Source organism: Sciurus carolinensis, chromosome 2, assembly GCF_902686445.1.
Source record: "Sciurus carolinensis chromosome 2, mSciCar1.2, whole genome shotgun sequence".
NCBI lineage: Eukaryota > Metazoa > Chordata > Mammalia > Rodentia > Sciuridae > Sciurus > Sciurus carolinensis.
Window position 1 is genome coordinate 119,384,785 of NC_062214.1, and position 72,089 is coordinate 119,456,873.

Genomic DNA, 72,089 nt, shown 5'->3' on the forward strand with positions numbered 1-72,089 from the left:
ATTGCTGCTGTTCATCAATATTGAGGGATATTTTTGCCTCTCTTTCAGTTGCTATTGCACTGCAGTGTGTAGGATGGGCAAGTTGTGCACTCAGTCACTCTGGGATATGGCCTTCCTATTGCAGTCTAGGTGAGTGGCGCTTCCCAGAGTTGTACAGTTCATTACCTTTGTGACTTTTTGTACAGGCTCTGTTATGCCTCAAATAGCAATATCGCACTTGAAGGAGAAAAAAGAGGGAGAGCTATAGAAAAGGTCTTTAAATTGATTTGCATTCTTTTGCATTTTTTCAAATGTCCATTTCTAGGTTTGGCCACAACCATCCATCCTTATCCTATAGACTGAAATCGTGGAAATAGTCACAGTTGCCATTTGCTTATTTCACTCTAAAAGTCAACAACCAGATGGCAGGTCCCCAAAGATCAGAAAAAGGAAGAGAGGAGGAAGGGCAGCAGGTGCAGAATATGTGAGTCTCTTTCCATTGTCTGACTTTATAACTTATCTTTTGAAATTTATTATTCTAAGAAGAAAACTGATCATGCCAAATTGCAGCTGTTCTCATTGAGAACAGTAGTTCTCAAAAAAGCTTCCACAAGGAAAGTAAAGCTTGTTAGGCTCAGAATATTCCTCAAGAACTCTGAGGGTGACAAATTCACACTTCCAGGCAGCCAGAGATTGCACCACGTTGCTGCCGCCTCAGGACTTACTAAAAAATTTCTATACCCTAGGGGGCAGTTAGGAGGTCTCCCAGTGCTCCTCTTGTGCAGGTCCTCGGGAGAAATCAAACACATAAAGGGGTAAGTAAGCCAAAAGAGACGTGATTTCCTTTAACAATAAACCTGCCAGAGCCAGCAGTGGGGAAGCATTAGAGATTTATGCCTTCTTCTGCAGACTTGACACTTAGATTCAACTGGAGGTTGGACTTATTCCACCAAGGTAAGTGGGAATGAATTCCCCTTTCATACAGTGGATTGCTAATGCATGTGTACCAAATGAATGACCTGATGTGTTTTTTTTTTGTTTTTAAAGAAGTGAAAGTTATTATAATTTCAATTTCTTATTAATATCAGCTAAAAGTCATTTGTTAAAATTAGATAAGTCAAAGATTTAAAATAACAATAACAAATTTGAAATTTCAATTGTGATAATTAACCTTAATAACAATTTTTGACAGATCAGTAGGATATAATAAGTCATTATAAAACACACACCATATTTTCAGAAAAATAAAATGTGTCTTTCACAATTTCCATGTATACTTTCTCAATGTGTGGTTCCTATTTTAAAAATGATGGTTGAAGTCCTCTGACATGGTGGGCCTAAAGTGATTTTTAATATATTTTATGAATAACTAATTTATTCATGGGCAAAATTCATATAATTAGAGAGCTATAAAAGTATTTTAAAAAGTGTTTATAAAATTTATGTATATATACATTGCAAAACTGTAATGGAAGCTGTACTAAATTTTATAATACTTAGACATTTTAGTTCTTTATGGAAAGAGCATTTCCACCATGTACGTCAGTCAATTTCATTGGTAAGTTAATATACTACTTGAAACACAGAATCTCATTTTTTTTAAAAAAAACATAGTAAATTCTTTTAGGAAGAGATTGCAGCTGATATGAAAAAATATTTTTGAAATTATATTTGAATGATAGATGTGCTAAGTGTGAAGTTCCCAGTCAAAATAAGTTTTCTTATTTTTCTAGTGTGTTTTTTTGGAGAAATTGATATTAATAACAATAATCTGTAATTTGTTTAGTAGTCATAATATCTTTGTAAAAATCAACAAATTGCTTCTTCAAGTAATTTCATAACATCTTCATTGATTTCAGGTCTTTTACACATTGACTTTTGTTCATTTACTAATTTTGCTTAAATGATTAACACAGAATAAGTAAATGTTGAAAGTATATATTTAAAAAGCGTTATTTTTTTTTTTTTTTACTACAGAATCTGTTTAATCATCAAGTTTCTTGTTTTCTTTTCTTTTTCCGGTACTGAGGATTGAACCCAGGGGCACTTTATCACTGAGCTACTGATCCCTAGGGGGATCGGTTTGTTGTCAACTTTGCTTAAAAATTCATTCTGGTAGATGCTGAAAAATATGTTAAGGTGGGTGGGAGGTTCTGTGTTCCAGGTTGTATCCGTCTTAGGTTGCAAAGTGAGGGAAGACAGGAGGGAATGTGGATAGTATTCTATAGTGGGCAAAGGAGGGGACAGGCCTCCTGAAAATTATTACTAGTTTTTAAAGTATATTTTAGTCATAGATGGACACAATACCTTTATTTCTTTATTTTTATTTGGAGCTGAGGATCTAATCCAGTGCCTCACACGTGCTAGGTGAGCTTCTCTGCTGAGCCACCACCCCAGCCCTGAGAATTATTTTTTGATCACACTTTCTCCAGTTTTCTCCAGCTGGTAGAAAACTAGCTGGATTACATTGATTATGGATTCTCATATCAGGCAGATAGGGAATCAAATCCTGGCTCTTTCATTTAGTATTCTGTGATGTGGAAAACTATAAAGCATTACTAAAATCCGGAATTTCAGAAGTTCTTCCCTGAACAGAAAGCATTTTTTTAGCTCGGACCGACAGGACACAACCTCATCCCCAGCCTACCAGATCTAGCATAGGTAAGGCAGTCGAGAAACAGCTGTGCCTGGAGTCCTAAGTTTTAACTAGAATGAATGTTTTTCAGAGTTTTTCTAGTTGTGGTTAAATTCAAAGTGCCTACAAAAGTCCATTTAACAAAATCTGTGTAGAAACACTTAGTGAAAGACTAGAGGAAGCCAACAGGTTGAGAATCAGATGGGAAGACTATACAGTGTAATACCAAAAAGGACTCAATTCAAACATTAAAGAAAAGGCAATTTCAGCTCTCTGGGTAGGCCCTGGTGGGCTATTTGAGAATTCAAATGTAATATTTTTATTGAAAGATTAACTCAATTCTCTACCATGCTATTTTAAAATATTTTTCAATTGTAAGTTAGTATTTTTAATATTAAAACCCATAAAACTATCATTAAACTTCCATTATTAATCAGATTGAATACCCAGATTGAAGAATACGTCTGCAAACTGAAGATGCTCTCTTTAAATACAAACAAGTAATTTTTAGGAACAATCAGATCTATTTTGCTTTTACTAAATATGGTTATAAAATTTATCTACACACTCTAAACATTTACTTTATGATAGCTATTGTATTAGGTGCTTTGAAAACATGATCATTTTTAATGCTTGAGGTTTTAATTTTCATTTCCTCAAGGGTTAGAGATGCTGAGCATCTGGTAATATATGATTGCCATTTATACAGTTTATATTTATGTATTTTAACTACATTGTTGTTTTTTTGATTATGTAGGTAAAGAAATTGAAATTCAGAGATATAAAGTCATTTGTTTGTCTCAGGTTACAAAGTTCATATTTAATGGAATTAGTATTTCATTTTAGCGTTTACTAAATTTTTACCCTTCAATCTTTAAAATAATCTAAAATAATTTAATTGCGGTAAAACTGACCTTCCACTCTTTATTTCTTGGTAGTTTTATTTATTTTTTTCTTGATAAGAAACTACTTTCAATATTTACTTCCATTAGCTCAAATGAATTCCATGATCAATTTTCTATAGAGAATGACTAAAATATTTGCAATTTTGTCATGTGATTAAAAATACTGATATTATTTTGATCTAGACTAATTTATTTCTATGTAATTTATCAACACAGTTTTTTCAGTCATTTATCCAAATCAAATTTTATTTTAATAGTTTCTTCTGGTATGAATGTGCTTTTGTGGACATTAATTTTTTTGTAGCAAGAGTACTTAACAAAATCTATTCTCTTAAGTTTTAAGGGTAAAACAGTATTGTTAATTATAGGTCACATGGCAGATCTCTAGAAGTTATTCACGCTGTGTAATTGAAACTTTATGGTCACTAAACACCAACTCCATAATTCCCCTTTTCTTCCCTGCTTGCAACCACTATCCACTCTTATGTCCATTCTATTTCATAGATTTGACTACGTTATGTACCTCATGGTGCAATCATGTTGTATTTTCCCTTCTGTGACTGGCTAATTTCACCTAACAATATTTTCTAGTTTTATTCATGTTGTCACAAGTGACAAGATTTCCTTCTTTTTAATGACCAAGTAATATTCCATGATAGTTTATACCACATTTTCTTTATCTTTCCATCTGTTGATGAACATTTACTTTTTTCATACACTGGGTATTGTTAATAGTGCTGCAATAAACATAGGAGTGTAGATACCTCTTTGAGATCCTGATTTGAATTCCTTTGGATAAATAATCATAAATATGATTGCTAGATCTTATGGTAGTGTTATCTTTAATTTTTTGAGAAACCCCCATATTGTTTTCCATAGTGGCTCCATTATTTTGTATTCCTACTAATAGTGTTCAAGTTTTCCAACTTTCATATCCTCCTCCAGCAGTTGCTGTTTATTTTTAAAATAGCAGTCATCCTGACAGGTAGAAAGTAATATCTCATTAAGGTTTTAATTTGAATTTCCCTGTTGTTTAGAGATTCTGAGCATCTTTTCATGTACCTGTTGGCCATTTATATATTTATTTGGGGAAATGTCTATTGAAGTTTTTTGCCAATTTAAAAAATTGGGTTATTTGGGCTTTTTTTTGTAATAAACATCTTTATTTTGGAAATCACTGTTATTTGGCCTGTGTTACATGATGCGGTAACCAAATTTTTCTTTCTATGTTTTACAGACTGCATTTTATTCACTGTACAAAAGTGGGGTACATCATTTCATTTCTATGGTTGTGCATGATGTAGATTCATACCATTCATGTAGTCATACATGCACATAGGGTAATGATGCCTGTCTTAGTCCATCATTTTTCATATCCTCCTCCCTCTCATTTCCCTCCACATAATCTAAAATTCCTCCATTCTTCTCTCACCCCCCCACCCTCCCACCCCTATTATGTATCATCATTCACTTATTAGGGAAAACATTCGGCCTTTGGTTTTTAGGGATTGTCTTATTTCACTTGGCATGATATTCTCCAATTCCATCCATTTATATGCAAAAGCCATGATATTATTCTTCTTTATGGCTGAATAATATTCATTGTGTATATATACCACAGTTTCTTTATTCATTCATCTGTTGAAGGGCATCTAGGTTGGTTTCACAATAGCAGCTATTGTGAATTGAGCTGCTATAAACATTGATATGGCTGGTACTGTAGTATGCTGATTTTAATTCCTTTGGGTATAAACTGAGGAGTAGGATAACTGGGTCAAAAGGTGGGTCCATTCTAAGTTTTCTGAGGAATCTCCACAGTGTTTTCCAGAGTGGTTGAACCAATTTGCAACTCTACCAGCAAAGTACAAGTGTGCCTTTTCCTCCAAATCCACACCAACATCTATTATTGTTTTTGTTCTTGATAATAACCATTCTAATTGGAGTAATAAGAAATCTTAGAGTTTTAATTTGCATTTCTCTAATTACTAGAGATGTTGAACACTTTTTCATATATTTATTAATTGCCTACATATCTTCTTCTGTGAAGTGTCTGCCCAGTTCCTTAGCCCACTTATTGAATGGTTTCTTTGTATTTTTTGTGTAAAGTTTTGTAAGTTCTTTATAAATTTTGGAGATTAGTGCTCTATCTGATGTGCGTTTGGAAAAGATTTTCTCCCACTCTGTAGGCTCTCTTTTCACATTATTGATTGTACCTTTGCTGAGAAAAAGCTTTTTAGTTTGAGTCCATCCCATTTAATGATTCTTGCTTTAATTTCTTGTGCTTTGGGAGTCATATTAAGGAGTCTGGTCTTAAGCCAACATGATGAAGATTCAGGTCTACTTTGTCTTCTATTAGGTGCAGGGTGTCTGTTCTAATTCCTAAGTCCTTGATCCATTTTGAGTTGAGTTCTGTGCAGGGTGAGAGATAGGTGTTTAATTTCATTTTACTGCATATGGATTTCCATTTTTCCCAGCACCATTTGTTTGTTTGTTTGTTTGTTTGTTTTTTTAAATGCTATTGAGTTGTAATGATTCTTCATTCTTTTTTTTCCCCCCTTATGGGGGATCGAACTCAGAGACTCTTAACCAATGAGCCACATCCTCAGTCCTTTTTGTATTTTTTAAAATTTTGAGACAGGGTCTCACAGAGTTGCTTAGGGCCTCACTAAGTTGCTGAGGCTGACTTTGAACTTGCAACCCTCTTGCCTCAGTCTCCTGAGCCCTGGCATAACAGATGTGTGCCACCAGACCTGGCAACTCTTCATTCTTAAAAAGTCACTGTGACTTTCCACAGATAATATGAAGATGGCAAGCATCCTGTCCCCCCTACCCCCACTAAACTCTATATGTTTAAAATGATAAATGAGGGGGAAAATGTAAAATACATAGGGAAAAAGTGTTCATGGGTGACAAACCTATTCAAACAAAAAGTAAAGCAAGCAATACTCTAAAAAACAGTAAACTGGCAAATTTTGCAAATGGGGCTGAAAGGCTGTAGCAAATGTGAACGAGAGCCCAGTCGGCTGGGCAGGTGGCTCTCCCCATTTCCACGTCCTGACTTGCTCCTTGAGCAGCAGATGGCAAGGAGGCGGGAAGGGAGTGAATCACCCAGTGCCCCGCCCTGCGGTCGCACCCACAGATTTCTTCAACATGCTGAGGAAGAACGATTTCCCATTATGTAAAGCTGATGGTACTATGCAAAAACCAGATCCTTGAAAAGTTGGAGAAAATAACATACGGAGAAACTGGCTTATGAGAAGTGAGCAAGATACATCCCAAACCTCCTAACTCCTTAAGCGGTCGTTGGTTCACTGACTGTGCAGCCTAGTGTAATAAACTGGAATGAGGTTAGAAAATACAAATACGGTCACCATCAGAGCCTGCATCTCAATATCAAGAAATTGGTGACATCCTGCAGTTAAATATGCCACAATTTGTAGATCATCTGAAAAGTGCCAAGAAGAAAAAGCATTGAAGTTTTTTTGCTTCTGTGACCAAAAGACCTAACAAGAACAATGGAGGGAGGAAAGGTTTATTTGGGGACCCTCCGTTTCAGAGCTCTCCATTCTTAGCTGGCCAACTCCACTGTTCTGGGCACATCATCTAGTGCTTTTTGCATGGCCCAGAGGGGCGCTGGCTGCCCAACTACAGAGGAAACTTCAAGAAATGCTGGTTTGCTACAGTGTTTTCACTTGTGAGAGTCTTTGGGACTTTCCCTGCTCCATCACGGAGTCACCTCTAGGTCATTTTACCTAGGACAAATACCAAGAGAAACATATTCAGTCGCAGTGCCTGTCCATTGCTTCTAGCTGTCCTACACACCTCCAAGCAACGGGTTCAAGATCAGCCTGAAATTGGAAACACGGGATCCCAGGAACACCGCAGCCACCTGTATCACCGCAATAGCTAGACTGATAGGTGCCTGCCTCCACCTGTGCCTTGATGGCAGTGACAGCAAGAATGACTTCTGGTGGCTGCTCGAATGAGCTGAAATCCTGCCTGCTGGGAACTGTGAGAAGAATGGGGTATGCTGCAGCCTCCTCTGGATTGTGGCCAAATGCCTCCTCTTGCCATCCCCTTCCCACAAGCTCTTCAAAATGGGAATGAAGCCAGCAGCTGTGACAGGAAGTACTCTCATTTCATTTGCCTGGTCACGATAGGGGAGGTTCTGGGCTCAGAGGTGCTTGTCACTTTTGGTGGGTGGCAAAGAACCTGATCCCTGGTGCTGCTTTGACTCCAGGGTCATCTTTCCTGTGGACTGGTGATCTTTGGAGACAACCTGCAGCCACCTGGCACTAAAGGTAAGGGTCCTCAAAACCAGGATGCAGATGATGAGGGAGATCACCTAGCTCTGTCACAGTCAGCCTGTCCTCGTCAGAACACTTCACTAGTAGGCAGGGGAGGAATGAGGACCAGCAACTTAGGTACATACCAAGGCCTTCAGAGAATAGTTGTTAACAGAAAAGTATTAAGTGTCAAATGAAGCCATACATAAAATTTGGGATAAAGCACAAATTCCTTTCTTTAAATATCCTGATTTATTCTCAGGCAACTAAATTCTTGTCTATCTTACTTTCACCTCTAACCCATTTCAAAATGTGGGTAGTAAGAGTCTCAAGGCAAATGTCTTTCTCAGGCCTTAAGGGGTTTGAAATGAGCTGGGGTAACACTGTGTTGTACAAATATTCCAGAAGCACTATAGCAAGATGGGAAAGTTATAAGCTTTAAAGTAACATAGTCATGGGTTTGGATCCATCTCTGCCTTACCAGCTATGTGGGTTTGAGCAGTTAATTTATCTCTCTAAACCTCCGATTCCACATCTTTAAAAGAATACCTACTTCATAAAGTTATTGTGAAGAATAAATGAGATTATATCTGGCAAATAGAAGGGGCTAAAATATTTTTTATTGTATTACTGATGCTATTTTTATAGTTATGCTATATTTGTTGTAATTACTAAGTAACATTATACTATATTATTATTATTATACTGTTACAAAATCAACCACTAACAATGGGAGAATATATATATATATATATATATATATACATATATATATATATAATGTTATAATAATGCCACAGACTAAATGAACCATAAATGATACTTTTGTTGATGATGATGATGATGATAATGATAGAGATCATCCAGGATAGATTTTGAGATGACTGCTCTTAATAAGGAAAACAATAATAATCCCATCCTCTGAAATCTAAAATGTACTGGTAAACCTGAGGAAAGAGAAAGTCACCTTCCTATTTTCTCAGAGTCTCTTTTCTAAACTTCTATTTGTTAATTCAATTAGCCAAATACTTACTGAGCACATCATTGTAAGCTGAGCTGAGGATACTTCAGTGACAGTGATGGATAATAATCCTGCCCTCATAACACTTTTGTTCTAGTGGGGTAAGAGAGACAGTAGATGTTTAAATCAAGAAATAAGACCATTTCAAGTGCCGGGGATAGAGCTCAGTGGTAGAGTGCATGCTTAGCCTAAGCAAAGTCCTGGGTTCAAACTCCAGCACCAAAAGAGAAAAACAAAAAAGAAGAAGAAAGTCATTTCAGGTAGATTATTCCTATAGAGGGAAATGAGATACTTTCTCCTTAGGAAACAAAGTCTGATAAGATAGTGACAGTGAAGGTATAGTTATAATGGAAGCTGTAAGTTTAATACCTTTCTTGAAGTATAGTTGATATAAAATAAATGACATACATTTAAAGTGTACAATTTAAAAAGTTTTGAATAAATGTACACCCATGAAATCATTACCCCAATCAAAATAATGAATGCATATATCTACTGTCCCCAAGGGGAACTTCTTTAGATAGAATTTCTTTTCAGGAAAATTTACCTGAAAAGTCAACATTTGAATTAAGACCTGAATGACAAGGAGGAACCATCAAGGAAAGTGTGCTAACCATACAGGTGGGAAACTGATGCTGTGGTCCTGAGATATGAATGAGCTCACTTTATTTCCAGGGCAGAAGCAGATTGCTCTTACTAGAATGCATAACCTGAGTGAGAAGTTAGTGCGAGTTGATGCTGGGGAGGCAAACTGGTGTCAGAAGATGCAGGACTTTGTAAACAGAGTGAGGATTTTGAACTTTTCTATACTTATTCAGAAATCATTGGAGGATACTAAGCAAGAGAGTAACAAGTGACAAGATCTGATATACTTTTTGAAAATCACTTGAGCTCATATCCAGAATATAAAAGAATGCTTGTGGCTGAGCAGTAAGTAAAGATAAATAAACCAAATAGGCAAAGGATTTAGACAGACATTTCTCTAAAGAATATATATGACTAACACACACTTGAAAAACTGCTTGGTATCATTGATCATTAGGGAAATGAAAACCAAAATCACGGTGAGTTCGCTTTACACCTATGAGCATTGCTGCAATCAAAAGATGAACAATTGTAATACTGTGGAAGATATGGAGAAGTTAGAACCCTTGTAAACTGTGGTGAGATTGGAAAATACTGCAGCAACATTTGAAAACTGTTTTGAAGTTACTCAAAATGTTATTATATGACCCAGAAGTTCCACTCATATACTCAAGAAAATAGGAAACACATGTCCACACAAAACACATTATGAGTGTTCTTGGCAGCATTATTCATAATAGCCCCAAAGTTGAAACAATGCAAATGTTCATCAACTGATGAATGGATAAACAAAATGTGGTATGTCCATATAATAAAATACTATTGGCAATAAAAAAGAGAAGATTTACTGATAGTGTTACAGTATAGCTATATCATAAAGACATTATATGTGGAAAAAAAACCATGCATTGTGTGATTATATTTATATGGAAGGTTCAGAACATGCAGATACATCAAAGCAGATGGATTTGTGGTTGCCATGGGCCAGGGGAGAAATGGAAGCGACTACTCATGAGTGGGATTTTATTCTGGGATGATGAAAATGTTCTAAAATCAGATTGGGGTAATGTCTATGGAATATACAAACATCATATTGTATATTATACTTAATGTATATATACATGAACACTGAATTTATGAATTTTATGTCTTATAAATTAATGTCAATAAAACTGTTATCTAAAAAAAGTGAGAAAGGCTTCACTGATATTAGTTCTAAAGCACATGCTGCTTTCCTTAATTAAGACTAGGAATTAGTGAATTAAAGATCAATTATTTTTTAACTCTCTCATTTGATAGGCTTCTAATTCAATATCATAGCCTGCGTGAGTCAGTAATGAATTGGTGATATCAATCCAAAGCTTTTGCAACAATCTTCTTTGAAAAATTTCTCAGGCACCCACACAATATTATAGCAATTCTTAAAAGTCAGCTATTGATGACTAAAATCATCTGAGGATATGGGTTTTAACTAATTAGGTAATAAGCATATGTTGTGACCTACAAATTATTTATAATATTGTAGTTCAATAGGGATAACCTATGAATCTTGTAATTCTGAAAAAAAATGATAGTGTAGGCAATGAAATCATTCAAATCTAGCTTAAGGGCAACATTCCTTCCTTAGCTTATTAGCTGAACTCAGGTTAAATAAAGCTGAATAAAGAGCAATAAAGATTTATCCCTCCCCCCTGCTCTTTTTTACAGGTTAAAATTTGAATAGGAAAAGTTCTGGAGGAAATACTTAAAGTAAAATATCAAATAGGGTTTTCCTATGTCTTACAACTGTACTATTTCGATAAAATTCCCTCACACTGAATAAAGTTAATATTGTTTTATTTTTGACTTATAATGCTGCCTATTTCCAATAATAAATTGAGAATTTTTTTACAGAGACCTCAGTAAAATATAAGACAGTTAAAAAAAAGTTCTGGTTGTGTCTGTGCATGTCATCAGTGAGAAGGAAATGCACATTCCATGTAATAGTAACATCACTGCTAACGTTCATGAATTCATTCTCCTGGGTTTCCTGTGCAGCCCAGAAGTAGAGATTCTCCTTTTTGTTTTGTTCTCCATCATCTATGTCTTCACTCTGCTGGGCAACAGTGCTATTATCTGTGCTGTGTGGTGGGACCAGCAACTATATACCCCCATGTATACTTTATTGGCCAACTTCTCTTTCCTGGAGATCTGCTACATCAATTCCAATGTGCCCAACATGTTATTCAACTTCCTCTCCAAGACCAAGACAATCTCTTATAAAGGCTGCATCCTACAGTTTTACATCTTTCTCTCGCTTTGTGCCACAGAACTTTTCTTCCTGGCCCTCATGGCATTTGATAGATATGTCGCCATCTGCTGCCCACTACACTATCCAGTCATAATGACCAGGAAAGTCTGTGGAACCCTTGTGTCTGCCTGCTGGGTGGGTGGCTTCCTCTGGTTGGTGACACCTGCCACCCTCATATACCAAGTTCCATTTTGTGGTTCAAATGTCATTGATCATTACCTGTGTGACCTGGGGGCATTACTGGCCATATCATGTGTCCCTGTTCCCAAGACAACTCTGACTTGTAGCACTTTCAGTGCTGTGATATTGCTCATCACTTTGTTCTACATCCTTGTGTCCTATATTATGGTCCTTCGAGCTGTACTTCAGGTTCTCAGAGGTTCAAGCAGGAGAAAAGCCTTCTCCAACTGTGCCTCCCACCTGGTAGTGGTATCCTTATTTTATGGCTCAATCATGGTGATGTATGTAAGCCCAGGGGCAGCCAATCAGCCTGGCCTGCAGAAATTCATGACCATGTTCTACTCAATTGCAACTCCACTTTTTTTTTTTTGGTTGAATGATCTTTAATATCTTGCTGCATGCTACAAGAATACAAAGAAAAATATAGAAAAGGTAATGTTTTAGTCCAGGGTTCACTGGATATTCTTTTTTTTTTTTAATTGTAAACAAATGGGATACATGTTGTTTCTCTGTCTGTACATGGCGTAAAGGCATACCATTTGTGTAATCATAAACTTACATAGGGTAATGTTGTTTGATTCATTCTGTCATTTTTCCCTTCCTCCGCACCACTCCCACCACTCCCCTCCCTCTATACAGTCCTTCCTTCTTCCATTCCTGCCCCACTCCCTAAAGCCAACTCCAACCCCAACACTAACACTTCCCACCCCCCATTATGTGTCATCATCCACTTATTAGCGATATCATTCTTCCTTTGGTTTTTTGAGATTGGCTTATCTCACTTAGCATGATATTCTCCAGTTTCATCCATTTGCCTGAAAATGCCAAAATTTTATCATTCTTTATGGCTGAGTAATATTCCATTGTATATATATACCACAGTTTCTTTATCCATTCATCAATTGAAGGACATCTAGGTTGGTTCCACAATCTGGCTATTGTGAACTGAGCAGCTATGAACATTGATGTGGCTGTATCTCTGTAATATGCTGATTATAAGTCCTTTGGGTATAGGCCAAGGAGTGGGATAGCTGGGTCAAATGGTGGTTCCATTCCAAGTTTTCTAAGGAATCTCCACACTGCTTTCCAGAGGGGCTGCACTAATTTGCAGCCCCACCAGCAATGTATGAGTGTACCTTTCTCCCCACATCCTCGCCAACACCTGTTGTTGCTTTTATTCTTGATAATCGCCATTCTAATTGGGGTGAGATGGAATCTTAGGGTAGTTTTGATTTGCATTTCTCTCATTACTAGAGATGCTGAACATTTTTCCATATGTTTGTTGATTGATTGTAGATCTTCTTCGGTGAAGTGTCTATTCATTTCTTTAGCCCATTTGTCAATTGGATTATTTATATTCTTGGTGTAAAGTTTTTTGAATTCTTTATAGATTCTGGAGATTAGCGCTCTATCTGAAGTATGATTGACAAAGATTTTCTCCCACTCTGTAGGCTCTTTCTTCGCATTGCTAATAGTTTCCTTTGCTGAGAGAAAGCTTTTTAGTTTGAATCTATCCCAGTTATTAATTCTTGCTTTTATTTCTTGTGCTATGGGAGTCCTGTTGAGGAAGTCTGGTCCTAAGCCGACATGTTGAAGCTCTGGACCTATTTTTTTCTATAAGATGCAAGGTCTCTGGTCTGATTCTGAGATCCTTAATCCATTTTGAGATTAGTTTCGTGCATGGTGAGAGATATGGGTTTAGTTTCATTCTGTTGCATATGGATTTCCAATTCTCCCAGCAGCATTTGTTGAAGAGGCTATCTTTTCTCCATTGCATATTTTTGGCCCCTTTTTCTAGTATGAGAAAATTGTATTTGTTTGGGTTTGTGTCCGTGTCCTTCTGCACCATTGATCCACCTTTCTATTTTGGTACCAATACCATGCCGTTTTTGTTACTATTGCTTTGTAGTAGAGTTGAAGATCTGGTATGGCGATACCCCCTGCTTCACTCTTTCTGACAAGGATTGCTTTAGCTATTCTGGGTTTTTTATTCTTCCAGATAAATTTCATAATTTCTTGCTCTATTTCTGTAAGGTACATCATTGGGATTTTAATTGGAATTGCATTGAATCTGTATAGCACTTTTGGTAGTATGGCCATTTTGACAATATTAATTCTTCCTATCCAAGAACATGGGAGATCTTTCCATCTTCTAAGGTTTTCTTTAATTTCTTTCTTTAGTGTTCTGTAGTTCTCATTGTAGAGGTCTTTCACCTCTTTCATGAGATTGATTCCCAAATACTTTGTTTTTTTTGAAGCTATTGTGAATGGGGTAGATTTCCTAATTTCTCTTTCTGAAGATTCATCACTTATGTATAAAAATGCCTTAGATTTATGTGCATTGATCTTATATCCCGCAACTTTAGTGAATTCACTTATGAGATCTAAAAGTTTTCTGGTGGAATTTCCTGGTTCCTCTAAGTATACAATCATATCATCAGCAAATAGGGATAGTTTGAGCTCTTCTTTTCCTATTCGTATCCCTTTAATTTCATTGGTCTGTCTAATTGCTCTGGCTAGAGTTTCAAGGACGATATTGAATAGAAGTTTTGAAGAGGGCATCCCTGCCTTGTTCCAGTTTTTAGGGGGAATGCGTTCAGTTTTTCACCATTTAGAATGATATTAGCCATGGGTTTAGCGTAGATGGCCTTTACAATATTAAGGAATGCTCTAACTATCCCTATTTTTTGTAGTTTTTTGAGCATGAAGGGGTGCTGTATTTTATCAAATGCTTTTTCTGCATCTATTGAAATAATCATGTGATTCTTGACTTTAAGTCTATTGATATGGTGAATTACATTTATTGATTTCCTGATGTTGAACCAACCTTGCATCCCTGGGATGAAACCCACTTGATCATGGTGCACTATGTTTTTAAAATGTTTTTGTTTGCGATTTGCTAAAATTTTGTTTAGAATTTTTGTGTCGATGTTCATTAAGGATATTGGTCTGAAATTTTCTTTCCTCGATGTGTCTCTGTCTGGTTTAGGAATCAAGGTAATATTGGCTTCATTGAATGAGTTTGGGAGAGTTCCCTCCTCTTCTATTTTCTGGAATACTTTGAGAAGTATTGGAATGAGCTTATCTTTAAAAGTTTTGTAGAACTCGGCTGAGAATCCTTCTGGTCCTGGACTTTTCTTTGTTGGAAGGCTTTTGATGACTTCTTCTATTACATTACTTGAAATTGGTCTACTTAAATTGTGTATGTCCTCCTCATTCAGTTTAGGCAATTCATATGTCTCTAGAAATCTGTTGATGTCTTCAAAATTATCTATTTTTTTGGAGTATAGATTTTCAAAATAGCTTCTAAATATGTTTTGTATTTCAGTCGTGTGTGTTGTGATATTTCCTTGTTCATTCCGAATTTTAGTGATTTGGGTTTTCTCATCTTCTCTTTGTTTGTGTGGCTAAAGGTTTATCAATTTTGTTTATTTTTTTGAAGAACCAACTATTTATTTTGTCAATTTTTTGTATTGTTTCTTTCGTTTCAGTTTCGTTGATTTCAGTTCTCAGTTTAACTATTTCCTGTCTTCTACTACTTTTGGTGTTTGTCTGTTCTTCTTTTTCTAGGGCTTTGAGCTGTAGTGTTAGGTCATTTATTTTTTGAGTTTTACTTCTTTTATTAAATGCGCTCCATGAAATAAATCTTCCTCTAAGTACTGCTTTCATAGTGTCCCAGAGATTTTGATATGATATTTCTTTGTTCTCATTTACCTCTAAGAATTTTTTAATTTCCTTCCTAATATCTTCTGTTATCCATTCATCATATAATAGCATATTGTTTAATCTCCAGGTGTTGGAGTAGTTTCTGTTTTTTACTCTTTCATTAATTTGTAACTTCAATCCATTATGATCTGATAGAATACAAGATAGTGTCTCTATCTTCTTGTATTTGCTGACATTAGCTTTGTGACATAATATATGGTCTATTTTAGAGAAGGATCCATGTGCTGCTGAGAAGAAAGTGTATTCGCTCTTGGTTGGATGGCATATTCTATAAATGTCTGTTAAGTCTAAATTATTGATTGTGTTATTGAGATCTATGGTTTCTTTGTTCAATTTTTGTTTGGAAGATCTGTCCAGTGGTGAGAGATGTGTGTTAAAATCACCTAGTATTATTATGTTATGGTCTATTTGGTTTCTAAAATTGAGAATGATTTGTTTAACATACATGGATGAGCCACTGTTTGGGGCATAAATGTTTATGATTGTTATATCTTGCTGATTTATGGTTCCCCTAAGCAGTATGAAATATCCTTCTCTATCCCTCCTGACTAACATTGGCTTGAAGTCCACATTATCTGAAATGAGGATGGATACTCCAGCTTTTTTGCTGAGTCCATGTGCCTGGTATGTTTTTCCCCATCCTTTCACCTTTAGTCTATGGGTATCTCTTTCTATGAGGTGAGTCTCTTGCAGGCAACATATTGTTGGATCTTTCTTTTTAATCCAATCTGCCAGTCTATGTCTTTTGATTGATGAATTCAGGCCATTAACATTCAGGGTTATTATTGAGATATGCTTTTTATTCCCGGTCATTTGGTTCATATTTAAAATTTTTGACACATCTTGGTTCCTCATTTATTTGACAGTTCCTTTAGGATAATTCCTCCCTTTGCTGATTTGCTTCTTTGTTTTTTATCTCTTCCTCATGAAATATTTTGCTGAGAATGATCTGTAATGCTGGCTATCTTTTTGTAAATTCTTTTAGCTTTTGTTTATCATGGAATGATTTTATTTCATCGTCAAATTTGAAGGTAAGTTTTGCTGGGTATAAGATTCTTGGTTGGCATCCATTTTCTTTCAGAGCTTGAAAAATGTTATTCTAGGCCCTTCTAGCTTTCAGGGTCTGGATTGAAAAATCTGCTGATATCCATATTGGCTTCCCCCTGAATGTAATTTGGTTCTTTTCTGTCACAACCTTTAAAATTCTTTCTTTATTTTGTATGTTAGGTATTTTCATTATAATGTGCCTTGGTGTGGGTCTGTTGTAATTTTGTGTATTTGGAGTCCTATAAGCCTCTTGAACTTGATTTTCCATTTCATTCTTCAGATTTGGGAAATTTTCTGATATTATTTCTTCAAACAGATTGTTCATTCCTTTGGTTTGTTTCTCTAAGCCTTCCTCAATCCCAATAATTCTCAAATTTGGCCTTTTCATGAAATCCCACAGTTTTTGGAGATTCTGTTCATGATTTCTCACCATCTTCTCTGTTTGTTCAACTTTTTTTTCGAGGTTAAATATTTTGTCTTCAATAACTGAAGTTCTGTCTTCCAGCTGTTCTATCCTATTGGTTATGCTTTCTTTGGAGTTCTTAATTTGGTTTATTGTTTCCTTCATTTCAAGGATTTCTGTTTGGTTTTTTTCAATATCTCTAACTCTATTGAAATGATGTTTTGCTTCCTGACTTTGCTCTGTTAACTGTCGATTGGTGCTATTGTTCAATGTCTGCATTTGCTCTTTCATCTCATTGTTTACTTCCCTAATCATTTTAATTATGTACATTCTGAACTCCCTTTCTGTCATTTCTTCTGCCATGCTGGCGTTGGATTTTATTGATGTAACATCTAGATTTGTTTGGGGCATTTTCTTCCCTTGTTTTCTCATATTGTTCAGGAATCAGTGGGTCATTAAGATATTGCAGATTTCCTCTATCAACTTATAATGTCCCTGAAGATTGCTAGTATATCCCCTCTTATCCTTCAGTAGCCTGAAGTCTTGGAGGAGGTTGATAATGCAGAGCTCCATGAAGAAGCTGCCTCTCTAGGAGTGGTGACCCTCAGGTGGCATATATTCCCTGCTAGTGGGCAGAGGTGCCTCCACTTGTTGACCAATGGTCATCCAATGGGGAACTAGGCTGCGGGCTGAGGCAAGTCCTGTTTGTTCCTGTGTCTCTGGTTTTACCGTCCCTGTGGGAAAACCTCCCCCGTCCGGGAAGACTCACTCGGTGGGGACGTCTCACTGGTCAGTTGCCCTCCTAGAGGTTCCCCTCAATCTACAGCTACCGCCTGGGCTGGGCTGTCTTCCTCTGCAACGATCCCAGGGGCCCTGACCTACCTCCTGTGTCTGGGAGCCTCACCCTTCACAGGCGAGTCTCCTTAGGCTGCCTCTCCCAGAGAATCTGCCCGCAGCCCTGGAAACTTCACTCTGCCCCTAGGCATGTCTCTGTGAGACTCTTCCAGCAAGAAGCCACCTAGCTCCTGGGACCCTGCTCTGCACCAATCGCCTGGCTTTGCAGCCCCTCCTCTGAGCCACCACCTGGAGCCCCATACAATAGCTCCAAGACCCAGAGACCCACCACACACCTCCTCTACCAGACAGCCTCCCGGTTTCTGATGCAGTCACTAGGAGTCCAAACAACTCACTTTGGGTCTCCTCCTCCCGCCAACCCCCCGTAGCCCTAGGCAGTCACTCCAAGTCCAAGTGACCCATCCTGTTTCTCCTCCTCTTCCTTGGGGTAGCCCCCTGGGTATTCAGGAGCAGTGGCTCCGAGACCAATTGACCTACCATGCTCCTCCTCCAGGCAGACCACTGGTGTTCAGGAGCGGTCGCTTTTAGTCCAATCAACTCACCACTCGCCTCCTCCTCCTGTGGCTCTGATGCAGTCACTCCTAGACCAAGCGTCCTACCACTCTCCTCCTCCATGAAGGCCACCAGTGTTCTGGAGCAGTCGTTCTGAGTTCAAACAGCTCGCCACTCAGCTCCTCCTCTTATCGCGTCCCCTGCCCGCAGAGAAACACGAAACCGGATCAGGGCAAGTTCTTTATTTTCTGCTAGCAGTTACTTCTTCTGGCTGGCCAGCAGTGGCGGGCCGCTCTTGCAAGCGCCTTACATTACATACAACAACCAATCAGCTTATAGATCATGAGGGGAAAGCATGGACAGTAATGGAGCACAATAGTGTGGATATAGCAATCATGCAGTGTCCACGAGGACCCATGACCACTCACATTAACTTCCTCAAATAACGCCACTTGTTGGCAGAGAGTATTAGTCTGCTGGAGGTACCTGGTTTTGTTCTCAGCACTTCCTTGGCACCTTGCCAGGCGCCATCTTGGCCACGCCGAAGGGCTGGGGGTCTGCGGTACCCCGACAGCTCCCCCTTTTTTATTTATTAAAAGAATGCTGGCTCGGGATCGTGCCTGTCTTAGGCGGAGTGGTCAACCATCGTCCTTACCCGTCATCGGATAACTGCAGAGCATGCTACAGCTCCTGTCTTAGGTCGGTACGTGGTTACCTCCTTCCTTACCCGTCATTGACTACTGATCCAGCATGCTCAGCCAGACTTGAGGAGAGCTGCCAGCCTCTAAGGCCATCATGGCTTGATGGAAAATGATGCGATCTCTGGCATGAACTTGGCGTATACGCATGATAAAGCGTGTGAGGAAGATAATTGCAATGATCATTAACACACACAATGCTCCCATTCCTGCCCATTGCTTTACAAAACTGAAGGAAGAAGATAACCAATTTTGCATTTCAGATATAGGGGCTACATTAACTCTAGTAGAATTAAGGCTAACAATTTGTGATCTAAGAATGGCAGTAAGATTATCAAATTTATAAGACCAATTGGCACGTAGCTGAGTAGATATGATTTTAGACAAATGTGCTGCATAACTAAGATTATGATAAGCTACAGGTGTAATGCACAGTCCCGGCAGATGATAAATACACCCCACGCTTAACAGTTCTTGTAAAAGGTCCATTTGTTCTTGAAGTAAGTCCACACGCTGGTTCACCAAAAGTAGTCCTGCTTTTAGGTGTTGATCCACTGTTTGTTGAGTAGACAGAGCAGTAGCTGTCTGCTGGACCACTTCATTAAGCTTAGTTGCTGACTGTACTGATGTCGTCAAGGCTACAGCTGCTGCGGCGACTGCTGCTGCTGATGCAACTATGGTGGTAATGACTGCTACGGTGATTCCAAAGTCCCTCTTATTTCTGGAAAGCAATACTGGCAATTCATCTTCTGTAACAGAGACTGGGACTGGTAGGAAGGTAGGAACACACATTAAGTCTGCCAGCAGGAACCTAGAAGCATTTTAACATTGAGAGATAGCACAAATCTGAAGTACAATTGAGAGAAGCAGTTGTTTTGTTACATAGTTGAACTGTTCCTCCTAAGAGACTAAAAAGAGGTTGTAAGTTAGTTTATTCCGTGGAAACACACAAACTGAGCCGCAGCTCCAGTAAAGCACCGGGTTACCCTTATTACCCAGAGTTAAAAAAAAAAACCCAAACAAAGAGAAAAAGAGAAAGTTTATCTTTAGGGGACCTGAAGGTCTCCTCTATTCCCCCTTTTTGTTTATCATGGATAGAATCTTATACCCATTTGTCTATCCTGCCTCGGTTATCAGTTTGCTTAATCATTTGGTACTGTTGAGTAAGGACCATAGTTTGGATTGTTTAAAGGGAATAATACAGACTTCTCCTGGCAGGGAGAAAGCTGATATTTTGAAAGTCCCGAGAAGTGAGCGCACCCTACATCCCCTATAGGCAGGTAAATTTGGTGATCAATGGGCTCCGGAGATCCTTGACATTTGCAAAGGCAGATGGCTTCATGGCTTCATTTCCTTGAATTGACCCGATTCCCTATTTCTACACTAACTACCTGTCCTTAATTCTGGCTTCATTCCCCACTTTAGCTATAGGAACTCCCTACTGCTTCAAGGAAAAGGGGGCGTCGGTCGTTCTGGCTGCTTTGAAGCTGAAAGGGGGCAGTGAGGGGCAAGCAGTTTGGAGTTCCTTTTTTAAAAATCGGGTCAATCGAGGGGTCCGAGGTAGAAGTCTGGTTGGGGAGGAGCAGGTTGAAGTCATCTGGAGGTGGGTGCTTCTATGATAGAAGAACAAAAAGACATGAGTACTGAAATGAAATTAGTACAAAGTAAATGTTGCAGCATCTGGAACATGCCACTGAGTATCATGAAAATGACAGAAGTCAATCTTTCACCAGGAGGTGGAAGAACTGAGAAATTGTTCCCATAACTAGACCTAGCAAAGGCTGGAAAGGACAAGGCTTTTATTTGGGAACTTTAACATAGTCCAGGTTATCAGGAATGTAAACACAACATTTAACTCTTAATGTCATAGATATCCCAAAAAATATAGTTAAGCTACTTAAGTCATCTGATTGTGTAAAATATCCCTTTATTGGTATAACCTGTGTTTAGTAGAGAGCTCTATATTTCTGTTACTTAGGGCTAGGTAATCATACGAGCAAACATAGATTAAGTCTACCTGTGTAGCTTAGGAAGATCTGCAGGCCTTAAACTGACTAAAAATTTCTGACTCTGGCAGTTTCTCTTGATAGTTATCAGGCACATTTGCTGAAGAATCTTTCTTTTATTTGTAGCTTCTAGTCTTCATCCTAGTGGACTAACATAAGTGTACATCCTAAGTTACATTTAATTATTATTTCTCTTAAATGCCCAAGAATGGCTATATTTTGGTTTTTACTGTTTTGCTGGGTGTCTAGGATCAAGCTGATCAAATTGACCTGGTTCCTGTCTTGTTAAAGAGTCAGCTGAGTTCCCACAGGGGCCACTTGTAGAGAACTGAAGAGCAGTTTCTTAGCTCCTCCAGTACCATTGGTTAGGCAGGGTCTCCTTGATGAGGTGACTTCCTTAGGAAGCATTAAGGGATGTCTCCCTTTTTTCATGACCCTCCTCTGCAGCAGATGCACTGAGTGATTTTTCATCCTCTAATCTCAACAATCTCCTTGATCAGGAGGTTGTGTGACCCAGAGTTGCAGCACTCCTTAGAGAAGTCCTCTTATTCCCTGGGTTCAGGCTGACTGAGGGCAAAAGATCCAAATACTGGCCTATCTTGCCTTCTGTATTTAATTCCAATCTCTAAGTTTGATCTTAATCATCCAGCAAGCCAGTTTCACCAGTCATAGAGTGAGAGTACTGGGCTTTAACTTTAATGTTCATAACTTTACAGTTATTTACCCTTTTATCTAACTGGAGTCTGTATTAGTTCTGGAAGTTACCACTATCTGTTCTATAGGTGATGGCTTATTATCATAAGTTACCTAGGTTGCGTGTTTTTGAAGCAGCTACTTTTGTAAAACATTAACAGGTAACAGTTTTACAAAATGAAATTAGCAAGAGTAAAAATATATTCTGCTTGTATAACAGCTATCTTGAATTTTGACTGAGAACCACATTATATTTCCTATTTGAGATCATAGTAATTTTACAACAAAAACCAATCTTTTGATTTTAACTTTAAATAAGCTGAAGTCTGACTTATTTTGGAGTCACTCTAACATGCAGTAAGGTGAGAGGCAGAGCCTTATCTCAGGTAAGGCATGACTCTTTATAGATCTTAAGTGTTCTAATTCTGATGTTGATCTTTGCTTCTTCCTTAAATATCATTAAGTAGTTTACATATACTGTTTCCTGAGTCTATACAAACTTTATAATTAACACAATTTAACATTGTATCTAAAACATGAATCAAAGAAAGGCTGAGAGAGCTTTTAACTTTCCTTTTGTGTGTCAAAGTGGCAAAATATTTTCATGTTTCACAAAATTAACCTTTAAACAAGTCAGGCTCTAATGTTTAGAAATACATTTACATTTGAAATTTTTTATCTCAATGTAAAATATAACCAATTTTACATATATCCTATTGATAACAGGTCCTCTAATGGAACACTAAATGATAGAAATTAATCCCCAATGAAATTTACTCTTTATAAGCTTAAAATTACCATTACAGACAAGTTTATCTGGAGAATAGCAGCTTAATAAATTTCCTGCTTTAAAACTTGTATACCTGAAAAATATGAACACATTTAATATACAGCTAGAAACCATTTCACAATTACCTTGACACTTTTTTTCTTACCAAATTTAGTTTTTAAAGAAAAATTTAGACTCTGTAACACAGTACAATACTTTAACAGTTGTTTAACCATAATTGTATACACCCCAATTTTTAAGACTAATTATTCTAAAGAATAAAACTTAAGAGACACAAAGTTAAGAGTAAATTAGTGTTTCTAAGAAATCCTTGCCATTTTACCATGTCATTTTACCATATAGATTAAACTTTGGCTTATATTAGAACATTAGTATTTTACCTTAGGAAAAACCTTAAATAGCTTTAGCTGTTTTACATACATACAACCAACTTAGTTATACACAGACTTGTTGAAACTTGCCCTTTACTTACACACAGACTTTCTTACCCAGAAACATTTTCTTTTTTTTATTTATTAAATATATTTTTAAACCCGGAACCTTTTATTTTTTCTTTCCTATCTGTTGACCCCTTTTTGTTCACATTCTGATACAACTCTTATGAAATTTTTGAATTTAGATAAATCACTCTATTTTAATAAGATTAAATATTTTGTTGTTTATAGTACTCTTAATTGAAACACAGGTGAAACTTTTGGGACCCTTTATATATAGAATTCCACTTGTTAGGACATAACTTCTAATAACCTTGTTTTTAGTTTAGTGATGACACAAAGCAAGTTTAAACCCTTTTTATTTACCAACCTATGAAAACACCAATAATGTTTAAGTATGTTACCCCATGTAATTTAAGAAGTTAAAAGTACTTGATGTTATTTAACAATTAGCATTTTAACTTTGTAAATTAACCAGACGTCTCTACAAACACATTTGAGTAATCCCATACATGTTAACTCCAATTTATTTATTTTATAAAAACCAAGATATCAGACAAGTGTCCTGAACAGGATCTGTTGCCTCTTTCCTGCTGAAGAAAAGTCCTAGAAGCAATTGATATTAGACATTGTTTAACATTAACATTTCATTAGTTTGACCACCTGGAGACTTGCAAGTTATTTTCAAAGATATTTTACTTTTATTAGTTTACCCAATTTAAATTGAACCTTTTTAAATCACGTGAATAAAAGTATTTGGATCCATTTTTAAATTTTAATTTTAAGAGCGCTCAGTTTTGACAAAACATGACATTAGACAGCACGACATACAGATAACATAAAATCAAAGGCCTTGTAACTTTATAGGTAAATGTTCATTGCAATGAAACAGATGTTTAAAAACTTCAGTTGAATAAAAAATAGAACTGATCAAAAAGAAAAAAATCATTAACCTAGGTATGTAGGATCAAAATTATGAGCTCAAAAATACAGCATTAAAGAAAAACAAAACAAACAAAGAATCCTAGAAAATAAGTTAGTTAAGTTTAAAACGGACACCCTTTTTTTTTTTTTTTTTCTTCAGGTTACCCCTCCTCCCTCCCGCTGAGACTGCTGTAATTTACATTGCATTGCAGGCTTTGACAAGGCCAGGCAGGGGGGAGGGAGGATCACCCAGGACTTTTTAACCCTTTTTTTACCTGGTTGAGAAATCAGATTAGGTTTGAATGCAGAAAATCATGAAACAATTATCTCCCAATACTTGTGGGGACTATGGCTACTATATTATGTTCCCACTCTTTCTGAAGTCTGAGAACATGATCGTTCCTCTTTAATTTCTTCTAAGATCTGACTTCCTTCTTCTAAAGGCCCCTTTAAATCCCTAAAAGGGTTTTTTGATTTACCTTGCTGCATCAAACAAGATTTAACAAGTGACCATATTGCCAGAGTTCCCATTGGCAAAGGCTCGCGTCTCTCCGCGTCGCGCAAATCCTCTCCTAGCTGTTCCCACTGAGGAAGATTTAATAATCCCTCGTCTAAAAACCACGGAGAGACTTTCTCTACAGTATCTAGGAACTTGAAGGCCGTGTTTGCCTTCAATGGTGTTCCGTGATTTTTTAAAAGTTCTCTAAGAGGCCGCTGCATTCTAATCTTAGACAGATCCGTTCCCATGACTACGAGGTAGTTTACTAGTTTAAACACACAAACAAAAGACAGGCGCGCGCACGCACACACGCTCACTCACACACGCACACAGTTTGGTACCACTTGACTCGTCCCTCCTATGGGGAACCTTTTGTGATGAATCGTCCCTCCCACGGGGAACCTTTTGTGATAAATCGTCCCTCCTCTGGGGAACCTCTTGTGATGAATCGTCCCTCCTCTGGGGAACCTCTTGTGATGAATCGTCCCTCCTCTGGGGAACCTCTTGTGATGAATCGTCCCTCCTATGGGGAACCTCTTTTTATGACTAGTCCCTCTTACGGGGATCCTTTTGTGATAAATTGTCGCAGCTCCGCGAACCTCGAGACGTCTCACCTTTTGAACTCTCAGACTAATTTTTCTTGATTTGAGAACTTATGTGAACTTACCCTTATATTTTTTCTCATTCCCGGTCTTGATTCGGCACCATCTATCGCGTCCCCTGCCCGCAGAGAAACACGAAACCGGATCAGGGCAAGTTCTTTATTTTCTGCTAGCAGTTACTTCTTCTGGCTGGCCAGCAGTGGCGGGCCGCTCTTGCAAGCGCCTTACATTACATACAACAACCAATCAGCTTATAGATCATGAGGGGAAAGCATGGACAGTAATGGAGCACAATAGTGTGGATATAGCAATCATGCAGTGTCCACGAGGACCCATGACCAATCACATTAACTTCCTCAAATAACGCCACTTGTTGGCAGAGAGTATTAGTCTGCTGGAGGTACCTGGTTTTGTTCTCAGCACTTCCTTGGCACCTTGCCAGGCGCCATCTTGGCCACGCCAAAGGGCTGGGGGTCTGCGGTACCCCGACATCCTCTGGCAACTGTCTCTGGCTCTGATGCAGTCACTCCTAGGTCAAACAACCCGCCGCGCTCCTCCTCTTCCTCCGGGCAACCTCCCGATGTTCAGGAGTGCTCGCTCTTAGTTCAAACAGCTCACCATGCAGCTCCTCCTCTGGCAACTGCCTGTGGCTCTGATGCAGTCACTCCTAGACCAAGCTACCCGCCGCGCTGCTCCTCTTCCTCTTTCTCCGGGCAGCCCCCCGGTGTTCAGAAGTAGTCATTCTGGGTCTAAACAGCTCGCCACGCAGCTCCTCCTCAGGCAGCCGCCCGGAGCCCCAGTGGTTGTCGGAGTCCAAGTGCTGTGCTGAGCCGCCTCCTCTACGATGATCCCAGTTGTCTGTGTTTACCGCTCCAGTGGGGGGAGAGGTGTCTCGCCGAGCAACTCCACTTCACAAAGTTCCCTGCGTTCCGGGGCTACTGCCCCATCCAGGACACCTCCCCAATGGGAGAGACTCACCCGGCGGCTTTGAGTTGGTCCCAAGTCTCTCACTATCTCCTCTTTTGAATCTTGCGTCCTGGAGCAACGTGAAATGCAGCTGCCCTCTAGTCCGCCATCTTGGCCCCAGCGCAACTCCACTTTTAAACCCTTTGATCTACAGTCTTAGGAATAAGGAGATGAAGGCTGCTCTGAGAAAAGTCATGTGCAAAGTATAAAACTTGTTCCCAAATGGGAGACATCTTGGTGAGATAAAATCTTTTTTGAGGGCTGTTGTAAAGAATAAAGAAAAATTATGCTTAAAAGTAAAAAAAAAAAAAAAAAGTGTATAAGATGTAGAATGACCTGCCCCTTGCAGATCTCCAGTGCTGGCCCACCCCACATAGATCCAGTGCTGTACCCTGTACAGGAGCGTCTCTGCTCCCCATATACCAATGTTTTAGGACACCTCTGCTGCAATCTTGGATTATTCCTGCTGCCACAGCCACCATCTTTTATTGGGGCAGCTTCCATCTTGAGTCACCTGCTGGAGACTTGAGGCTCATTATCAACATACCTATAGGTTAGCGACTGCTATTGCCACTAACTCAGGATGTGGATAATTACATCCAGGGATAACAGCCAGGTTGTGAGAGATCATAACCAAGGGCCCCGAAGGCTTGGTTGCATCTGAGGTATCCCTGCTAGGTGTACTAATAGCCACTATCTTGCTGCTGAGGCATGAAAGAGCCTTGCAAAGGGTTAGTAGGTGGGAAAAGGGTGTGGGTCTCTTGATCCTGGCACATCCAGCCAACCAGCCTGGCACCTACTGGGATCTCAGAGACAACTTGGGAGCAGTTGTTGGGACCCAACATCGGCCTGGTCCACAACTCCACTGAGCACCTGGTTCCACCAGTTTGGCAACCAAAGGACCCTCTGGCTTCTTGATCTCAGTCTCCCAACCATCCCCTAACAACCAACCAGCCCAGTTCCTGCAACTATGTAGCTGGCACACCACTTTCAATGTGTGTCCTGATTTGCCCAATATGGAACAACTTTCCAAGATAGGCACCCGGGTCCCAGAGATCAGCCCTCAGAACCTCCAGGGAGAGGGGTTCCTGATTGGGAAGTCAAAAGGGTAGGAGAGATACAGTTATAGACTAGGAATTGTGGAGTCCACAAGTGAGAGAAGGGACTAAGACCAGGCCCCTGTGTCACAAGATTGGACCCCAAAGGACAGTCCTGGGGTGCAGTCTTCCCAAGGGACTGGTAATTGCTATACCCTGCCTCCAGGAGTCCTGCCTCCTACCTTAATAACTGTCATCATCCTGACGGTGGAGTTACCAATAAACTCAAGACAACCGCACCTATCAGAAGAGAAGGGAAGCAGAGACAATATTGAGCTCCAACAGAAACACTTGTTCAATTTTCCTTCAAGACTCTTTTTTTCTTTTCCCCATTTTTTTCTTTTTTTTTTTTTTTTCATTTCCCACTCTCACATCCCATCATCTTTGAAATCAAGTACCTTTCATGCTTCAGGCTACTGAAGACTGGGAGGTTTGAATAGTATATTACATTTTTGTTGTACATTCTTTTTTATTTTATTTTTATTGTATTTATTTTTTAATTTTTTATTATTTTTATTTATTGTTTTTATTAATTCTATTTTCCTCTTATTTATCTGTTTCTTTGGAGTCTCATTCTATCTTTTCTCCTGCTAACAACCAAAATCTTTTGATTCTGCTTTCACTCTTCCTATGATCTAGTACTTCTATATATTCTTTTCTTATCCCATTAATAGTTACATCCTACACCCCTCTCCATCCTCTTTGTCCACCATTAGAAATTGTAGACCTTATTGCAAACCTATTGTTTATGCTGAAGACAATAATTGAATATATCATCTCTTCTTATACAATACCATTAACATCTTAATAGGGTTAACATCTTAATATTTCATTTAAGACTGCATATTGTTTTCACTGGGTGCTGTTAATGTTAATCTCCCCCTTAAAGGTGAGGTACTGGAAATCAGCAGGGACACTATAAAACTATAGAGGGAAACTGCAATGCCTCAGATCTGCATAGGTAGAGGGAAAGATACATGAACATGAAAAATCAAGGGAAGAAAGTGGCCCAAACAAACCAAGATGCTATATTAATAGAATCCATTGGCAGCACAGTAGAAGAAATGTCAGACAAGGAGTTCAGAATGTACACAATTAAAATAATCCATGAAGGAAAGGATGATATAATAGAGCAAATGCAGGCAACAAAAGATCACTTCAATAAAGAGTTAAAAGAGCAAATGCAGGAAGTGAAAGATTATTTCAATAAAGAGAGGTTCTGAAATAAACAACAGATCCTTGAAATGAAGGAAACAATAAACCAAATCAAAAGCTCAATAGAAGGCATCACTAATAGACTAGATCACTTGGAAGACAGAACCTTAGACAATGAAGACAAAATATTTAATCTTGAAAATAAAGTTGACACACAGAGAAGATGGTGAGAAGTCATGAACAGAACCTCCAGGAATTATGGGATAACATGAAAAGACCAAATTTAAGAATTATTGGGATTGAGGAAGGCACAGAGATACAAACCAAAGGAATGAGCAATCTATTCACTGAAATATTATCAGAAAACTTCCCAAACTTGAAGAATGAAGTGGAAAATCAAATACGGAGACTTATAGGAACCTGAAAGTACAAAAATACAGTAGATCCACACTAAGGCACATCATAATGATAATGCCCAACATACAAAATAAAGATAGAATTTTAAAGGCTGTGAGAGAAAAGCATCAGATTACAAATAGGGGGAAACCTTATAAGTATATCAGCAGATATCAGTAGGTTTCTCAGCCCAGATCCTAAAAGTTAGGAGGGTCTGGAACAACATATTTCAAGCTCTGAAACAACATGGATTCTAATCAAGAATCTTACACCCAACAAAAGTAACCTTCAGATTTGATGATGAAATAAAAACCTTCCATGATAAAGAAAAGTTAAAAGAATTTACAAATAGGAAGTTTGTGCTACAAAACATTCTCAGCAAAATATTCCATAGGAGGAAATGAAAAACAACAATGAAAGTCAGTAAAGGGAGGAACTACACTAAAGGAAAAGCTAATCAAAGGAGAAACCAAGTCAAGTTAAAAACCAAAAATAAGCCAAAATGACTGGGAATGCAAAACATATCTCAATAATAACCCTGAATGTTAGTGTCCTAACCTCATTAATTGAAAGACATAGACTGACAGATTGGGTTAATAAAAAGAGACCCCAAAATATGCTGCCTTCAAAAGATTCATCTCCTAGGAAAAGACATCCACAGACAGAAGATGAACGGATGGGAAAGAACATATCACACACACAGACTCAGTAAAAAAGCATGGGTTTCCATCCTCATATCTGATAAAGTGGACTTCAAACCAAAGGTAGTCAGAAGGGATAAGGAAGGATATTTCATACTGCTTAAAGGAACCATAAATCAACAAGACATAACAATCAAAAATATTTGTGCCCCAAACAATGGAACATCTATGCATGTCAAACAAACTCTTCTCAATTTCAGGAACCAAATAGACCACAACACAATAATACTTGGTGACTTTAACACACTGCTCTCACCACTGGATAGATCTTCCAAACAAAAAGTGAACAAAGAAACCATAGAACTCAATAAAACAATCAATAATTTAGACTTAACCAACATATATAGAATATTCTATGCATCAATGAGCTAATACACTTTCTTCTCAGCAGCATATGGATTGTTCTCTAAAATAGACCATATGTTATGTCACAAAGCAACTCTTAGCAAATAGAAAATAGATACTACCTTGTAATCTATCAGATCATAATGTAATGAAATTAGAAACCAATGATAAAATAAGAAATAGAAACTACTCCAACACCTGGAGACTAAATAATTTGCTACTGAATGATGCATGGATAGCAGAAGACATCAGGGAGGAGATAAAAAATTGTTAGAGGTAAATGAGAACAATGATACAACACATCAAAATATCTGGGACACTCTGAAAGCAGTACTAAGAGGTAAGTTCATTGCATGGAGACTATTCAAGAAAAGAATAAAAAGTCAACAAATAAATGACCTAACATTACACCTCCACTTTTGAGCAATGAAATAGAAGAGTCATCAAAAGTCTACCAAAGAAGAAAAGCCCAGGACCAGATGGAATCTCAACTGAGTGCTATAAGACCGTCAAAGAAGAACTAATGCCAATACTCCTCAAAGTTTTCCATGAAATAGAAAAGGTGGGAACCCGTCCAATCTCAATCTATGAAGCTGATATTACCCTGATACTAAAAGCAGACAAAGACACCTCAAGGAAAGAAAAGTTCAGACCAATATCCCTGATGAACATAGATGCAAAAATTCTTAACAAAATTCTGGCAAATTGCATACAATACATATTAAAAAGATAATGCACCTTGATCAGGTGGGGTTCATCCCAGGATTGCAAGGTTGGTTCAATATCTGGAAATCAATACATGTAATTCATCACATCAATAGACTTAAAGTTAAGAAGCTTATGATCATTTCAATAGATGCAGAAAAAGCATTTGAAAAAATACATTAACCCTTCATGCTCAAAGGGAAGAATGAAGGAACTTTGGATTGTATAGAGGGAAATGTGGGGAGGGGAGGGGATGGGGGTAGGAAAGATGATGGAATGAGACATTATCTATGTACATATATGATTACATGAATGGTGTGACTCTACTTAGTGTAGAACCAGAGACATGAAAATTTGTACTCCATCTGTATACAAAGAATGAAAATGCATTCTGCTGTCATATGTAACTAAATAGAACAAACAATAAAAATAAAATAAAATTATATTAAAAAGATGTAGAATAAATGATTTCATAGAATTCCTTAGAATGAAATATTAGCATAGATTTGATTAGAATTGATCAGAATATTACCTGTTGAGAATTGTTTGAAGTCCACAATTGTGCATTTTGTTTTGCTTTTTTTTTTTTTGGTTTTTGTGTATGGTAATATTTCTAATTTAAAAATCATAATTTCTTCTTTTATGAAGTGTCTGTTCAGTTCATTTGCCATTTATTGATTGGATTACTTGTTTTTATGGAGTTTGTATATTCTGGAGATTAATGCTCTATCTGAGGTGCAGGTGGTTAAGATTATTTCCCATTCTGTAAGCTCTCTGTTCACATTCTTTTTCCTTTGCTGTGAAGAAGCTTTTACCTAACTATTTATTGATTCTTGATTTTACTTTATGTGCTTTAGGAATCTTATTGAGGATGTTGGTTCCTAAGCTGACATGATGGAGAGTTGGGCCTAACTTTTCTTCTAGTAGGCTCAGTGTCTCTAGTCTAATGCCTAGGTCCTTGATCCACTTTTAGTTGAGTTTTGGGCAGGGTGAGAGATAGGGTTTTGATTTCATTGTGCTACATATGGATTTCCAGTTTTCCCAGTACCACTGGTTGCAAAGGCTATCTTTTCTCCAATGTAGTTCATGACACCTTTGTCTAGTATGAGATAACTGTATAATTTCAATGAGATAATATCCTTAAGACATCTTGACAACAGGTTCTGTTGCAAATTGATGATAATCAAACCATCTTCCAAAATAATACACCTGATAATTTTTATCCAATATTTAAATTCCATTTAATGGTGTCTATAGACTCCCTTGAGGCATAGACTCCTAGGGAGTTACAAAGTACTTATCAAAAATTTCTAGGTATACCTACAAATTGCATGTGTATAACACAAAGTAGAACCTTGAAGGGGAGAAATTTCTTCCCTTGAAAGTGATATGAGGACCACAAAGAAAAATATCAATAGGTACATTAACTTCAGAATGGAAAAAGTTCTTCTGAGATTAAATAAGGTAGGTTATTTCATGAATTGTGAGACCATGTGCTGTCAGTGTAACTCAGAAAGCACTTACATCTATTCTATCAGATATAATTTTCATCTGGAATAAAGGAAACCCTAGTAAACAAGCAGGGCTGGCTTCATGCAACGAGAAGTCTGGAGGTGCATTTCTGATAGTGTGACTCAGTTATGTCACCAAGAGACTGACTGTTTTGCTCTTCTTTTCCACTTTTCTGTTCTGCAGTCTTTATTAATAACTATTGCAACTCCAAGCATCACACAGGTAGGAAGAAAACAGTAGGAACACAGCACAGGAGGGTCTGCTTACATCTCATGGGCTTCAACTGCATGGTATGGCTGTCTCTAACTGCAGGCCTCTGGAAGGTGAATTGTGTCCAACTTCTGTTAGGGGGAAATGAGAAGGGAATTACAACAGGTATTGACAGAATCTACTTACCTATTTTTCACACCATTAGACTTTATTTTCATCCACAGATGAGATATATTTCTCTATAGATAAATTGACAGAAAGCATATGGAAAAGGGACACAAGTAGAAATATAATTTCTTCAGCATTAACAACATCCAATCTCATTAACAATAAAAAGCTGAAAATTTCAACAAGAATTAAATATTTTTTATCAAAGAACTGAGATACATGTTAAGTGACATAAGACAATCACAAAAATAAATACCGCATGATCTTATACATACATGAAATTTTAAAATATTAATCTAGAAAACAAGAGTAGAATGGTGAATACAAGAGACTGGGAAGAGCAGGAAAGAGGCAGGGATGAGGAGATGCTGGTCAACAAATACTAAACTAGAAAAAATAAATTTTGGTATTCTACTGCACAATACGTTAACTATAGATAATGATAATGTATATTTTAAGTAAAAATGCTAACGGAAAGATTTTTGGATTTTTTTCACCGCAAAAAAATAATAAATATTTGAGAAGCTATGTCTACCCATATTTGAATATTACACACTGTATAAATGTACTGAAACATCACATGGTCTTATAAATATGTATAACTTTTATGTGTGAGTTAAAAAGATTAAAAATATATGTATATGCTGGTAAAAGAACAAATTGGAATAATTATTTTGAAAATGATAGTACTATGTATCAAAATATACTTGACATAATAATTTTAATTCAGGATATTTGGCCATAGGAAATAATATGAAAAAGTTTTGCAGAAAAATCTGATAATTGATGTGTTATTTATATTTTCATATATAACACTGATGATATTTTTAGGGAAATGATAAGAAGGACTTGAGGTGCCCAAGAGAGGCAAGAATCTTTCCTAACTCACAAAACTTCTTTTTTTTTTTTGACATTTTTAAATTAAATTTTATTTTTAATTTTCAAAAGTAAAAAAGTTATAACACTTCATATAAACTGCTAACAAAACAGTTATTAAGTTAACCTCATACATTAATGTTTTCCTTTCCTTGAAAATAAATATATTTATATCACATCCTTTAAAAAACACACTAAAGGATACTTGTGCTTACGTTCTGCAACAAAATTCTAATACATCAATGTTTTTCATGACACTTGAAATATTGTTGTATGTCAATTTAACCTTTTAGAAACTTACCACTTTTCACAATGAGAAAGTAGAAAAAATATATATAATAAAAGGAGCAAGCCTAAATCATTTATTCTGTCAAAAGATAACATATGTAAGTGTGGGGATCAACATAACCACAGAGACTGTTTACTTCTGTTTCTAACCTTTACCTCTGGCTCAGGAAAAAATAAATAATAATGTATAACCTATTGATGAATATGAATTCACAACCAAATTCTTCCCCATTTTATAAGGAAAGAAATTAGGTTTAATGTTTAAGAGAGAAATCAGTTTAATACAAGTTCATTATTATCACAATTTAAGAAATGTCCACAGGAATCTCTTAGAAAACAGGTTATTGTTCATTCACCCCATTTGGGAGATTAGGCAAATTTTTCCTACATATTTTCCACATAAGGAAAAAATTGAAAACACATTTTGCCCTCACACATATTACTTTTCCTTTGCACAAAGTTCAGATGAAATGTCTTTAAAAGATCACTTCTGGTATTTGTCCCTCAAGAGCTTGTGTACAGGCAGCTTGGTGCCTAGTGTGGCAATGTTAAGAGGTGATGGTACCTTTAACAGGAGGGCCTAGTGAGAAGTCATTACTAGCCTCCCTATTCTCTGGTGTCCTGTCTCACCACCCTCCTGCATGGATTGTGATGTCATTTACTATGAAGTGATATAGCCAGAGACCCTGGCCAGGGCCATTCCTTTAGACTTTCATCCTTCAAAACCATGAGCTAAAGAAATGTCTTTTCTTAATAAGTAACCTACCTAGCCTTGGGTATTTTATTATAGCAACTGAAAACAGACTAATACAACTTATATCTATTTTAGCAACTTAATGTAAATGAAAAGCAACCTTCATTTTTAAGTAAAAATCATAACATCATTTTTTTAAACTACAAATGGGACCCTCATTATATAGGAAAATGAAGTAAATAGCAAATTCTTATGTCTAGATAATTATTTACCATAATTAATGAGTGTGACTTGAAGCTCTCAAATTAATTTCAACTCAAGTAAAGACAATCAAGCTACTGGAGTTATTTCTTCATCTGAATCATTTGATTCACCTTTTAGTTCCGATTCCTCTAAATTTTGTCTATAGTTAAAATAGTTTTCCTCTTGCCCTTCTTAGGAACTGCATCATTAGCACAGAACTTTCTTATTTTAATGTTTGGCAATTTCTTCAGATAAAAATCCCATTCCCTAAAAGTTTTCAGATTGCTTGCATTTAAAATGTCTGGGATCTCAAGGCCATATCCTTCATACTGCTGTTGCTCACGCTCCACCGGCTGCTTGATAACTGCTTCCTGGGAAAAGTGCCACCTTCCCCTCCTGTCTTTGATGCTGTTATGTAACTCGATCTGCTCCAGCTCACTGCTAAATCTATTTAATACCTTTCAACTAATTTACAAGCATCTTTCTTTGAATACCCCGATTTTTTTGGATCCTCGATTTTTTTGGATGATTCTGAAACCACTGCAGTTTTTCACCAATAAGATTGAGACGTAAGGCCTTTTCATTCTTCAACTTTTCTTTTTTTTTTTTTCCTGTTTGTGGGCCTCTCTCAGTAATCTGAGCTGCTTTTCTACTATATGGATGGATGACTTTTTTTTTTTTTTCTGTACTGTACTTTTTCCCTTTGGATCTTTAGGCATGGTGGCGTCCGGGAGGCTGCGGGGAGCCCCCGCACTCCAGACCCCACAATCACCCACCCAATCCACAGCAGCGAACACCCGCACTCCAGCCCGAACACACGTGGTGCAGCGGGAGTCACAAAACTTCTTGATCAGTATAATAAAGATACTGAAGACAGCAGCAGACATAATTTATGAATTATACAGAGTTCGGAGATTGAATCACATAGCTAGCGTGGAAGGGATACAAAAGTACATTTCCATCACAAATCCAGATTCCTACTCTTCTTGCCAATCTTTTCTCATGTCAGAATATTATGGAATAACAATGTGAAGAAATACCCATGTACAAATATTAAAGAGTACAAGTGGAATCACAGTTATTTGGTGACTTTGAGGATGTCTTGATAAATAGCAAAGCAGGTCCTGAGAGGTTTATGTGGTTTTGATGAACTTCTGGGTAACTGGTCAGACTGAGTGCCATAAAATAATGCCCACACTTGGACACAGTGGATACAATAGCAAAGAAATCCAAACTGATGCAGCTTTAATATATCCTGATGTCTAATTTAAAGACCACAAGAGTCCTGAATTATAAGGATAGCTGAGAATTGTGGCATTTATAATATAAACAAATCAATGATTAGTAGTGATGTGATAATTATGACACTACCCTTATGAGAAAGAAACATGAACATGACACAAAAATAAACGTGACACTTTCAGGTAATTTAAAAAAATATAACTGTGTACAATTTAATTTCATTCAGAGAAAAATATACATTGAAAAAAAGTTATAGATCAAAATAGATACAAACTCTGGATTCAGACTGCTTACTTAATTTCAAAACTTGTCTTTATCCCATATTGATCGACTCTGGGAAAATTACTCAAATTGGTATTAGTCTGTTTTCTCAACTTTAATTGGAGATTATCCTAATATCATTTCTATATCATAGAGTATTTGGTATTAAATGGTTAATACATGAAAGCATTTATAGCACTGCCTGGCCCTCAATAAATATATCTTATTATTAAAACTAATTATCTCCATATAATGGGGGATGGGAGGGGTTAGCATTAGCTTTAGGGTTAGGTTTAGGGTTAGGGATAAGGAGAGTGGTAAGAATGAAGGAAAGAAGGACTGTATAAAGGGAAAAGAGGGGTGTGAGGGGTGGGGGGGAAGGAAAAAAAAATAATCAAACATCATTGCCCTATGTAAACGTATGATTACACAAATGGTATGCCTTGACTCTATGTACAAATAGAGAAACAACATGTATCCCATTTGTATACAATAATAATAAAAAAAACTAATTGCCTCAAAATGCATAAGTTATTTTTGAGAAGTATGAATACCAGTGCCTTCTTACTTCTTTTTAAATTTTATATGATCCTATTCCTATTACATTTCCATAAAGAAAAAAGTATTGATTTTTATTTTTTGAAGTTTTTGCAGTTTATTAATCACGCTCATGAAAAATTTGCACACTTACTGAAGAAAATGTCATCACAGAATCTTCCCTGCTTTAGCTTTTTACCAGCACCAACATGTGCCTTCGCAGTCCTGCTGAGCTTCTTCCTTCTGTTCTTATGTTCCTTTTGCTGTTCTCTTGAGGTCTTTTTCTTCTCATACAGGTTATGTCTTGCCAGTCTATAGTTAAGTTCATTTTTCTTTGAAAAATCCAAGAAAACATAAATCATGTCAAAGTCAGTTTCTTTGCCACCTCCAAAATAAGTTCTGAATCCAAACACAAAGGTAATGCCTGGTGTGGTTTTGTACATTTTGGCTACCTTTCCCTGAACTTCTGTCTTAGGTGCTGCTGCCTTCCCAGGGTGAAGGACATCAAAGACCATTTCTTTCCTCTGAAGTAGCTGGTTGGTCCTGTGCTTCCTGGTCTGGATAGTTGCTGTGTCATTCATGTTGGGACCAATCCTTAGGAAGCCAGGGAGGAAAAGAGACAGAAGTACTGACTTTTAAAGAAAGAAACCTGCTTTGGTTATTCAGGGAGATCTGTGTAAATTCAAATCAAAAAGTTATTTTTGTCATATTCCTCCTTATTCATTTGTCTTCTGGTAGATTAATGCTAAAAATCCGATTCATGGCACAAAATTTGATGACTGCCTTCTGGCTTCACTTTAGCAAATTAGAACTCTCATACTCATGTCTTAAAAGGATATTTCTTGGGGTTTTATGTGGATCAAATAAGAGATCACATGTACTATGTTTGTAAAATCACAGTACATTACCAATGTCAGTCATTTTTTGATTATTATCTTATTAACATGTCCACTGTACTCTTCTCCAGCAGCCTCCACAGCTGTAATCTTGTCTTTGTTTGCTCACTTTTTCCTCCTGATGTCACTGTTATGGCTTTTCCTCAATAAAAGAAGATGCGGGTCTGGGGTTGTGGCTCAGTGGCAGAGTGCTTGCCTAGCATGTGTGAGGCACTGGGTTCGAGTCTCAGCACCTCATATTAATAAATGAATAAAATAAAAGGCCTATAAGCAGATCTCAAATGAATACATCTCCCTCCCAACTCTAGCAGCATTCTGCCTTACCTGGTGTCTCTGCTTTGCTTTCTGATGCCAGAGAGAATGACTTCAATGCGGCAGCCATCTGCCTTCTTCAGAGGCCAGGCCTCCAGCTCAGGCAGCTTGTTTCATCCCATTGAACACAATTTTTAGATGTATTATTGCCAGGGGTAAAATGAAAGAAAGGAGTCATTTTGGGTCCTGGGAAGAAATGTAAGATCAGGTCCACCAAGGTGTTTCGACTCTTGGAACTTGAACGAATTTGCTGAAGACTGGTCAGTGTGGCCCATTCTTTGGGTCTCAAAGGCAGAGTCTCTGAAGCTCAGAAACACTGTCTAGTTCAGCAGGCTGGATCTCTCTTGGATCAAAAGCCTCCTCCACCATGGGCAACAGTTCCATGTGTCTGGGCTTAGGTGGGAGGAGAGCCAGCCCCTGACTCTTGGTTAAGGACATATGAACATTAAAGCAGAACTGTCCAGGAGTATATTGAGGCACAAATAAAACTTCCTGGATACCACAGAGAAATTAAAAAGATGCACCAAAATTAATTTGTATCATCTGTTAGTTCAATACATCAAAGTATCATTTCAACATGTAATCAACATCAAATTATTCCCAAGGTATTTTGATTCATTTTTTTTCACAATAAGTCTTGGGAATTTTATGTGACTTTTATACTTAGGACACATATCAGGTTGGACTAGCCACATTTTGAGTGCTCAGTAGCCACACATGTAACTAGTGCTTACTATGTTAGTGCACCTCTGAGGCATCTTAGGTTATCCTTGGTCATGGGAGTGTGGTGAGTTAGGCTTAGTATACTGGGAGCTTTCATTAGTAATCTTGAATAAATAACTTATTGTGTGTTCTTCATTCTCTCTCTCTCTCTCTCTCTCTTTCTCGCTCTCTTTTTTTTTGTTTGTTTTTTTTTTACCTCTGTCTTCTTCCTCCAAAGAATGCTTGAATTTCAAAACATGGGTTTTAGAGAGGAGGTAGACATAAAATCCTGGAGGCAGCCAAAGAAACCAGGAGAATCTTTTTCTACTTCCGATGCAGTTAGATCAGGCCATCCTGAGAAAAGGGGCACAATGGAATTAGTATTGATGCTGTTCCTGGTCGAGTGCCATGGAATGGATAAAGGTTTGAGAGGATGGGAAAGGAGCTTTGTTGGGAGCTGACAGAGTTCTGTGGTCTAGTCTCTAATTTCATTGATGGTGGGATGTAGACCAGTAGATTTGAGTTTTTAAACACAGAACTCTTGAGCAGTCAAAACTTCTTAAACTCCAGTCACGTACCAAGTGATATAGTTAGTACTGAAGATCCACAGATGTATAAGATAAGATCATTTTTGTTGTTGTTGTTTTTAAGAAACTTCTGGCTTATGAAAATACAGATGTGTTAATAATACCAATCAAAGTAGGTGCTAAGAGAGGGAAGCATATGATACCAAAGAAGCACATAGGAGTGTTATACTGAGAGTAAAGGGTTGGTGTGAAATGAAAGAGAATGTTTCACAGAAACTGATTTTTTTAAGTACAGGGAACTGAACCCAGGACCCTGCACATACTACCACTAAGCTATATCCCCAGCCCTGGAAGCTGACATTTCAGCTCAGCTTTGAGTACTGAAATTCTTTAGACAAGGTGGGAGGGTGGTGGAAGATGGTTACCTGTAGAAGGAGTGGTATGCGGAAGGCCCTAATGCCCAACTGAGCATAGAATGAATGTGGGGTCCTGCAAGGAGATGATGTTAGATATGCAGGCACTTATATACATATGCTATGGAGGTGGAATTGGATCCTTCAGGGGAGAACCAATGCTTAAGGATGGAATGCAAGGAAGTGATATAATAAGATTTGCAGTTTTGAAAATTTGGTATCTTTAGGCTGAGGTTCTGGGCTGTTGAATTATTTGATGCCTTAATTAAGCTCCCTCTCTTTTCCTCCAATGCATTGTAAACTCTCCAGTTAACTTTAAGAAGGTGAATTAAAATTAGTTGTATTGTCAGGATCTTCTGAGAATTCCATAATTCCCTTTGGACATACTTCCAGGGTGTCATAGTCTTAGAAAATCATGGCAGGAAACCTCTGTGTAAACTAAGGTCACCAGAATTTAAAGCTGATTAATGGCCTGATGTTTCACTTGGGTTGGCATTCAATTGTAATCATATTTTGTTTCCAATCGTATGTGCCCATACTGAACTTCTGAACTTTTCATAAGTCTTACAGCCACAAATAGTAGAACAATTGTCTGGAGTTCTATCATGTGTTTGGCATCTGAACACAGATGCCAAACTTAAAAACTTAAAAAGTAATAATAATAAAAAAGTAACATTAACAAGTAAAAAAAAATAAAAGGAGTTTTAAATATTAAGAAAATAATCATTAACACATTAATTGTACACATTAATGGAATTCACTTTCATTTCCATACATGCTTAGATTATACATTGATCACATGACCAATAAAAACATTTTTAAGGTACATCAAAGAAACATTTTTTAAAGGTGTTCCAATAACTACAAAATAAAAGAAAAAAAAATGAAAAAAAAAAACGAAAAAAAAAACCAAAAAGCAAACAAAAAAAGTAATAATAATAACACCAATAATAATTCCCTTACTCAGGTCCTGTGCTGATAGCATATTTCCCTGGGGACTTTCCCCCTATTGTTTACAGAATTATGACAAAATCTGTGTTAAATGTCATGTAGTTTTTCATGAGCCCGAGAAATGGTATGTAATTAAATGCACTACATTCTTAGTAATTAAATATAGAAAAAAAAACCATATACTATATTTTAGAAATATAGAAATCAAGAATTCAGAACATGAAAATTCCTCAGAAAATGTGTGATTTGAAAAATGTGGTGGGGCTTCCATGGCAATGACCTGGTTTATTTCAGAGCCAGTGAATTTGGAGGATCATCTCTCCATCACATGCCCATACTGAAACAGTGAGGCAGCTCGGTGGGTCTCTGTGGCTGTGGGTGGTAGGTGCAGCCTTCCCCACCAGATGTTAATTTCTGGTGGTCATCAGTCTTGCATGCCATAGATCTGAAGGGCAGACAGGGGTCAAGTCAGACGAAGAGTCGGAACCACCAGCAGCATGCGTGAAGAGCCAGCCTTTCATGCTGAGGATAAAGAGAAAGCAACAATAATGAAGAAAACACTGAAACCTCTTTGAAGGGAAATGTGGCTACATTGACCAAAAAAAAGTGCTCACACTTTTCTACTCAACAGTTTCACTTTCAATATTTTTCAAATGTCTATGAACACTAATAATTTTTCAGCAGTGCTTGTCGTAATTGGATTCTAGAAACAAATAGTAGTCCATTAATAAGCAACTGATTCAAAAAATCATGGTGTGTATATTCAGAGAATGGGAAACAACATAGCGCTGTTGGCATACACCGGTAATCCCAGTGACTCTGGAGGCTGAGGCAGGAGGATCGAAGTTCAAAGCCAGCTTCAGCAAAAGTGAGGTGCTAAGCAACTCAGTGAGACCCTGTCTCTAAATAAAATACAAAAGATAGGACTGGGATGTGCCTCAGTGGTCGAGTGCCCTGAGTTCAATTCCTGGCACCCCTCCCCAGCCCCCCAAAAGAAGAATTGAGATAGATGTAGATATCTTGATAAGGAGCAATGTTTAAGAGATAGTACCAAGCGAAATAAGAGAATGGTGTGCTGTCATTTGTTTAAAAATGTGTTTATACATATATTTGTGAATGCACAGATATTTCTCCATAAACTATAATAGTGTTTCCCTTGAGGAGAACTGAATTTCTTGGGAGGGAAATAGCTATTTTTATTGTTTATTATAAAATATCATTTATTTTTATTTATTATATAAATATTATAATGCTATTATAAATAAATAATAATTATAGATTGCTATTATTTTTTTTCTTTATTTTAATTGTAAACAAATGGGATACATGTTGTTTCTCTATTTGTACATGGAGTCAAGGCATACCATTTGTATAATCATAAATTTACATAGAGTAATATTGTTTGATTCATTCTGTTATTATTTTTCCTTCCCCCCACCCCTCCCACCTCTCTTTTCCCTCTATACAGTCCTTCCTTCTTCCATTCTTGCCCCTCTCCCTAACCCTAACCCTAACGCTAACCCTAACCCTAACCCTAACCCCTCCCACCCCCCATTATATGTCATCATCCGCTTATCAGCGAGATCATTCCTCCTTTGGTTTTTTGAGATTGACTTATCTCACTTAGCATGATATTCTCCAATTTCATCCATTTGCCTGCAAATGCCATAATTTTATCATTCTTTATGACTGAGTAATATTCCATTGTATATATATGCCACAGTTTCTTTATCCATTCATCAACTGAAGGGCATCTAGTTTGGTTCCACAATCTGGCTATTGTGAATTGAGCAGCAATTAACATTGATGTGGCTGTATCTCTATAGTATACTGATTTTAAGTCCTTTGGGTATAGGCCGAGGAGTGGGATAGCTGGGTCAAATGGTGGTTCCATTCCAAGCTGTCTGAGGAATCTCCATACTGCTTTCCAGAGTGGAAGGAGCAGGTTGTATGTAGTACTTACATTTTCTCAGTGTGGTTTTTTTTTTTTTTTTTTTTTTTTTTTTTTTTTTTTTTTGCTATAGGAAATTCTTTCATTTTAAAAAATTAATTAGATACAAAATGAGAGCCCATGGTCCTTGGAGTATTTTAAGTAAAAAAGATAAAGACAATAAGAACCTTTGCATGAAAGAGCTTAAAGTGTTATAAACTCTCACTTTTATTTCATATTCTTTTAAAGAAAGATTGAAGTAGTTGTTAGTCTGTTAGTCTGTCTGGTAGTTGTTAGTCCATTTATCAGTATTTTGCAACATGACCTAATACCTCCCTGATACCTTGAAATTGGGTGTGGTTAAAAGATTATACCTAAATGCCCAGAGATGTGTGAGTGACTGCAATATATGCAATTGCCATATGTAATATATGGAGTTTTAAAAGCTAGCATGTGATCTTCTGAAGAAGGATGGTGAGCTTCTATTAGCAAGGACAGAAAGTGAAGGACAGCAAGAACAGCATAAGTGAAGTCACAGTGGTTAGGAGTTGATGTTATAGACCTAAAAATAGGTGAAATAGAGCAATTAAATAATATTTTCCAGTTATAAAGAAGAATAAAATGATGGCATTTGAAAGTAAATGGATGGAATTGGAGAATATCATTCTAAGTGAAATAAGTCAATCCCAAAAAGTCAAAGGCTGAATGTTTTCCCTGATAAGTGGATGATGATACATAATGGGATTGGGGGAGTAGGGGGTAAGACAAGAATGTTGAAACTTTGGATTATGTAAAGGGAAATGAGAAGGGGGATGGGGTGGGGTTATGAAAGATTTATGGAATGAGACAGACATTATTACCCTATGTACATGTATGATTTCGTGAATGGTGTCAATCTATATTATGTACAAACATAGAAACGAAATGATGTACCCCATTTGTGTACAATGAGTCATAATGCAGCCTGTAAAAATAAAAAAGAATTTGTTTCTGCATGAAGAGAGAGCTTAAAGAATGGGAATATTTTGCCACCTGTACTTCAGATAGAACATTAATCTCCAGAATATATAAAGAACTCAGAAAACTTAACACCAAAACCCTCCAAATAAGCCAACCAATAAATGGGCAAATAACCAGGACAGACACTTCACAGAAAAAGATATATAATTGATCAACAAGGATATATATTATATGAAAAAATGTTCAATATCTCTATCAATTATATAAATGCAAATTAAACTACACTGAGATTTCATCTCACTATAGTCAAAATAGCAATTATCAAGAATACAAGTAGCAATAAATGTTGGCGAGGATGTAGGGAAAAAGACATACATTGTTGGTGGTACTGCAAATTGGTGCAACCACTCTGGAAAGCAGTATGGCGATTCCTCAGAAAACCTGGAATGAAGCCACCATTTAATCCAGTTATCCCAGTCCTTGGTCTATATCCAAAGGACTTAAAATCAGCATACTGTAGTGGCACAGTCACATCAATGTTTATAGCAGCTCAGTTCATAGTAGTTAAGCTGTGGAACCAACCCAGGTTCCCTTCAACAGATGAATGGATAAAGAAAATGTATATTTACATAATGAAATGTTAGTAAGCATTAAAGAAGAGTGAAATTATGGCATTTGCCAATCAAATGGATGGATCTGGAGAATATCATGCTAAGTGTAATAAGCCAATCCCAAAAAACCAAAGAACCAATGTTCTCTCTGATATGCAGATGCTAACACAAAATAAGGGTGGAGGAGAGAAGAATAGAAGTTCATTGAATTAGACAAAGGAGAATGAAGGGAAGGGAAGGGGGATGGGAAAAGGAAAGACAGTAGGATGAATCAGACATAACTTTCCTATGTGCATATATGAATACATGACCAGTCTGACTTCACATACATGTGCAACCACAAGAATGGGAAGTTATACTCCATGTATGTGTAATATGTCAAAATATATTCTACTGTCATATATAACTAAAAAGAACAAATACAAAAATTAAAAAAGAATTTGTTTCTGTTAATAATTCTAATTTAATTCTATAACATCTAAAAATGACATTATATGAAAGAAAGTTTTAAGCATCCACATTTTAACTAAATTTTAATTATGACTTTGTTTTCTGTGACTGACGTTAACAAAAATTTTACTCTACTTACCCTTTCAGTCTTTTAAGAGCTTTAAAATTGGCCTGGGCCAACTTCCTGCAGTTGGGTTTACAGTTCCTCTCTTATTGCTATTAACCAAATGCTGTTGGGGTGGACAGTTTTTTCTAAAAATTTTTTCCTGTAGCTATGCCCATTTGATTCAAGGTCCTCGAAGGAGCTTGTCTTTAAACCTTTGCATTACCCCATGACCACTCCACACTATTGCCCACTATATAAGGTTTTTCTTATGTCTGCTTTTCAGGTTTTAGTTAAAACTAAAGGAAGAATTATTATGCTTTCTTAAATACAGAAAGACATAATATCATACTTTTAAAAACAAACCATATCTGAATAAGACCTAATGGTAATCTATTGGTAAATTTATTCACTGACATTCACCTTCTATTTCCTCCAAGTAAGTGCTCAGTCTCTAAAAAAATTATTTCCTTAATTCTTCCTATAATTTTAGAATCATAACTTTGAAGGGAATAAAACCAAATTACTTGTCAATACATTCATTCACAGATTGCTTTCACAACATCAAAATGTTAATATTTGATGCTACCTGTCACATTATTTTTCTCCAACTAACTTTTTTTTTTTTCAAAAAGTAGGTCAAACATGAAAGAAGTCTACTTAGTGTTCACTTAAAATACAAATGAGTGTTCCTGATTGGCAGTTTCTTCAAGTGGTGCTTCTGGAACTCAGACCCTTTCTATTTGGCCCTATTTTTTCTTCATTGTCTTTGATAAGTGGTTTCCAGCAACACTGTGGCTCAGTTGCATTAGAACTTATTGAGGTCCTTGCATGGGTAAGGATGGTAGTCCTGAACATCAATTCTAATTACAATCTATGTACTCAGAACATGAACTTGTGAACTCTAGAACTCAGGCACATGACATATTATCCTTGACAAAAGTTTCAAAAATAGACATTGGAGAAGAGAGAGCCTTTTAAAAAAATGGTGCTGGGGAAGCTGGCTTTCCACATGTAGAAGAATGAAACCAGACCCTTATCTATCATCCTGCACAAAAAGGAATTCAAAATGAATCAAAGACCAAGGAAATAAACCAGAAAATGATGCAACTTCCATAAGAAAATGTAGGATCAACACTCTAGCATATAGGTGCAGGCAATGACTTTCTCAATAAAACCCCTAAAGCTCAGGAAATAATGTCAGAATTTAATAAATGGGATGACATCAGATTAAAAAACTTTTGAACAGGAAAGGAAACAAAAATTGAAAAGAGAACCTACAGAGTGAAACAAAATTTTTGTTTGCTACTCTTCTGACAGGCTTAATATCTAGAATATACAAACAACTAAAAAACATACATAACAAAAAGAAAAAATATAATTAATAAATGAGCAAATTAATTAAACAGATATTTCTCAAGAAACACAAATGGCCAATAATCATATGAAAAAATGTTCAACATCATTAGCAATTAGGGAAATGTAAATTAACACTATACTGAGATTTCATCTCACTTCAGTCAGAATGGCAGCCAAAAAAATACAAACTAATAAATGTTGGAGAGGATGTGGAGAAACTTTTAACACTGTTGGTGGAATTGTAAATTAGTACAACCACTTTGGATATTAGTGTGGAGGTTCCTCAAGAGGCTAGGAATGTTGAACATTTTTTCATATATCTTACACAAATGATATGCCTTTACTCCATGTACAAACAGAGAAACAACATGTATCCCATTTGTTTACAATAAAAATAAATTTTAAAAAAAGGCTAGGAATGAACTGCAACATGATCCAGTTATACTACTCTTACTTTCCTAAGGGATTTAAGTCATCATACTGTAGTGATACATGCATATCCATGTTTATAGCAGCACAATTCACAATAGCTAAACTATGGAACCTGCCTTGGTGTCCATCAATGGACAAATGGAAAAAGAAAATGTAGTATACAATTGTACACAAGGGAATTTTATTCAGTCATAAAGAAAAATGAAATTATGCCATTTGTGAGAAAATGGATAGAATTTGAGAACATTATGTTAAGTGAAGGAGATCAAATTCAGAAGGTCAAGGGTTATATGTTTTTTTTTTTTTTTCATATGTGAAATCTAATGAGGAAGAAGAAAAACAAAGGTGGAGGACTCCCATGAAAATCAAAGGAAGATAAATAGAATACAGGAAAGGGACCAGGGGGAGGAGGAAGGAAAAAGGGAAATATTGGGAAATGATATTGACTAAATTATATTGTTATATTGGGTGCATGTATGAATATGTGACAACAAAACCCACCATTATGTACAACTATAATGTGCCAATAAAAAATGTGGGAAAAAAAAAAAAGGAGTCAGGCATATAACCACCTAACTCCAAAGGGTGCATAGAAATGTTATCTAGATTTGAAGAAAAAAATTGTTTTGTCTCTATTCCACAACTGATATCTTAACTTCTTGTTTGATTAACATCTATTCTTCTTGATCTATATATAGTGGATTAAGAGTTTGTAAGGAGGAGGATCCAAGATGGCAGACTAGAGGGAGGCAGCGTTCCTAGTCACTCCGTAACTCTGGTTTCAAGCAGAGGATATCTGTTTCTTGGTGAGGCAGTTTTTGCTGCATATTGATTCTCTGGTGTTTACCCTATTTGTCTGCTGTGATGACCTGCAGTCTGCCAGCATAACGACACCTTTTTTGAGTGCAGATTGCTCACTGTCAAGCACCTATCATCTGCCATTTGCCTGCCTCTGGCCGGTCCATCACCTGCCTTACACCTATCCATCACCCAACGCACAAGGTTCACCTCCTGATCCTCCGACAACAGTCAGCAAACTGATTGCTGACTGCCAGTGGAGCACCAGCTGCCTGCTGTTGCCTGGAAGTTCTCTGTCACAGTACCTGCAGGTTTGATTACACGTGGTTGCCACCATTTTGAGACAACAGCCGGGCCCTGTAAGACCCCTGGCTGAGCTGACTGAGCCCCGTCTCCAGGATCCCTCAGTCCAACCGATCACTCCCTGCCTCTGGGACACTCACATCGACTGACTGCTCCCTGCCACCAGGACCCCCAGACCAACTGACTGCGCCCTATCACCGGGACCCAAGACTGACTGATTGCACCCTACCTCCAGGATCCCACAACCACACCAAACACACCCAACTTCCAGGAAACCTGCCTGACCAACCGCATCCCACCGCCAGGACCACCAGCTGACCACGTTCTCACCCTGAGCTGCAGCTCCCATTTGCCAACACATTTCAAAGCCACAGTGGCCATCTTGGATAATCCTGGAAGCCGTTGCTCTGATCTTTAGGTGGGGCAAAACCCATCCTGAGATGCCTGCTGGAGGCTTGAAGCTCATTGTCAGGTACCTCTCATGCATCAGGCTACTGAACACTGGGAGGTTTCATTACTATATGACTGTTATACTGTAGATTTTCTTTTTTCTCCTTATAGAAAAATTTAAGTTTTATTTCTTTATTTTTCTTGCTCTCTTTTCCTTTTGTTTACCTGTTCCCTTAGAGTCTCTTTCTCCCTTTTTTGCATGCTAACATCTGATTTCTTTTGATTACACTGTCACCCTTTCTACTATCTAGAACTTATGTATAATCTTTTCTTATCCCATTAACAGCCACATTCTACATCCCTCTGCATCCTCTTTGTCCTCCATTAGAAACTGCAGATCTTATTGCATATCTGTTTGTTTTACCAAAGATAATATTTGAACTCATTCTGTTTATTATGACAATATTGTTATTGTCCTCATAGGGGCTATTTGGTCTAGGATTGCATAGTGTCTGAATTGGGCACTACTAATATTGATCTCCCCTTAAAGAAAGGGTTTTAGAAACCTATAAGGCCACTATAAGACTATAGGGGGAAATCTGCAATACTCCACATCTGTACTGCTAGAGGGGAAGATACATGAACAACATGAAAAAACAAGGGAAGAAAATGATCCAAACAAATCTAGATTCTATATTAATTGAATCCAATGACAGTATGTTAGAAGAAATGTCAGAAAAGGACTTCAGATTATACATGATTAAGATGATTCATGAAGCAAAGGATGAGTTAAGAGAGCAAATGCATGCAATGAATGATAATACAAAGAAGCTGAAAGAACACCTGCAGGAAGCAAAAGATCATTTCAACAAAGAGATAGAGATTCTCAAAAAAAAAAAAACCAAACAGAAATACTTGAAATGAAGGAGACAATAAACCAAATAAAAAACTCAATGGAAAGCATCACCAAAAGACTACAATACTTGGAAGACAGAAACTCAGACAATGAAGACAAAATATTTAATTTTTTTGTGTGTGCTTTTTTTTTATTGTAAACAAATGGGATACATGTTGTTTCTCTGTTTGTACATGGTGTGAAGGCATACCATTTCTGTAATCATAAATTTACATAGGGTAATGTTGTTTGATTCATTCTGTTATATTTTCCCCTTCCCCCCACCCCTCACACCCCTCTTTTCCCTCTATACAGTCCTTCCTTCCTCCATTCTTGCCCCCCTTCCTAACCCTAACTGTAACCCTAACACTTACCCCTCCCACACCCCATTATGTGTCATCATCCACTTATTAGCGAGATCATTTGTCCTTTGATTTTTTGAGATTGGCTTATCTCACTTAGCATGATATTCTCCAGTTTCATCCATTTGCCTGCAAATGCCATAATTTTATCATTTTTATGGCTGAGTAATATTCCATTGTATATATATACCACAGTTTCTTTATCCATTCATCAATTGAAGGACATCTAAGTTCGTTCCACAATCTGGCTATTGTGAATTGAGCAGCTATGAACATTGATGTGGCTGTATCTCTGTAATATGCTGATTTTAAGTCCATTGGGTATAGGCCGAGGAGTGGGATAGCTGGGTCAAATGGTGGTTCCATTCCAAGTTTTCTAAGGAATCTCCACACTGCTTTCCAGAGTGGCTGCACTAATTTGCAGCCCCACCAGCAATGTAAGAGTGTACCTTTCTCCCCACATCCTCGCCAACACCTGTTGTTGCTTGTATTCTTGATAATCGCCATTCTAATTGGGGTGAGATAGAATCTTAGGGTGGTTTTGATTTGCATTTCTCTCATTACTAGACATCTTGAACATTTTTCCATATGTTTGTTGATTGTTTGTAGATCTTCTTCTGTGAAGTGTCTATTCATTTCTTTAGCCCATTTGTCAATTGGATTATTTACATTCTTGGTGTAGAGTTTTTTGAGTTCTTTATAGATTCTGGAGATTAGCGCTCTATCTGAAGTATGATTGGCAAAGATTTTCTCCCACTCTGTAGGCTCTTTCTTCGCATTGCTGATAGTTTCCTTTGCTGGGAGAAAGCTTTTTAGTTTGAATCTATCCCAGTTATTAATTCTTGCTTTTATTTCTTGTGCTATGGGAGTCCTGTTGAGGAAGCCTGGTCCTAAGCGAACATGGTGAAGCTCTGAACATACTTTTTCTTCTATAAGATGCAAGGTCTCTGGTCTGATTCTGAGATCCTTAATCCATTTTGAGTTTAGTTTCGTGCATGGTGAGAGATATGGGTTTAGTTTCATTCTGTTGCATATGGATTTCCAATTCTCCCAGCAGCATTTGTTGAAGAGGCTATCTTTTCTCCATTGCATATTTTTGGCCCCTTTTTCTAGTATGAGAAAATTGTATTTAATTGGGTTTGTATCCGCATCCTCTATTCTGTACCATTGATCCACCTTTCTATTTTGGTACCAATACCATGCCATTTTTGTTACTAATGCTTTGTAGTAGAGTTGAAGATCTGGTATTGCGATACCCTCTGCTTCACTCTTTCTGCCAAGGATTGCTTTAGCTATTTTGGGTTTTTTATTCTTCCAGATAAATTTCATAATTTCTTTCTCTATTTCTGTAAGGAACATCATTGGGATTTTAATTGGAATTGCATTGAATCTGTATAGCACTTTTGGTAGTATGGCCATTTCCACAATATTAATTCTTCCTATCCAAGAACATGGGAGTTCTTTCCATCTTCTAAGGTTTTCTTGAATTTCTTTCTTTAGTGTTCTGTTGTTCTCATTGTAGAGGTCTTTCACCTCTTTTGTGAGATTGATTCCCAAATACTTTATTTTTTTCGAAGCTATTGTGAATGGGGTAGTTTTCCTAATTTCTCTTTCTGAAGATTCATGGCTTATGTATAAAAATGCCTTAGATTTATGTGCATTGATCTTATATCCCGCAACTTTAGTGAATTCACTTATGAGATCTAAAAGTTTTCTGGTGGAATTTCCTGGTTCCTCTAAGTATACAATCATATCATCAGCAAATAGGGATAGTTTGAGCTCTTCTTTTCCTATTCATATCCCTTTAATTTCTTTAGTCTGTCTAATTGCTCTGGCTAGAGTTTCAAGGACGATATTGAAAATAAGTGGTGAAAGAGGGCATTCCTGCCTTGTTCCAGTTTTTAGGGGGAATGATTTCAGTTTATCAAAGTTTAGAAAGATATTAGCCATGGGCTTAGCATAGATGGCCTTTACAATGTTAAGGAATGTTCCCACTATCCCTATTTTTTCTAGTGTTTTGAGCATGAAGGGGTGCTGTATTTTATCAAATGCTTTCTCTGCATCTATTGAAATAATCATGTGATTCTTGACTTTAAGTCTATTGATATGGTGAATTACATTTATTGATTTCCTGATGTTGAACTAACCTTGCATCCCTGGGATGAAGGCCACTTGATCATGGTGCACTATGTTTTTAAAATGTTTTTGTATGCGATTTGCTAAAATTTTGTTTAGAATTTTTGTGTCAATGTTCATTAAGGATATTGGTCTGAAATTTTCTTTCCTTGATGTGTCTCTGTCTGGTTTAGGTATCAGGGTAATAGTGGCTTCATAGAATGAGTTTGGGAGGGTTCCCTCCTCTTCTATTTTCTGGAATACTTTGAGAAGTATTGGAATGAGCTCTTCTTTAAAGGTTTTGTAGAACTCGGCTGAGAACCCACCTGGTCCTGGACTTTTCTTTGTTGGTAGGCTTTTGATGACTTCTTCTATTTCATTACTTGAAATTGGTCTATTTAAATTGTGTATGTCCTCCTCATTCAGTTTAGGCAATTCATATGTCTCTAGAAACCTGTTGATGTCTTCAAAATTTTCTATTTTGTTGGAGTATAGATTTTCAAAATAGCTTCTAATTATGTTTTGTATTTCTTTCATGTCTGTTGTGATGTTTCCTTGTTCATTACGAATTTTAGTGATTTGGGTTTTCTCTCATCTTCTCTTTGTTAGTGTGGCTAAAGGTTTATCAATTTTGTTTATTTTTTTGAAGAACCAACTATTTATTTTGTCAATTTTTTGTAATGTTTCTCTTGTTTCAATTTCGTTGATTTCAGTTCTGAGTTTAACTATTTCCTGTCTTCTACTACTTTTGGTGTTGGTCTGTTCTTCTTTTTCTAGGGCTTTGAGCTGTAGTGTTAGGTCATTTATTTTTTGAGTTTTACCTCTTTTATTAAATGTGCTCCATGAAATAAATCTTCCTCTAAGTACTGCTTTCATAGTGTCCCAGAGATTTTGATATGATGTTTCTTTGTTCTCATTTACCTCTAGGAATTTTTTAATTTCTTTCCTAATATCTTCTGTTATCCATTCATCATATAATAGCATATTGTTTAATCTCCAGGTATTGGACTATTTTCTGTTTATTACTCTTTCATTTATTTCTAACCTCAATCCATTATGATCTGATAGAATACAGAGTAGTGTCTCTATCTTCTTGTATTTGCTGACATTAGCTTTGTGGCATAATATATTGTCTATTTTAGAGAAGGTTCCATGGGCTGCTGAGAAGAAAGTGTATTCACACTTGGTTGGATGGTATGTTCTATAAATGTCTGTTAAGTCTAAATTATTGATTGTGTTATTGAGATCTTTGGTTTCTTTGTTCAATTTTTGTTTGGAAGATCTGTCCAGTGGTGAAAGAGGCGTGTTAAAATCAACTATTATTATAGTGTTAGGGTCTATTTGGTTTTCGAAATTGAGAATGATTTGTTTGACATACATGGATGAGCCACTGTTTGGGGCATAGATGTTTATGATTGTTATATCTTGCTGATTTATGCTTCCCTTAAGTAGTATGAAATATCCTTCTTTATCCCTTCTGACTAACTTTGGCTTGAAGTCCACATTATCTGAAATGAGCATGGATACTCCAGCTTTTTTGCTGTGTCCATGTGCATGGTATGTTTTTCCCCATCCTTTCACCTTTAGTCTATGGGTATCTCTTTCTATGAGGTGAGTCTCTTGCAGGCAACATATTGCTGGATCTTTCTTTTGAATCCAATCTGCCAGTCTATGTCTTTTGATTGATGAATTCAGGCCATTAACATTCAGGGTTATTATTGAGATATGATTTGTATTCCTGGTCATTTGGTTCATATTTAAAACTTTATTTATTTATTTATTTATTTTTTGACACATCTTGGTTCCTCCTTTTTTTTTGTTTTATTTTTTTTTATTGTAAACAGATGGGATACATGTTGTTTCTCTGTCTGTACATGGCATAAATTCTTACCATTTGTGTAATCATAAATTTACATAGGGTAATGTTGTTTGATTCATTCTGCCATTTTTCCCCTCCCCCCACCCCTCCCACCCCTCTGTACCCTATATACAGTCCTTCCTTCCTCCATTTCTGGCCCCCTCCCTAAACCCAACTCCAAACCCAACACTAACCCTTCCCACCCCCCATTATGTGTCATCATCCACTTATTAGCGATATCATTCTTCCTTTGGTTTTTGAGATTGGCTTATCTCACTTAGCATGATATTCTCCAGTTTCATCCATTTGCCTGCAAATGCCATAATTTTATCATTTTTATGGCTGAGTAATATTCCATTGTATATATATACCACAGTTTCTTTATCCATTCATCAATTGAAGGACATCTAAGTTCGTTCCACAATCTGGCTATTGTGAATTGAGCAGCTATGAACATTGATGTGGCTGTATCTCTGTAATATGCTGATTTTAAGTCCATTGGGTATAGGCCGAGGAGTGGGATAGCTGGGTCAAATGGTGGTTCCATTCCAAGTTTTCTAAGGAATCTCCACACTGCTTTCCAGAGTGGCTGCACTAATTTGCAGCCCCACCAGCAATGTAAGAGTGTACCTTTCTCCCCACATCCTCGCCAACACCTGTTGTTGCTTGTATTCTTGATAATCGCCATTCTAATTGGGGTGAGATAGAATCTTAGGGTGGTTTTGATTTGCATTTCTCTCATTACTAGACATCTTGAACATTTTTCCATATGTTTGTTGATTGTTTGTAGATCTTCTTCTGTGAAGTGTCTATTCATTTCTTTAGCCCATTTGTCAATTGGATTATTTACATTCTTGGTGTAGAGTTTTTTGAGTTCTTTATAGATTCTGGAGATTAGCGCTCTATCTGAAGTATGATTGGCAAAGATTTTCTCCCACTCTGTAGGCTCTTTCTTCGCATTGCTGATAGTTTCCTTTGCTGGGAGAAAGCTTTTTAGTTTGAATCTATCCCAGTTATTAATTCTTGCTTTTATTTCTTGTGCTATGGGAGTCCTGTTGAGGAAGCCTGGTCCTAAGCGAACATGGTGAAGCTCTGAACATACTTTTTCTTCTATAAGATGCAAGGTCTCTGGTCTGATTCTGAGATCCTTAATCCATTTTGAGTTTAGTTTCGTGCATGGTGAGAGATATGGGTTTAGTTTCATTCTGTTGCATATGGATTTCCAATTCTCCCAGCAGCATTTGTTGAAGAGGCTATCTTTTCTCCATTGCATATTTTTGGCCCCTTTTTCTAGTATGAGAAAATTGTATTTAATTGGGTTTGTATCCGCATCCTCTATTCTGTACCATTGATCCACCTTTCTATTTTGGTACCAATACCATGCCATTTTTGTTACTAATGCTTTGTAGTAGAGTTGAAGATCTGGTATTGCGATACCCTCTGCTTCACTCTTTCTGCCAAGGATTGCTTTAGCTATTTTGGGTTTTTTATTCTTCCAGATAAATTTCATAATTTCTTTCTCTATTTCTGTAAGGAACATCATTGGGATTTTAATTGGAATTGCATTGAATCTGTATAGCACTTTTGGTAGTATGGCCATTTCCACAATATTAATTCTTCCTATCCAAGAACATGGGAGTTCTTTCCATCTTCTAAGGTTTTCTTGAATTTCTTTCTTTAGTGTTCTGTTGTTCTCATTGTAGAGGTCTTTCACCTCTTTTGTGAGATTGATTCCCAAATACTTTATTTTTTTCGAAGCTATTGTGAATGGGGTAGTTTTCCTAATTTCTCTTTCTGAAGATTCATGGCTTATGTATAAAAATGCCTTAGATTTATGTGCATTGATCTTATATCCCGCAACTTTAGTGAATTCACTTATGAGATCTAAAAGTTTTCTGGTGGAATTTCCTGGTTCCTCTAAGTATACCATCATATCATCAGCAAATAGGGATAGTTTGAGTTGTTCTTTTCCTATTCGTATCCCTTTAATTTCTTTGGTCTGTCTAATTGCTCTGGCTAGAGTTTCAAGGACGATATTGAATAGAAGTGGTGAAAGAGGGCATCCCTGCCTTGTTCCAGTTTTTAGAGGGAATGCTTTCAGTTTTTCACCATTTAGAATGATATTAGCCATGGGCTTAGCATAGATGGCCTTTACAATGTTAAGGAATGTTCCCACTATCCCTATTTTTTCTAGTGTTTTGAGCATGAAGGGGTGCTGTATTTTATCAAATGCTTTCTCTGCATCTATTGAAATAATCATGTGATTCTTGACTTTAAGTCTATTGATATGGTGAATTACATTTATTGATTTCCTGATGTTGAACTAACCTTGCATCCCTGGGATGAAGGCCACTTGATCATGGTGCACTATGTTTTTAAAATGTTTTTGTATGCGATTTGCTAAAATTTTGTTTAGAATTTTTGTGTCAATGTTCATTAAGGATATTGGTCTGAAATTTTCTTTCCTTGATGTGTCTCTGTCTGGTTTAGGTATCAGGGTAATAGTGGCTTCATAGAATGAGTTTGGGAGGGTTCCCTCCTCTTCTATTTTCTGGAATACTTTGAGAAGTATTGGAATGAGCTCTTCTTTAAAGGTTTTGTAGAACTCGGCTGAGAACCCACCTGGTCCTGGACTTTTCTTTGTTGGTAGGCTTTTGATGACTTCTTCTATTTCATTACTTGAAATTGGTCTATTTAAATTGTGTATGTCCTCCTCATTCAGTTTAGGCAATTCATATGTCTCTAGAAACCTGTTGATGTCTTCAAAATTTTCTATTTTGTTGGAGTATAGATTTTCAAAATAGCTTCTAATTATGTTTTGTATTTCTTTCATGTCTGTTGTGATGTTTCCTTGTTCATTACGAATTTTAGTGATTTGGGTTTTCTCTCATCTTCTCTTTGTTAGTGTGGCTAAAGGTTTATCAATTTTGTTTATTTTTTTGAAGAACCAACTATTTATTTTGTCAATTTTTTGTAATGTTTCTCTTGTTTCAATTTCGTTGATTTCAGTTCTGAGTTTAACTATTTCCTGTCTTCTACTACTTTTGGTGTTGGTCTGTTCTTCTTTTTCTAGGGCTTTGAGCTGTAGTGTTAGGTCATTTATTTTTTGAATTTTTCTTCTTTTATTAAATGTGCTCCATGAAATAAATCTACTTCTAAGTACTGCTTTCATAGTGTTCCAGAGATTTTGATATGATGTTTCTTTGTTCTCATTTACCTCTAAGTATTTTTTTAATTTCTTCCTAATATCTTCCGTTATCCATTCATCATATAGTAGCATATTGTTTAATCTCCAGGTGTTGGAGTAGTTTCTGTTTTTTACTCTTTCATTAATTTGTAACTTCAATCCATTATGATCTGATAGAATACAAGGTAGTGTCTCTATCTTCTTGTATTTGCTGACATTAGCTTTGTGGCATAATATATGGTCTGTTTCAGAGAAGGATCCATGTGCTGCTGAGAAGAAAGTGTATTTGCACTTCGTTGGATGGTATATTCTATAAATGTCTGTTAAGTCTAAATTATTGATTGTGTTATTGAGATCTATGGTTTCATTGTTCAATTTTTGTTTGGATAATCTGTCCAGTGGTGAAAGAGGCATGTTAAAATCACCTAGTATTATTGTGTTATGTTCTATTTGGTTTCTAAAATTGAGAAGGATTTGTTTAACATACATGGATGAGCCACTGTTTGGGGCATAGATGTTTATAATTTTTATATCTTGCTGATTTATGGTTCCCTTAAGCAGTATGAAATGTCCTTCTTTATCCCTTCTGACTAACATTGGCTTGAAGTCCACATTACCTGAAATGATAATGGATACTCCAGCTTTTTTGCTGAGTCCATGTACATGGTATGTTTTTCCCCATCCTTTCACATTTAATCTATGGGTATCTCTTTCTATGAGGTGAGTCTCTTGCAGGCAACATATTGTTGGATCTTTCTTTTTAATCCAATCTGCCAGTCTATGTCTTTTGATTGATGAATTCAGGCCATTAACATTCAGGGTTATTATTGAGATATGCTTTTTATTCCCGGTCATTTGGTTCATATTTAAAATTTTTGACACATCTTGGTTCCTCCTTTATTTGACAGTTCCTTTAGGATAATTCCTCCCTTGCTGATTTGCTTCTTTGTTTTTTATCTCTTCCTCATGAAATATTTTGCTGAGAATGATCTGTAATGCTGGCTTTCTTTTTGTAAATTCTTTTAGCTTTTGTTTATCATGGAAGGATCTTATTTCATCTTCAAATTTGAACGTAAGTGTTGCTGGGTATAAGATTCTTGGTTGGCATCCATTTTCTTTCAGAGCTTGAAAAATGTTATTCCAGCCCCTTCTAGCTTTTAGGGTCTGGATTGAAAAATCTGCTGATATCCGTATTGGCTTCCCCCTGAATGTAATTTGGTTCTTTTCTCTCACAGCCTTTAAAATTCTGTCTTTATTTTGTATGTTAGGTATTTTCATTATAATGTGCCTTGGTGTGGGTCTGTTGTAATTTTGTGTATTTGGAGTCCTATAAGCCTCTTGGACTTGATTTTCCATTTCATTCTTCAGCTTTGGGAAATTTTCTGATATTATTTCATTGAATAGATTGTTCATTCCTTTGGTTTGTCTCTCTGTGCCTTACTCAATCCCAATAATCCTCAAATTTGGTCTATTCATGATATCCCATAGTTCTTGGAGATTCTGTTCATGATTTCTTACCATCTTCTCTGTTTGTTCAACTTTGTTTTCGAGGTTAAATATTTTGTCTTCAATATCTGAAATTCTGTCTTCCAGGTGTTCTATCCTATTGGTTACGGTTTCTATGGAGTTCTTAATTTGATTTATTGTTTCCTTCATTTCAAGGATTTCTGTTTGGTTTTTTTCAATAACTCTAACTCTTTATTGAAATGATCTTTTGCTTCCTGAATTTGCTGTGTTAACTGTCGATTGGTGCAATCATTCAATGCCTGCATTTGCTCTTTCATCTCATCATTCAATGCCTGCATTTGCTCTTTCATCTCATCATTTGATTCCCTGATCATTTTAATTATGTACATTCTGAACTCCCTTTCTGTCATTTCTTCTGCCATGCTGTCATTGGATTTTATTGATGTAACCTCTAGATTTTTTGGGGGCATTTTCTTCCCTTGTTTTCTCATATTGTTCAGGAATCAGTGGGTCATTAAGATATTGCAGATTTCTTCTATCAACTTATAATGTCCCTGAAGATTGCTAGTATATCCCCTCTTATCCTTCAGTAACCTGAAGTCTTGGAGGAAGTTGATAATGCGGAGCTCCAAGAAGAAGCTGCCTCTCTAGGGTTGGTGACCCTCAGGTGGGGTATATTCCCTGCTAGTGGGCAGAGGTGCCTCCACTTTTTGACCAATGGTCATCCAATGGGGAACTAGGCTGCGGGCTGAGGCAAGGCCTGTTTGTGCCTGTGTCTCTGGTTTTACCGACCTTGTGGGAAAACCTCACCCAGCAGGGAAGACTCACCTGGTGGGGAGATCTCGCTGGTCAGTTCCCCTCCTAGAGGTTCCCCTCAATCTACAACTACTGCCTGGGCTGGACTGTCTTCCTCTGCAACATTCCCAGGGGCCCGGACCTACCTCCTGGGCCTTGGAGCCTCACCCTTAACAGTTGAGTCTCCTTAGGCTGCCTCTCCCAGATACTCTGCCCGCAATCCTGGAAACTTTGCCCTGCCCCTAGGCATGTCTCTGTGAGGCTCTTCCAGCAAGAAGCCACCTAGCTCCTGGGACCCTGCTCTGCACCTAATTGCCTGGCTATGCGGCCCCTCCTCTGACCAAGCGACCCACCAAGCTCCTCCTTTTCTTCCAGGCAGCCCACCAGTATTCAGAAGTGTTTGTTCTGTGTCCAACAGCTTGCCACGCAGCTCCTCCTCAGACTGCTGCCCGGAGCCCCAGTGGTTTCTCCGAGTCCAAGGGTTGTGCTGAGCCGACTTCTTAACCCAGACTCTAAAAGCTAGAAGGGCCTGGAACAACATATTTCAAGCTCTGAAAGAACATGGTTGCCAACCAAGAATCCTATACCCAGCAAAACTAACCTTCAGATTTGAAAATGAAATAAAAACCTTCCATGATAAACAAAAGTTAAAAGAATTAACAAATAGAAAGCCAGCACTACAGAATATTCTCAGCAAAATATTCCATGAGGAGGAAATGAAAAACAACAATGTAAGTCAGCAAAGGGTGGAACTACCTTAGAGAAAAACCACTCAAAGGAGAAACCAAGCCACTTAAAAACCAAAAATAAGCCAAATGACTGGGAATACAAATCATATCTCAATAATAAACCAGAATGTTAATGGCCTAAACTCATCAATCAAAAGACATAGACTGGCAGAATGGATTAAAAAGAACCCAACAATATGCTGCCTGCAAGAGACTCATCTCATAGAAAAAGACATCCACAGACTAAAGGTGAAAGGATGGGAAAAAACCTACCACACACATAGACTCAGTAAAAAAGCAGGGGGTTTCCATCCTTATATCAGATAAAGTGGACTTCAAGCCAAAGCTAGTCAGAAGGGATAAAGAAGGACATTTCATACTACTTAAGGGAACCATAAATCAGGAAGACATAACGATAGTAAATATTTATGCCCCAAATGGTGCATCCCTGTACATCAAACAAATCCTTCTCAATTTTCTGAATCACACAGACCACAACACAATAATTCTGGGTGACTTTAATGCACCACTGTCACCACTAGATAGATCTTCCAACAAAAACTGAACAAAGAAACCATAGAACTCAATAACACAATCAATAACCTAGACTTAATAGACATATATAGAACATTCCATCCATCAACAAGCAGATTCACTTTCTTCTCAGCAGCACATGGAACCTTCTCAAAAATAGACCATATGTTATGCCACAAAGTAGCCCTTAGGAAATGCAAAAAAATAGAGATACTGCCATGTGTTCTTTAGATCATAATGTACTGAGAGTAGAAATCAATGACAAAATAAAAAAGAGGAATTACTCCAACACCTGGAGACTAAATAATATGCTATTGAATGAAACATGGATAACAAAAAACATCAAGGAGGAGATAAAAAAATTCCTAGAGGTCAATGAGAATGATGATACAACATATGAAAATCTCTGAGACACTATGAAAGCAGTACTAAGAGGAAAGTTCATTACATGGAGTGCATTCCAGAAAAGAATGAAAAGTCAACACCTAAATGACCTAAGATTACAGCTTAAAGCCCTAGAAAAAGAAGAACAGAATAACAGCAAAAGTAATAGAAGACAGGAAGTAATTAAAATCAGAGCTGAAATCAATGAAATTGAAACAAAAGAAACAATTCAAAAAATTGACAAAACAAAAAGTTGGTTCTTTGAGAAAGTAAACAAAATAGACAAACCCTTAGCCACACTAACAAAGAGAAGGAGAGAGAAAACTCAAATTACTAAAATTCGTGATGAAAAAGGAAATATCATGACAGACATCACTGAGATACAGAACATAATGAGAAGCTACTTTGAAAATCTGTATTCCAACAAAATAGAAACTACCAAAGACATTGACAAATTTCTAGAGACATATGTTCCTCCCAAACTGAACCAGGAGGACATACACAATTTAAACAGATCAATATCACGCAATGAAATAGAAGAAGCCATTAAAAACCTTCCATCCAAGAAAAGCCCAGGACCAGACGGATTCTCAGCCGAGTTCTACAAGACCTTCAAAGAAGATCTCATTCCAATACTTCTCAAAGTATTCCAGGAAATAGAAAAGGAGAGTACCCTACCAAACTCATTCTATGAAGGTAATATCACCCTCATACCCAAATCAGGAAAAGACACATCAAGGAAAGTAAATGTTAGACCAATATCCTTGATGAATATAGATGCAAAGATCCTTAACAAAATATTGGCAAACTGTATCCAAAAGCATATTAAGAAAATCGTGCACCACGATCAAGTGGGGCTCATCCCTGGAATGCAAGGATGGTTTAACATCCGTAAATCAATAAACGTAATCCATCATGTCAATAGACTTAAGGATAAGAATCATATGGTTATTTCAATTGACCCAGAAAAAGCATTCGACAGAATACAACACCCCTTCATGCTCAAAACACTAGAAAAAATAGGGATAGTAGGAATATACCTGAACATTGTAAAGGCTATTTATGCTAAGCCCAGGCCAACATCATTCTTTATGGAGAAAAACCAAAACTATTCCCTTTAAAAATGGGAACAAGACAGGGATGTCTTCTTTTACCACTTCTATTCAACATTGTCCTCGAAACTCTAGCCAGAGCAATTAGGCAGACTAAAGAATTTAAAGGGATACGAATAGAAAAAGAGGAACATAAGCTGTCACTATTTGCAGATGACATGATTCTATATTTAGAGGATCCAAAAAACTCCTTCAGAAAACTTCTACACATCATCTATGAATTCAGCAAAATGGCAGGCTATAAAATCAACATGCATAAATCTAAAGCATTTTTATACACAAGCAATGAAACAACTGAAAGGGAAATGAGGAAAACAACTCCATTTGCAATAGTCTCAAAAAAAATAAAATACTTGGGAATCAATCTAACCAAAGAGGTAAAAGATCTCTACAATGAAAACTACAAAACACTGAAGAAAGAAATTGAGGAAGACCTTAGAATATGGAAAGATCTCCCATGTTCTTGGATAGGCAGAATTAATATTGTCATAATGGCCATACTACCAAAAGTGCTATATAGATTCAATGCAATTCCAATTAAAATCCCAATGATGTACCTTACAGAAATAGAGCAAGCAATCATGAAATTCATCTGGAAGAATAGAAACCCAGAATAACTAAAGCAATCCTTAGCAGGAAGAATGAATTAGGGGGTATTGCAATACCAGATCTTCAACTATACTACAAAGCAATAGGAAAAAAAAACGGCATAGTATTGGTACCAAAATAGACAGGTAGATCAATGGTACAGAATAGAGGACACGGACACAAACCCAAATAAATACACTTTTCTCATACTAGACAAAGGGGCCAAAAATATGCAATGGAGAAAAGATAGCCTCTTCAACAAATGGTGCTGGGAAAACTGGAATTCCATATGCAATAGAATGAAACTAAACCCCTATCTCTCATCCTGCACAAAAATCAACTCACAATGGATCAAGGACCTTGAAATCAGACCAGAGACCTTGCATCTTATAGAAGAAAAAGTAGGTCCAAATCTTCAACTTGTTGGCCTAGGATCAGACTTCCTTAACAGGACTCCCATAGCACAAGAAATAAAAGCAAGAATCAACAACTGGGATAGATTCAAACTAAATAGCTTTCTCTCAGCAAAGGAAACTATCAGCAATGTGAAGAGAGAGCTTACAGAGTGGGAGAAAATCTTTGCCACTCATACTTCAGATAGAGCACTAATTTCCAGAATATATAAAGAACTCAAAAAACTCTACACCTAGAATACAAATAATCCAATCAACAAATAGGCTAAGGATATGAACAGATGCTTCACAGAAGATCTACAAGCAATCAACAAACATATGAAAAAATGTTCACCATCTCTAGTAATAAGATAAATGCAAATGGTGATTATCAAGAATACAAGCAACAATAGTTGTTGGAGAGGATGTGGGGAAAAAGGTACACCCATACATTGCTGGTGGGGTTGCAAATTAGTGTAGCCCCTCTGGAAAGCAGTGTGGAGATTCCTTAGAAAACTTGGAATGGAACCACCATTTGACCCAGCTATCCCACTCCTCGGCCTATATCCAAAGGACTTAAAATTAGCATACAACAGAGATACAGCCACAACAATGTTCATAGCTGCTCAATTCACAATAGCCAGACTTGGAACCAACCTAGATGTCCTTCAATTGATGAATGGATAAGGTAACTGTTGTATATATATACAATGGAATATTACTCCAACATAAAGAATAATAAAATTATGGCATTTGCAGACAAATGGATGAAATTGGAGAATATCATGTTGAGATAATCAATCTCAAAGATCCAAAAGGTGAATGATCTCACTGATAAGCGGATGATGACATATAATGGGGGTGGAAAGGGGGGCAAGAATGGAGTAAGGAGGGACTGTATAGAGGGAAAAGAGGGGTGGGAGAGGTGGGGGGGAAGGAAAAAATAACAGGATGAATCAAACATTATTACCCTATGTAAATGTATGATTATGCAAATGGTATGCTGTTACTCCATGTACAAACAGAAACAACAGGTATCCCATTTGTTAGAATAAAAATAAATTAAAATAAAAAAAAAAAAACAAAAAAATGAAAAAAAAAGAGTTTGTAAGGAAAGGAGATTGGTAGCTCTGGTATCTGGTAATAGAATCTTTCTAGATTTAGTGGACAAGCTGACATTTGGGCAACATGAATGGGAAATTCTAGGTTTAGGTTTTTAAGCTTAATGTTTGAATATAATGGTGCATCTCATGTTAGAAATATTTTGTTTGCTAAGAGGTAATTTATTTATGTTTTATGTTTTGTGATAATGGGGATCAAATCCAGGGACTCATAAAAAGAGGTATTTAAGATTAGGAGAGGAAACTCTGGAAGAAACACTATTGTGCTGGCAACCTGGAATGTGTGTAGTGTGACACATATGCATGTAGGTATTCCTGCAGCATTCATCTCCAGGGTGATGCTTACTGAAAAGAAACACATGCAGTTCTGTATCATGCACACTAATGGTTCCCACTGCTTCCAGGGTTGAGGTCTCCAGAGACTGGGCCTCAGAGTCCAGGGATAAGCAATGGGGAATAGAGAGTTTTGTGGCATGTTTTAGTCTGTGCGTGAACCTTGTGAAGAAAAGAGCTAAAGGTGCTTTACTAAGAACCTGATCCTCCACACTGCTGGGCTGATTTTAGGCTCTGTGTGGTGGGCTGTGATAACCAACTGTGAGCAATATTGTCCTATTATGTCTCAATGTCCTCTTTGCTTTATATGTTGCATGAAAAAGGAGCATGAAGTTCCCTGATTATTCTTTACAAACAGCTTTCCTATTATATAAGCCTTATTAAGACAGAGGATTAAGGACATCTTTTTGGCCAACTTGTTGTTTTGCTCTTGCAGGTGATCTTCTAGAGGAGTATATTCCTACCAGAGAAAAATGGGTAAAGCTTTGTGTAAGACTTTCACACTAACTTAGATGATAAACCCTCTAAGTTTCCATTTCTCTTTCACACAGATCACAGCATCGCCCACCTTCAACTATTGTGTGTGGTGTGCAGGTGAGGAAAACTCTGTAAATAGTAGTTTATTTCATGAAATATCATACTTATATTCAAAAGAGTCAGAAGAAAAGAGTGAACTGTGCATCACCTGTTGGAATCTGAGAGGTACCTAAAGGTAAGAGCAATATGGAGGGTATATTGTACACAGAATGGGGTTATTGTGCAGGGAGTGACTTCCTCCTTCCTGTAAGGGATCCCAGGCAGAGGGAAATCTGTGGCAAATGGAAAGCGAAGTCTTGCTTTTCCCCCTATTCTTCTCCTCTGCCTTCTGGGTGGCATTTAGTAACCACTGGTGATTTAAAGGAAGGGAGATTAGGTTTCTATCTTTGCACATCTTCTGAGTCCTGTCTTGGTCTTTTTTTATATACTTCACCCCATGACAAGCTCTTTACATTTTTTTCTTGGATTATTGAAGTAACTTTCAAATAGTTTCCTGCTAATTTCATTAACCTGTACCAAGTTGTCCTGAAAACTGGTGTTTCTATAAAGCTTTGGTAATTTTACTCTTTCTTTAGTTCACCCACCTCCAGTTGTTTTTTTCTTACCAGCAAAATGAGATTGAATGAGTCAGATTGGCAGTGTGTCTGATGGCCCTACCTTTGTTACCTCTACTCAATAATTCTTTTGAAAGTACTCTAACTTTTATCTTTTGGACTCTTCTCTCTCTTTTGTGTGTGTGTGTGTGTGTGTGTGTGTGTGTGTGTGTGTGTATTATTATGATGTAGTAATGTTTTTCCTTCCTCATTGGCTGTGGAAATTTTATCTTTGACAAGATTCATTTTCCATTTTACTTCACAAAACTTTTGTTATTATTTTTAGCTGAGTATAATATTGATTCTCAAGCAACAATAAAAAATGTTTTTGTCATATTCCTTTGTTACTGTGCCCATAGTAGCACCAGAATAAGGGTGGAGGGATGCTGACTAACATCTACCCCACAATCTGTATCAGTTCTCCATGGAGTTGTCACAAATGAACAGACATTCTAAGTAAAAATATTATATTTGACTTGCAAATGAAGTGCCAATATGAAATCTCCTCAGATTTCTTCTAATCTAATTCAAGTGCCTAAGCTCCCTGTATGTAGAAATTATAGTCACCAACATACTGTTTGAAGTTGATTTGCACAGAAGGTAATTGACCTGAGCTCAATAAGATCAAAGGTTTTGCTTCTTTTATTCATTGTTCTTTCCTTATTTCCTAGAACAGTGCCTGACGATTACAATGTGTAAATATATATTTATTGAGTAAACTAAAAAGGAAGGAAGACAAGAGGAAAGAACAGCCCATCTTTCTAAAGAGAAGATGGTAATCCACAAACTCAGATTGAAGAAAATAAAAAAAATGTATTTCTTCCCCAAGAACAGGAAAACTATGTAAATATCTCTGTCACCTCAACAGGTCAGACCAATGAGGGCCTTAGAGACTAATAGCTCTGGGTCTGTGAGTGAGTTCCTCCTCCTGGGCTTCCCCTGAAGCTGGGAGATCCAGATCCGTCTCTTCATGATCTTTTCCCTCATCTACCTGCTGACTCTCACAGGGAACACGTCTATCATCTGTGCTGTGTGGTCCAGCCGGAAGCTCCACACACCCATGTACGTCCTCCTGACCAACTTCTCCTTTCTGGAGGTCTGCTATGTCAGCTCTGATGTGCCCAAAATGTTGGCCAACCTTATCTCCCAGACCAAGAGCATATCCTATGCTGGCTGCCTGCTCCAGTTCTACTTCTTCTTCTCCATGTGTGCTGCTGAGGGCTTATTTCTGTCGGCCTTGTCTTTTGATCAATTTCTTGCCATTTGTAGACCTTTGCACTATTCCATCATAATGACCAATTGCCTGTGTGCTTGGTTAGTCATCTTCTGCTGGTTGGGTGGCTTTCTTTGGTTATTGACCCCTGTGACCCTAATATCTCAGGTCCCCTTCTGTGGTCCAAACACTATTGACCACTTTCTCTGTGATTTGGTGCCTTTGCTGGCATTGTCCTGTGCTCCTGTACCTGGAATTACCTTGGCTTGTGTTGTCATCAGCTCTCTCATCATCTTCCTTACCTTCCTGTACATCCTTGGTACTTATTTCTGTGTCCTAAGCACAGTGTTAAATGTGCCTTCAGTTTTGGGAAAGCACAAGGCTTTCTCAACTTGTGCCTCCCACCTTGCTGTGGTGTCTCTGTTCTATGGTTTGGTCATGGTGATGTATGTTAGCCCAGGTTCTGGGGACTATCATGGGATGCAGAAATTTGTGACTTTGTTCTATGCTTTGGCAACTCCATTCTTTAACCCCATTATCTACAACTTCTGGAACAAAGATATGAAGGAGGCATTAAAGAAATTTCTCTATGTCTTATGATAGGAAGTCTCTATGGGACTCAAGAGTCAAATTTAAAATAATCTTAATGTTTAGGAGGATGAAAAAGATCACAAGGCGGATGAGATCAAGTTTCCACCCCCCCTTCCTCTTATTCTATTTTTATATGTTGGGGAGACAATTTTAAAGGATTCATTAGACCTATGATATAAATCTTAGGAAATTATTGCTATTATGTTCCTGATATGTCTGTACTGTATAGAGACTTCTTTGTTTTTGCACTTCAACTTAACAGGACTTTGATATACTTCTTTATGACTGAGGTTCTGCTTACTCTTTGGGTTTTTTATTTCATTCTGTTGGTGTATTTCAGCATCCTTGAATTCTGCCTTCACTGAGGCAAGTTGTAGCTAAGGCAGGAAGATCACAAGTTCAAGGGCAGCCTCAGCAACTTAGCGAGACCCTGTCTCAAAATAAATAAATAAAAAGGACAGGGTAGTACAGTGGTAAAGTGCCCCTGGAGTCAATTTCCAATACCCCTATTCCCAGAAAAAATGTTATTGAATGTAAAGGAAATGCACCAATACTTTACTAATAATGACCGGATTAGAAATTTAGACTAGATGAGGTGGTCAGACTAGAAAACCCCACAAAATCCAAACCTTCAACATCAGGGACAACTTTAAAACACTACCTTTGTATTCTTCATGATTCCAAATATAGATTTAGCCACAAATGGGCCCTCAATAGTGTTGATTGACAAACCCTATTTCCTTTTAGCCTCTGCTATCACATTAGCATATCCAGGCACATGAGTGTTAGTACTCAGTGTGAGCCCAATGGCTGTAGAATTTGTGAGGTCACCAACAACCCAGGACTAAGGTGCACTTAATTTTTCATGTAATTCTCAATAGAACTCTGGATAGGTGTTCCCCAAACTTAGTTTCTACTATCTACCCTCTTATTTTCTAGGGTAGTAGCTTAATTTACAGTATAACACTTCATGAGGAAACCTTGGGCTAAATCCTGGTCTGGGATATGTTCAGCAGTAATATTACTTCCAAATTATAGTCAAATAGTTGCAGGCTTCTGTTGGATATTTTTACACAAGGGTTCACTTTAAATCCAAATGTTTCATCTTATATTTGTTAGTTTCTTTTTTAAATTAGCTCTTACCATCCTTATTCTCCAGTGGTTCCACTTACCTATAACTGGAACTTGATATCTTAACATTATAATTCCACATCTTCTTGAATGCACAACTAATCTTCGGCATCTTCCCTCTGATCCTTAGTTATCTTAACTCATCATTTTTGTCCAGGTTCAGCATGCTGTGCCTGTGATGGCATAGTAACTTCATAAATAGTCTCTCTAGTTCTGACCTTGTTGTATTTCAGAATTATTTTCCTAAACCTCCTTTCCACCAGTCCTCACCCTTATTTCTACTCTAATTATACACAGGACAAATTCCAAATTCTTCAGTTTGTATGTAATTTGAGGTTTCTCTCCACCTGTCCTCAAATTTTATTCCTTTTTTACTAAATATATGTCCTATCCTTACTATTTGACTTATTATCTCCAACTGTAGAATAATGATAGTTTTACAAGCTGAACTTAAAATTGTTCTGTTCATACCTTGCCCATTTTTAAATAGCACTCATGACACTTCTCTTGCCATCAGACTGCTATTTTCTGTTTTCTTTTCTTTTTTTTTTTTTTTTTTTTTTGAACACGGAGGGCAATACTGAAGTAATTCAGTTAGGAAAGAATGTGGTATACATGGGACAAAAGTGAATGGACTGGACCAATGGAGATAAATTCTTTGTAGAAAAATAAAGCAGTTGAAAGGAATAGATAGCAATGGTAGCAGGGGATGATGATCTTCTGAATAGGATAGTCTGGGAAGGCTTAACTTAAGCTAAATTTTGAGGAAAACCAAAGAAAAAAGTGAGGGAGTTGGATCTGGATTACTTCAAGTTTTCTGTGAGCAAGAAAACAAGTCAACTGAGTGTGGAAACACTAAACACGTGTGATTAAAGCACCAGCTTCAAGGGGTTGCTACTAAGAAAGGCAAGAAGATTTAGGTTCAGAAGATACACTATTGAAAAATGTGGCTGACTCAAGACTGATTTGAATATCCACGACCTGTTCAGGTTAAGATGTCTGAGATCCCAGGACTCTTTTACTCAGTGCTGATAAGAGTTAAAGACATTGCTAGGGGAGGAGCACTGTGGAAATCCTTGGAAGTGTGGTCTTTGTTGGCATTAGGCTGGTAAAAATGGCACGCACGCTTGATAGATTGCCTCAAAAAGGAACTAACATTAAGCAATTATTGTTAAAAAATAGGAAATGTTTCTCCTGGTTTTTAAAAATTGTATGTAACATATTTAATTGATTTTACACACAGAGGTAGATTTAACCAACTTCAAGATTTAACCAGTATTAAAGTTTTCAGTGAGGGTGGTTGTTTCCATATTAAAAAAAAAATGGAATGACTTACAATGTAAAGGTTTATATATGTAGTTCTATAAAAATGATAGGGAGATATACTTTATATTGTCTCATGATAGAACAAGACTAAGCTATATTTGAAGTATGTACATTATCCTGAGTTTCTCATCCTGTGGTAAGACAAAGCCTGAAGCACGTCTATTGAAATAAAGGAGAAGAACATACATTTAAAATTGACTAATAAACATCCAAGTGGAGATTCAAGTAGACAGTTGGGTCTTTATGTATATGAGGTTGCATACATAAAATAATGCAAGTCTTTATATGAGATTGGGGGAATGGTATTTAAAGCTATTTAATTCTTTGAGATCAATCAAAATCAGTGCAATCTAACAGTAATATAATTTGAGCCATATATATTTTTTAAAATATTCTAGTAGTCACATTAATAAAGGTAAATAGAAACAGGTAATATTTCGAGTAATATATTTAACCTAATTCACCCAAAGTATTATCACTTCAACAGTAATTGCTAAGAGCACTATTAACAAGATATTTACACCTTCTAATTACATTGGGTTCACAATCAGCATGCAACTTCATACATAGAGTGCACTTCAGTTAGGACTAGTCACCTCCATTAATGCACTTTTATGAAAATGTTCCATATGGTTCTGAATTCTCCGTTCTATTTGAGCTTGGACCTATTAGCTTCTTATAGCTGGTGTTTGATTCTGCTTGCTGATCAATGGCTAGTTTGACATAGAGAAAAAAGATGGTAGTTGGTTTCAACCTTTTATTGGGAGATCTGGCTCTCTAACAGAAATGTCTCAGCTCAAGTCCATAAATCTAAGGTCATAATAGGCTCATTGAGGGAGGTTTGGGACTGGAAATTCATTGTTTAGAAGGGATATGATGATGCTTTAAATCATCTAGACAACCTGAATTTTCAGTACTTGAGATTTAACTGAAGAGTGTGTAGTAAGTGTCCCCACATTCTTTTGACCATAATAAAACTGATATGCTTAAACTAACTGTAGCCAGAAAGAGTGCATATTAACAGTGCAAAGAAATGTGATAAGAAAAAGATGAGAGTGAAAGACATGCGTGTTTCATGGGTGTTGTATTTGAAGGCGAAATCCCTGTTTTACATTTGCTTGTAAATGCACCTCAAACTTAAGGGAAGAATATTGAGCCTTCAAGAAGAAGACTTTGGTGTTTTCTAGGTGGTTCTTGAATGAGTGTTTGTTAATCAAAATTTGAAGGAGGAGAAAAAGAAGTACACTGAGAAAGAGAGAAGAATGATTTTCTTTCAAATTCTTGGGAGTAATACAGCCTGTATGAATTGCCTGCTCTTCCTCCTTCCCCCATTTGGGAACATACTTCTTATTCTTTGAAAATCCCTTTCCTCCTGCCTCACTCTTCTCAGATCAACGTGCTGAGGACCACTTCCTCCTTGCCTTGGGTTATTGTAAATTACACCTGCAACTGTATCTTTACATTTACTGCAAGGACAGGAATCTTTGAATCTTAATGATAGTTAATAAAAGAATGACCCATCACTTACAAACATTTTGTCTTCTCTGAAGTGATATGAAGCCCACTAGCTTCTGTCATCTTTTTATCTGAAAGAGAAGGCAAAACAGATTGGTCAGATTTTCTGAAGAGGTTTTCAAACATGTGTGCCCTGAATAGACAAGTTAGAAGTCTTGCAAGGAGGAATGGGGAATTTGTGAAGTAATCATTTATTACATGATGTACTACTGTGTGATATAGACTATACTCATAGATCAGAACACAGGGGAACATTTATAGCCCCCCTTTGTAGCAGCCCTACAGACAGTAGATGCTGCACTCAAGAAGATCCCACCTGTGTCCTCTGAGAGATCCCAGGTGTGCAGGATTTTTGATTCTGAGTCATCCTGCCACAGTTTGTGCTTCATGTACAATGTAAAATCATCTTTAGGTGTTACACAAAAAGGAACAGAGCGCCAGTTAACTCTCCACTTACATATGCACCTATTTCTGGCCTTCTGTTGTACTGGAGGCTGCCCTTCAGACACAGAGGAATAATCACAGGGCACCATTCAACTCCCAGTATTTTCCTTTCACTGATAAACTCAAAGAAGAGAGGATCTCTGTGAGTCCAACAGTGAGACTGTCACCTAGTAATGACCCTGCTGGTCTGCTGCTCACCTGGCACCTCCACTGTGGTTCTAGATTAAAAAGCCAGTACCATGTTGGATGTTACCAGTTACTTTAGACTTTGGGGGTTTCCATTTCACCCTGCGTAGTTCTTCAAGTGATGATTAAAATCTACTTCAGCAAATCCCCTAATGCTGAACTCTTACCCAATAAGAGTAACCTCTCTGACTATTCTTATCATTCAGTGTAGTGACATTAAAAGGAGGTCCTTACCATAATTGTATCATTACCTATTATATACCTGTATGGAAATACCAACCTCTACCCCATAAATTTGTGCAATTAAGTGTGTCAATAAAAATTAAAAAAAAATTTATAGAAAGTTGGTCTCCTTTATTTCTCTGGTAGACTCCTGGAGGAGAGAAATGATGCATGCTGGTATTCTCCAGTTGCATTCAGAGAGTGAGTACAGGAACTCCTGGGGTCTACGTAGCATTCAGAACATCCTCTGATACCCTTGCCCAGGTGTACTTTTATATTTTAAAATTATCCTTCCTCTGATCCAACACTCTCTCCAGGCTTCCAATCATATTTAGATAATAGTTTCTAGTCTCTGTTAAATTTTGATTAATGTTAGCAGATTTAACACACAACATCTAATATAAGTCTCATCGCATTCTTCTGAAGAGAGCTCTACCATTTTAAAACAGTTAAACAGAAGCTTTAAAAAGCCAACAGTTTAGACTTGGTTGTGATTCAGTTTGGTTTCCATTTGTTCCATGAATAATGTCTGAAGTGAAAAATTATGTCTAATACGCCAATGGCTTCGACTTGTTATGACTTTGTGGTCATTATTATGCTTTTTGGTCACTGGAAAGCTTCGAATGTTATTTTGGGTTATTTAAATATTCTTACTTCAAACATTATATTTGAAAATTTATTCAGAAGTTGGGCTCTAGGGCTTCAATTCCTGTTATTTAAGTATAGCCAATTTTATTGGAACAAGGAATGCCAAGGGTAAGCAAAGATTATTCAAATTGATCATTTCCAGAAGGAACTTTCAAGGTAATGAGTTACTTTAACAAATAATTCCTGAAAATATTTTAGCAAAGTAGTTCCTGAAAAATCCCTTGTAAGG

General features: G+C 37.1%; 2 protein-coding genes and 2 pseudogenes across 2 annotated transcripts; 2 read left to right on the top strand and 2 right to left on the bottom strand.

The window, feature by feature from the left end:
* Positions 1-11,377: 11,377 nt before the first annotated feature.
* Positions 11,378-26,225, top strand: LOC124976410 (olfactory receptor 11G2-like). The gene is made up of 2 exons (XM_047539297.1): positions 11,378-12,252; positions 26,138-26,225. The coding sequence occupies exons 1-2, from the start codon at positions 11,378-11,380 to the stop codon at positions 26,223-26,225; spliced, it is 963 nt and encodes a 320-aa protein (XP_047395253.1).
* Positions 26,226-34,493: 8,268 nt separating this feature from the next.
* LOC124972445 (translation machinery-associated protein 16-like) lies at positions 34,494-35,125 on the bottom strand (annotated as a pseudogene).
* A 1,452-nt stretch (positions 35,126-36,577) lies between these two features.
* Positions 36,578-37,027, bottom strand: LOC124976411 (40S ribosomal protein S24-like). The gene has a single exon (XM_047539298.1). The coding sequence runs from the start codon at positions 37,025-37,027 to the stop codon at positions 36,578-36,580; it is 450 nt and encodes a 149-aa protein (XP_047395254.1).
* Positions 37,028-65,461: 28,434 nt separating this feature from the next.
* LOC124976412 (olfactory receptor 11H2-like) lies at positions 65,462-66,397 on the top strand (annotated as a pseudogene).
* The last annotated feature ends 5,692 nt before the right edge of the window (positions 66,398-72,089 follow it).

Excerpts from the sequence above, each read along its gene's own strand:
- LOC124976411 (XM_047539298.1), bottom strand. The coding sequence starts at position 37,027 with ATGAATGACACAGCAACTATCCAGACCAGGAAGCACAGGACCAACCAG.
- LOC124976410 (XM_047539297.1), top strand. The coding sequence starts at position 11,378 with ATGCACATTCCATGTAATAGTAACATCACTGCTAACGTTCATGAATTC. Across the intron at positions 12,253-26,137 it reads ACTCCACTTTTTTTTTTTTG|CGCAACTCCACTTTTAAACC; the intron begins GTTGAATGATCT and ends TCTTGGCCCCAG.